Here is a 71,315-nt window from a genome sequence, read left to right on the forward strand (position 1 = left end):
TTCAAGTTTATATGGCAATAGTAAAGACTATTTACTAAGTAGAATACAAAATATTTTTTTTAAAGTATCAATACATAGTATAAAACAAAGTCACTTTTTCTGACCCTATTTCCCTTTGTGTGTTTAAAACTTTAAAACTACGCAACGGATTTTGATGTGTTTTTTTTTAATAGATTGAGTGATTCAATAGGAATGTTTATACATATAGTACATGAATAATATATCACTTAATTTATCACATTGCACCCATGCGAAGCTGGGGTGGGTCGCTGGTAACAAAATATTTCAAAAAATATCAGACGTTCCATTTTCTTTTATGAATGTCAAAAATCTCTGTTGTGTTCTTATTTTCATTTTAAAACTTTTCTGCAATATATGCACAATAAAAACAAAATAATAAATTCAATATCACAGTATGGGGAACACAGGACAAGTTTCTGAATGTGAATGCTTGAATAGTCAATTGCTCGATACTAGTGCAAGCTTTGCCCAACTGTGATTCACTTTTCGATGCAGTTTTTACTCTTAATCTACATATATGTATTAATTTAGGTATGCTTTTACAATTTGTAATTTGAAAACGTTACGTAGGTAGTAATTTTTAGATGAAGGAAGGAAGAAAAAAAACTTTAATGTAGTGTATGAGGCTACTCCTTATTATTTACTTTTTTGGTATAAGCCGGTAAACGAGCAGACGGATCACGTGATGGTAAGCAATCGGCGCCGCTCATGGACATCCGAAACACCAGAGGCCTTACAAGTGCATTGCCGGCCTTTTAGGGAGGTATGGGAAGATTGGGAAGAGGGGTAATTGGGCCTCCAGTAACCTCACTCACACAACGAAACACAACGCAAGCGTTGTTTCACGTCGGTTTTCGGTGAGGCCGTGGTATCACTCCAGTCGAGCCGGCTCATTCGTGCCCAAGCATGGCTCTCCCACACTTACTATGTAGCACTAATAAATTTGAAAATAAAAATAGTCTCTTAGCTATACACTCAAGATTACATTACCGTTGTAAGTACGTATTATAAAGTATCTTATCAAAGAATGTATTTCTTCAAATTCAAATATCCTTCGAAGGTGCGATAAGGAAAACAAACGTATTCTGAAAGGATCAGATTTATTCAGAGATTCATTATGGATTCAGTTTAAAAGTTCTCAGATTTATTATCATTAGAACGGACAGAACGGCCTGTGTTACTGGCAGGAAAAAATCCCTCCAATCTACGCTTCATCGTGTTTCTTTTTTTGTTTTTTTAAATGTTTTTCCTACTTTTTTTGTTTCTTTATTTTGTTGTTTGGCGTTTGCTCTTTATTCGATTTTAAAATGATTCTTTGTTGCATAAAATGTTTCGATTAAAACATTTCTTTTTATTATATTTTTTACAGAAATAGAAAAATATAATAGACAGCCCGTTGTTCGAGTGGTCGTAAGTGCAAAGCCAGGCAAAGGGTCTCCGGTTCTATTCCCGGGTCGGGCAAAGTATTAATTGTGTATAGCTCATTCCTAAACAATAAAAAATTAATAAAATTACACAAATTTTTTTTTCATTATGTTAATGAAAAAATAAATTTGTTCGAATATCAAAGTTATAATTTTTTTTACATTATTAAAGTCAAACTTAACACATGGGTGTTGACATTATAATACTCAATTTCAAAGTAAATTATAAGGTACCGTAATCGAATTATTTTGACAGTGCCAGGGAGGCGCAGATTGAATTCAATTAGTTGGGATATTACGTTTACTTAGTCTCATGTCGAATCTACATACTATTATACTTAGAGGCAATGTGGGACAATCCTGGACCTATATTACATTTCAACTCACTGGTGTTTGGTTCAGTAGACAGTGTATTAAAACGTCGTGGTGGCCCTAAGATTTAAAATGCCAGCTTCTCGTGCATGAGACTACGGGTTCGAAACCTACCGACGGCAAGTACCAATGTAACTTTTTCCGAGTAACACTTTTTCGAGTTCACTGACAAACGGTGAAGGAAAACATCGTGAGGAAATCTGGGCTTATAATTTCTAATTATAAGTTTGAAATCGCCAGCCCACATTGAGCAAGCGTGATACTTAATGCTCAAACCTTCCATGCGAGAAGAAGCTTTGGTCAGCAGTGGCCTTAAAAAGGATGTTAATGTATTACTGAGTAATAACTAACTAAATACCTTACCTACTATACGGATACTCGAATAACTTGATAGTTAAATCTGCAAAAGTCATAACAAAACTGCAACTTTAATTTGACTGCACGGTTGGTGCGGTGGCTGGGCAACTGGCTGCCGCGCAACGGGTAGCGGGTTCGATTACCGCACGGAGCAACTCTTTGTGTGATCACAAATTGTTGTTTCGGGTCTGGGTGTCATGTGTATGTGAACTTGTACGTTTGTAAACGCACCCACTACACAGGAGAAATCATAGTGTGAGGCAATTAAAAAAAAAAAAACATGTCAACAAGTCATAAACAGCTCTATAGAATTCTCTGAAAAGTAGTAAGCTTACCTTTATTCTCACAACACAAATCTTCTATGAGAACAAAAACCAATTACTTGTAATGCATTCTAAAAACATCGCGATGACATATCGAGTCAGTCACCCTTCGCCTTCTATCGCCCTAAGCACTATTGATTTCCACGAGTTTACTTCTAAACGCGGCTACACATGAAACTACACACAACCAGTATAAACTGACCGTCTTTATGTAGAAAGATCATACAAAGCGAGGTCATGGTAAACTGGTTGGTATAGCACACTCGCACTAAGACGACTAAGCATCAAAACGTATATCAGCTCACGATAATTGGATTTGCGACAAATAATATGGAAGAAAAATATTACTGTCCTCTTTCCGTGTTGCTGAGCAGAGAAATGTTGATCGATGTGAGTAGGTACATGTGGCAATATTGTGTATATATTTTTATCTATATTAAAATTTTCCTAGTAGTATAGCCTCTACAAAGATTATGATAGAAGTCGGTTGTTAAGTCCAAAGTTTTTGTTAATAGATTTTAAATTTTAGTACAAAATGTTAAGGAATGTCTATTAAAGATACTCACGAACTGGCTACTCCTAGACTTTATCCATTTTGTAGGACACCATACTTTAAACAAGTATCTAAAATTTAGGAAAAACTTCGCCTCATAACTGAATTAAGCCAATGTTAAACTTAAATGTCATGGAGGGTTTAAGACGCCCACTACTCGTGCATGAGAGTGCGGTTTCGAAACCAACCAATGGCAATTACCAATGTGACTTTTTCCGAGTTATATTTAGGTACTTTCTAAGATGATTTAGACACCACTGACAAACGGTGAAGGAAAAAATATCATGAGGAAACCTGGCCTTATAATTTCTAATTATAAGTTTGAAATCGCCAACCCGCATTGAGCAAGCGTGGTGATTAATGCTCAAACCTTCTCCGTGTAAGAAGAGGCCTTTAGTCAGCAGAGGCCACTTATAGGCTGATGATATGAAACTTAACTAGTGAAAAGTTGGAGTATACCCACATCTCCTTTGATGGAATATCGCTATCAGTAACAAAAGTGTTATTACGTCAATTAACAAAAAACATAGCGCACTAACTACTACCTACACGAACTTCAGCATCTAGACTGGATCTAGGTCTCATTAAGCAGCGTAGTGATGGGCTCTCATTAATTAGTGTACTGATTATAATTCCCTGCGCATAACGCACCCAGCTAATTCTCCTGTTGATTTCAGATTTAATGAAATTCCACAAACTGAATTGCAAACGAAATATAATTGGATTTACGTGTTCTCGCTACTGGAATTTAGGCTATCTGCCTGATTCTCTTTTTCTCTTGATGTTGTAGTAATTCGACGTCAAATCTCTAGTAGAAAACCCAAATGTAATATCAATTTTTGAGTACTACTTAAACATTTTTTCTATAACGTTTGTATAACCATCACCAAAAGTTTTAAGTACCTATCAGTACCCTTAGTACGAGTTTTCTTTACGTTTAAAGTAGTTGAAACGTGTTTGGTTTATATGTACGTTTATTACGTAGTGGTTGGTTTAATCAAGCTGACCAATCAGAGCGCCGAACGCGGTGTCGTTTCGATTACTTTAAACGTAAAGTAAACTCATACTAAGGGTACAGAATGAGTTGTGATAAGTTCGACCCATGAAGCAAGCTAAAATAAACTGCTAAAATCTTTTAATTTTGCAAATTACATAACATAAAACTGGTGAAAATTACTACATGAATTTATTTAACGATACAGATAGGTGTACCTATTATTATATTACATACATGACAAAAAAAGTTCATCCGTGATCATGACGCTTGCAACAGTGCCGAAATATCGGAAACTCATCGACATAAATAAACATGGTAAATATCCCGTCTCAAATTCTAATAATAAGACAAAACAACTAAAAACTTACATAATGAACCCATATATGGAACATAGGAATGTGAATACTGAGCCACATGAATCCGCAAAATAAATGAAAGTTAGGGTTGCTACTGCACAAAAACGCTACATCACACTAAACGATACTAACACGACCTCGGTCGGCGTCACAGTGTGATTTGTCAAAGCCCTTATCTAGTCACCAATCGAGCATTTATTCTCAAAACAAAGAAAAAAATATATTCTCTATCGTTGAGAAAAAACAGATCAGTAGGCACGAGGGAAATAAAAGAAATAAAGGAAGGAAAGATGTCCATCTTCGTTGGTCTTTATCTTCAATTTCTAGATGTTTTTGTTTGTATAGTAAACCGGCTCATAGTTCCTCAGGTATATGTGTTCAGAGCCTTTTATATGTATTCATACAGTATGGTTTGGATAACGAAATTCACTGAGCTTGAATGAACTGTAGGGCTACTCCGGTTCTTGAATGCGAAGTTTCGTTTAATTTTCGGCCATAGGTTTTATTGATTTACTAATAAAATTACTTAAAATAACGTTTTATTTTTAATTTCAAATCAAAACCTATTTATTTATCTTCATTTCATTCGTTTGTTCACAAAAGTTCGCAATAAATGAAATTGTAGTATGATATCTGCGAAGTTCCGGACGAAACTTCGTTTTTCGTTAAATTAGAGTAGCCCTGAAACGATTTGGTGTAAAAATACTGGTAAAGTATATATTATAGGTACTTATTAGACTTTACGTTTATAAACATGAAATCGAGAATCCACAATTTAGTCTAGAAACACGATCAATCCGATACCAATCACCATACTACACGTTACTAATCAATTTATACCATTAAACATTTAAATAAATGTAAACCACGTTCCCACATCATGTTCCATTCTAAAATCATAGCAGTAATAACAGTTATATTCATTCACCCCATTACGCAATCCTAGGTAGCGTTGTTTCGCACAATATAGCATTCCCAATGCGATGGAACGTGACAGTAATGGTAAGAGGTGCACGTTCGTGGTTAAACTATCGATAAATATTTGCACGCCGCACGGCACACCACTAGTGCTCGAGACAGACGGCATTTGTGTATCGATGGCTCGTAAGATGTTTAAATTGAAGGTGGTTAAACAAAGTTTTAGTAATAGTTTCTTATGGTCTGCTAAATTCAAGTGTAAAGTGTTGATTTATGTCAGGGGAATATTATAAATCTCCAAATGAATTATATTTTCTTTCCTTTTTACGATAATAATGTTAATTTATACGATGACTCGACTAAACTGATTACTTCCACATAAATGTAAGAGGTTATAAATAAAATCATGACAAAGAGCTACGATCCTCTAGTAATCTCCAAACTCACCAATAAATGGACATCAAGCAGTACACATCGGTGTTTACACATTCAAAATAGCAATTAACAGGCTGTCGATCAAGTGTGGAACCTGTCAACCCTCCCTTGCCTCATCATCAATATCCTTTACATCAAACTCCGGGCTCATACGCATTAATCGAGTCTGTCTCCCAACAAAACCTAATCCGATAAATGGGTCCGTAAAAATTACTCGCCTCACGTTTTATAAACGGAACCGTAATCGAATTATTCGCTAAGGTAATTAGTTCATCAATTCTGAACGTCCGAAGGGTTGCGCACTTGTGGTATAACTCATTTTGGTTTCGTATCAATCAAACGAGCCACGGTGAGGCGTCAGCCAAAGCAATATTTTCTCGTTATTTGGCTCGGATGGTAACCACAATTCCGTATTTTAATCAAAGCCACACAGTGCTTGTGACTCTAAAAATCCTGTCCAATCTGCATAGGTCTAACTGTAAGCCATTTTCCGAAACGCGCCACTTACAAACATGGCGTTCTAGAATATGAGGTTTTGTGTCATTGTGACATTTTGCGAATACCACACCGAAAAACAGACACAGTTTGCTCGCATTTTGTGTGACTAAACTCGTTAGACATTTTCGTTCAAATTTTTTATCGAACTTGTTAGAAATAAAAATACGGTCTCTTAGAAAAACGTTTATAAATAATATATATCACATTTGTATAAATGCCTTTGATAAATTACATTACTATTACATCTTTACATAACCTGTGGTCAAGGTTTATAAGATCTTTGTATTGTTGTTCATTGACTATCTTGGACTACCTATTTTACATAAAATTTCACTATATCGAGAGATACCTCATATCGGTGAGAACCGACCGTTATCTCCACTCATGTATCATCTTGCTTCAACTTTTTAAGCTCTGTACCCTCAGCTTCATCATCAACAACTACATTATGAGGCTTATCATAAGATTCGTCATACAAATCTCCTTGCATCTGAATCTGAATTTCCCTCAAACTCTTGCCATTTGTTTCTGGGACCATAAGAAATGAGAAAGCACCACCGATGAAAGCGAAGGTGGCATAAAACCAAAATACTCCCGTAAGCCCTGCTACATCCTTCATTGGCTGATACCCTTTAACACATAAGAAGTTAAGAAGACCTCCCAGAATGTTCAAGTAGGTCATTGCTACTGATTTAACGTTAAGGGCGAATATTTCTGAGGAGACGACGAAAACCATAGGCTCATAACCGAGGATGGACACTACACTAGAAAGAATGATGCCTATGAAAGGAATATAGGTGTAATACGGGGAGCTGGTTGGTTGTATCAAGAAGTACGCTCCAACTACACCGAGTGCTATACCAGAGCCTAGGTAAGAGTAGATGAGTAAAGGACGACGCCCGACTTTGTCCACTATCATTGATGATATTATTCCTGTAACAATAATGATTTTTATTATTAGTTTCTGATTTGAAAACAAAATTATTTTCGATTTGAACAAAACAATAGCTTCTTGCTTGAGTCCACGGGTCTGGCTATTACAGATTTTTTTTTAATTCCCATTGATAATTCAGGGTCTCGAATAGTGCCTTGTATATGGGATACATAGCTTCAGAATTTAAAAGTGCTGCGTTATGTTATGAAGAAAATGTTTCTCGAATAGTTTCCTTACCGACAATAAATTTAACTGCTCCGAATGTTATCAACACGATGGATATGTTTACATTAGTCTTACTTTCTTGAACGATGCGACCGAAGTACTGTTGTATGGCTATCGGTCCAGCCATTATTTGAGTCGCTTTCAAACCTGGAAATATTGAATTAAACACATGGCGTTGTTGACAGTAGCTGGTCGCCAGCCACTGCTTCAGCTATGTAATTATCGTCCTTAAGCTTGTATGTATCTATTGTTATATCAACTGCCTCGTTGGTCGAGTGGGTCGAGGGTCTCGGGTACGAATCCCGGGTCGGGCACAGTATTACTGGGCTTATTCGGTTTTTCCAAAAAATCTCAGTAGTAGTCTGAATTTGTGCCCAATATATGGCAATAGACTCACCCCCTATTACATGGGACTTATAACACAAATGGTGAAAAGTGGGTCTACATTGTATAGTGGCATTACGTGCCGTAATGTGCACCTCTGTAGGCAGAGGTAACGTCACAACGTTAATGTTTATTATTATATCAAATATTATGATCATATTGTTCATATTTAAAATATACGTTTAAGATATAAGTATCATAATACTAACCAGATGCAATAATCAGGGCTTTACGATATCTCTTCCCAGTAAACATCTCTTTAGCAGAACCAGAGCGATGCATCTCTTTTTGGACGTCCAGCCTCATCGCTGATAACCGGTCCTCTATAACCTGAAAATTTTATAAAAAATGTACAAATCCATCGCATCATCGGCATGAGACAGTTTACTGTTAAACTATAGACCTCCTCTATACATAATGTCCCTGCAGTCGACGTCCAAATGGCACCAGGTGATCGGCAAGGTTCTAACTATTATTAAGAAGACATAAAAATCGAAGTCATATAGTTTTTAAATTACAGAGACTTCTGTCTTGTCCAAGAAAAAATACACCTTGTGCGGGGATTGGAATTAAAGGATAGTTAGGGAATCGGGAATTGGGAAGGGGTAATTGTTTCACGTCGACTTTATGTGAGGCCGTGGTATCACTCCGGTCGAGCCGGCCTATTCGTGGCGAAGCACACTTAGATGTCTCATCAAATATACTGTACTAAATAAAAAAATATATATTTATGCTAACCTTTTCATCTCTATCTCCACTCAATCTCTTCAAAGAAGCTCGTGCTGCATTCACTTTTCCTTCCTTCAAGTAGAAGTATGGAGTCTCTGGGATGAAGCTACAGGCCACAAAGTAGCAAATTGGTAAGACTAGGAATATGTAGCTGATGGCGTTGAAAGACATGAACGGCCCAACCGACATGATGATGAAGCTACCAAAACTTAATGTAAAGCGGATGGATGCAGTTAACTTTCCTCTTATTTCTTTATCTGCTATTTCAGCTAGGTACATCGCTGACACCTGGAAAATAGATAACTTTCTTATTCTATACTTGAAATAATTAGTTTTTTCAGTCAGACAAAAAGCAATGTTCTATTATGTTGTGTTACTCATAAGGTATTTAACTCTCCGGAGCTGCGGACTACCTGGCGGGTTTACCGGGGATCCGGCTCGAAGGGCAGAAGTAGAAACGGAGTGGTTTTTAGTCAGTAAGAGTCTGACACTCCCTCTCGCCTTGCCCAAGGCAGGAGGGAGTGGAGGAAGCCATTAAATGATGATTTTCCGCCCTCAAAAAAAAAGGTATTTAACCCGTCGTGTACCGAGATGAGACGCAATGTATTTTCTATTGTTGTATTATCTACGAAAGGTGAAAGTAGCGAGGGATATTTGAACTATAGATATGGTTACCTCTTCTTGTTTCATCTGACAATTGTTAAGATATTTAAAAATATCTCAGAGTTTGACTGGAGTTATGTTCGATATATTATATAATATGGTAATATGCTTATGCTCTATTACAAAGGCTTATATCATAACTTATTATAGCTTTTTAATTTCGAGAGTTAATTAGAATTATTTCCCCTATAACGCTAGAACGATCGAGTTCAGATAGTAAATTTCCAAAACGACTTACTGTTCCATACATGCCATTACCGAAGCCCCATAGGTAGCGCGTCACGTAAAGACATGGTGCTGATGCAGTCGTTAGAAGGACTGTCTGAAAACACACAACATTAATTCTTCATTATACATTGGTAAGCTCATGTGAAATTGAGTGTTTATAAACTTTTGACTGCACGGTTGGCGTGGTGGCTGGGCAACCGAATGCCGCGCCATGTGTAGCGGACTGAATTCCCGTACGGAGCAACTTTGTGTGATCCACCAATTGTTGTTTCAGGTCTGGGTATCATGTGTATGTGTACTTGTATGTTTGTAAAAGCACCCACGACACAGGAAAAAATCCTAGTGTCGGGCAATGATAACACAGGAGCAAAAAAAATATTAAAGCCAACTGCAAATAATACAAATTCTGTTGTCAATGTTGCACTAAACAGTAACTATTAGTACCTCAGTATGAATAACACCAGTATCGACTTACAGTTCCGATGAGTATCGGCAGTGCGCTGCCCAGAACAACTGTTCGTCTCCCGAACTTGTCTGAGATAAACCTGGTGGCCATACTCCCAGACATGTACCCTGGAGACGCTATAGCGGCCATCCATGATATCTCATTCTGAAAGGAAATTTTACAAAATTTTCTAGTGTTTCATTGCTTATACAAGTCACATCACCAGCCTAGTGTAGTGACTGCTGAGCAAAGGCCTCTTCTCACTCGGAGAAGGTTTGAGCATTAATCACAACGCTTGCTCAATGCGAGTTGGCGATTTCAAACTTATAATCAGAAATTATAAGCCTAGATTTCCTAACGATGTTTTCCTTCACCGTTTGTCAGTGGTGTCTAAATAATCTTAGAAAGTACATATAACTCGGAAAATGTTACATCGGTACTTGCCGTTGGTAGGTTGCAAACCCGCAGTGTCATGCATGAGAAGCGGGCGTCTTAAATCTCCGGGCCACCACATTACGTTTTTACTTAGATATTACAAAAGAATATACAACAAGTAAGAACAAACTAACTCATAATAATTGTTCGACAGGTCCCTAGCAACGGCGATTTTTTGCCCCATACGAGTACCATTTGCATGCATTATGTTTGTGATTCTTCGTGAGAAATAAAGATATTCTAAAGCCAAATAAATGACATGAAGCATTATGTTATAAAAAAATATTCACTTGACCTTGAGAATATGTTAAAAATGGTACATATAAACCTTACATCTTTTATTTTATTTTTTTTTTTGAGGTGAGAAAATCATCCAATAACTTCTTCCGCCTTGGGCGAGGCGAGAGGGAGTGTCAGATTCTTACTGACTAAAACCACCCCGTTCCTTCTCCTGCTTTTCGAGCCGGAGCCCCGGTAAACCCGCTAGGTAGTCCGTAGCTCCGGACTCGTTTGACCTTGAGAATATGTTAAAGATGGTACATATAGGTAAACCTTACGTCTGTTATGGCGATGTTAGTTTCATTGTTGTGGAACTTCGGTATGACGGGTGTACTCCAAGCCTGTGTGGCTCCAGCTACGATAGCAGCCAGGGATACTGAAAAAAGAAATAAATAGGAAGATGAAAATAGAAGAACTTGCGGGCTTGGTTATTTTCACCATCTATAGATATAATCCCATAAACGTTAACGCTGTTGTATTCCTTGACCACGGGCCTCATAGATGAGGATAAGTGGTAGTTGTAAAAAGATTTTTACACCCAGACGTATTGTGGATCGTGTATGAATCAAAACAATACTCTTGCCCTGGCCACTTAAAATTAACAAAATATGGATTTAGTCTACTATCTACGAATAGATGCTATGAGTGCATGGCGTTATCTTAGCTCTATACTACTATGTACAGATAATCATAAATCTGATGCTCAAATCGAGAGACAAACTAAATTAACTAAACACAACTGTTTACTCACGTAACAAATATATTGAGAAAAGCTCTACCAGTTTCGAGTCACAGAGAGATTCTTCAGTCATCGCGCCACGGAAGGATGCCGCGACGCTTACTCTGCGTCCGCCGCGCGACGTCTCCGTCTCTGTACACGCTGCTTATGATGAAGAACTCTTCTGTGACTCGAAACTAGTAAAGCTTTTCTCAATATATTTACGCTAGTAAACAGTTGTTTTTGTTATATAATGCACCCCGTCCCTTTACGATAATTTACGAGGAGTGAGTGAAACACTGAGCACATTTTTTATTCCACTCTATCAGTGAATATACTTTATACAACACAGGCTATGAACCCAACAATCTCACTTGTAACAGCTACGACCTTTTGACCAATAACAATATTATCACACTCGTTGTTATTTAAATTAGACTTTAACAATAACAGACCTACTTCCTTTTATAAGAGATTCATAATAACTGATAAATATGAGTGTTATATTTTATATTCTCTCCTGACACCTCTGCTTACCTCTTTAGTATTGAAAGCCAAATGAGTATACTTATATCGGCGGCTGAGATGCCAATAAATTGATCTAAGATACATTTTTGCGATATTGAGTCGTATATATCATTCTATTGAGAAAAAATCGGTGATTCCGAATATGTATATAAATAACTTGCAACGTCACGCTTTTTATCCCCGAAGGGGTAGGCAGAGGTGCACATTACGGCACTTAATGCCGCTATACAATGTACACCCACTTTTCACCATTTATGTTATGTATATAAATTAATATTGCAAAATATATCGCGTAGATCAATTAGCATTTCAATGATCGATATGTATTAAAAAAAACACTTACCAGCCGCGGTTACAAGGTATTGAGCTCTTCTTCCTTTCTCCATAATAATCACATGTGTATCCCACTCACTAAGAATTGCTTCATCCAAAAACCAATTCTAACACCTTTAAAACAAGACTCAAATTAGACCAACCATTGCTACCTTGAACTGTAGTTTCTCACAATGAATCACTTCATCCAGAAAAATATTCTAACACCTTTAAAACAAGACTCAAATTAGACCAACCATTGCTACCTTGAACTGTAGCGTTCATTCACGTTCCTACAATGAAATATCTTAAAATATTATCTTAACAAATAAATACACACTAGTACACGCCAGTAAGCCGAATCTTTGAATGATTCATTTTTATCAAATCAAGTGATGTAAAAAAAAAACATTATTAAAACAATGATGTGTCTGAAGGCTGATCTCTTATCTTGTAGATTTATATCAAATCATGAAGCTGAGGCAGTTTTATTGACAACTGGACAATCTTATTAATCATATCTGTCCCATATAAGGTCAGAAATTCCATTATCATGTTCTAAAATCATTCTAGACATAACGTTACAAACTACGCGAATTATTTCAAAAGATCACCATCCTGTATTATGTACATTTTACAAAAACAATTCTAGATTTGTAGCAAAAGAATTGGCAAGAAGGTGTCATAGACTATACAAGACACACTACCAAATAAAGACTGGCTTTTAAATTTTTGAGCATTGTGCTCTTATGTGTCAGAGAGAGATAGACGTATATCCAGACGGTACTTTTATAACCATAGTAATTGTTCTTACCTATATGGACTATGAACTCAGAGTTGTTCTAATCAAAAATCGACATGTTATTACAAATTCCAAATTCGTACAGGCAGGATCTAAATATTCTTTATAAGTTATTAACGTGTCAATTGTTCGCAAAAAAATGGTTATTAAACCTCTTTTTAACCAACCTCTGACAGGTTTATTTACATATGATCTATTTACTTTAATATGGCTTGAAACCTTCAGTTTTATCTATCTGATAAACTGAAATGAGTCGGTCAACGTGTGAGAAAATAATAAAATAGAAACCTTATTTTAATAAATCGTTGCCCCACACTAGGATTTCCTCCTGTGTCGTGGGTGCGTTAACAAACATACACGTTCGCATGCACATGGCACCCAGACCCGAAACAATAATTTGTAAATCACAAAAAGAGTTGTTCCACGCGGGAATCGAACCCGCTTCACGTAGCACGGCAGCCGTGTTCAGTTGCCCAGCCACTACTCCAACCGTGCAATCTTTTTTAATATTTATTTAATTATTGTATGCAGAGTACACTATACAATATATCCCACTAATAATTTTAATGGGAAATTTTGTGAGCATCAACGTTTGTTACTCTTTTACGCAAAAACTACTGAAGGGATCGAGATGAAATTTGGAATAGCGATAGATTATGATCTGGGATAAAACATAGGCTACTTTTTATCCCACGGGAACATGGATGAAACCGCTAGCAGAAGCTAGTACACAATGTTATTATTACATAGGACAACATATTACAAACGTGAAGTATAATAGGTACTGCATATTACTAAAGAAAATTTCTTCCTGAAAATTTAAATGGAATATGGAATTGTCTCCATTGTATGGCCTTGAGCGTGTCCCCCATTCTAACGGCCGAATACTGAAATGCTACTAAATTTTAGGCAGGTAGTGCGTAAATCACGTTATCATTGTCATCTTATAAAATACTATCGGCCCGTTCTTGGCCACTCACTTGTTATCAGTGATAATGTACTTAGAATTCGAAATGGTGTAATAATTTAAAAGCGGTTCGGTAATACTTTTTAAACCAATTCGTTACAAATATACTTACTTTAAAATATTCTTACTATACACTGTCTCTTGTTTATTTACTCGTTAAAATAACGCGCCGACCTCATTTCAATTCTCCAGAATTACATTTTTTTCTTATATTAACGGAATCGGTTCAGCTGTTTTCGAGATTTGAACTTAACAACATTCATGTTTCATTTTTATATTAAAGATATTAGTATAGATTTGTAGCGACAAATATTTTATTGAGAGTCTTCAAATTGAGTTGTGTTTGAGTATTTGAATATTGGAAAATATCTATAAGTAGTTGGTACTACGTGGCTCGGTAATACAAATACCTAACCATATTTTTATTGACACTGACTAGTGATTACCTATTCCAGGTATGTTTAACAACAAAAAACGTATTTGTAATAACGTATATAATATTTCATAGTATTGAAGCGTTTAAGCAAAAATTATGACATCACGGTGTAAATAAATTATTAAATATATAGGTAACATGTATTGTGTCAAAAAATATCATGGCGGCTCGGAAGTTTAAGACGAGTGTGGGTCGGAAACTTACGAACGTCAAGTACCAATATGACATTTTCCGAGTTATATGTACTTTTTAAGATTATTTAGACACCAATGGCAAACGGTGAAGGAAAACATCGTGAGGAAACCTGGACTTACAAGTTCTAATTATAGGTTAAACTTGAAATCGCCAACCTGCATTGAGCACATGTGGTGAATAATACTCAAACCTTCTCTGTGCAAGAAGAGGCCTTTGGTCAGCAGTGGCCACTTATAGGCTGTTGATGATGATCAATCATTATGACAATCTACTACTACTACTACTTTGTACTACACTATTTACGGCATTGCTGGTAAGTCCGGCTTAAGATAATTCATAGAAAAAAACAATATGTAGGCAGACATGGCCACCAAGTGAATAAAAACATTAAGGTCAAATCTTTGGTAAAAAATACTTATTACTGCTTACTACTTACTTTGCTTCTTGTAACATAATTGTGCTATCAAATTGAAACGACAAATATAACCTTTAAACTTGAGTCCAACTAAGTTTGTATATGTAAATAAAAAATCTAAGAATGTGTTATACCTATTCGTATGTCATAATCTATTTAAAGTTAAACGACCAAGTCTATTCGATATAAATAATACCACAACTCTTTTAATAAAACATTTTATTTAAAGCTTCAACTTTTTTTAATCCATAATTGCCAATATCTAGCATCAGATACTAACAGGTTTTAAATCAATCTAAAAGTCAGTACATAATTCATCTCGTGATATCTTTTAATTCCGTGTTTTCGTTGATCTCTACTTCATCTTGTTCGTTCTGATCATCAGGTGTATCATATATATCACCTTGCAATTCCACTTGTATTTCTCTCAAACTTTTTCCTTTCGTTTCTGGAACGATAGCATATGTAAATATAGCTCCAGTGCACGCCATGACAGCGTATAACCAAAATACTCCATACAGCCCCGTCCAGTCCTCCATTGGTTGATACCCTTTCACTACAATAAAAGTTATGAAAGCAGAAAAAATGTTCAACACGGTCATTGCAACTGATCTTACGTTTAAAGGGAAGATTTCTGACGGAATTATAAATATTAAAGTATCAAAACCTACACTAGATATAACTATAGAAATGATAATCCCTAAAAATACGACGAAACGGAATGGGTTTGAAGATTCATCGTCGATGCCAATGACTTGTTGGAGGAAGAAGTAGACTCCGACCATTGCCAGCATCACGCAGGAGCCTAAGTAGGAGTAGATGAGCAGTGGACGACGGCCCACCCTGTCAACGATCATTGGCGATATCAAACCTGGAAAGAGGAGAAAAGACTGTATGTATCATCGACATTTCCATAGGCGTAACACTCATATTTGCCTCGACTAATAAAAAATCAATAGAGAACAGAAATTGCCAGATTAACATTATACATAACTTTTTTTATGGAATAGGGCAAACAAGCAGTAGGACACCTGATGGTAAGCGATCAACGCCGACCACCGCAACACCAGAGGAGGCACAGGTGCGTTTCCGGCCTTTTAAAAAGAAGTACGTTCCCTAATAACTGTGTACATTTACAAGTTATTAGGATAAGTTATTACAGAGCTAGTCAATAGACGAATAAGTGTCCTGAACAGGTGATCTAAGACTTGTCGACCTGACAGACTCAGTATAACTTCCAAGCTATAAACTAAAACTCTCACGATCTCATTTGCATTCATGAATGCTCAAGTCAGAGCTCTTGGAGTTAGCATTAGCGCAATAGTTCCCGCAAGGTAAAGTCCAATGCATATTTGATCACAAGTAAGTTTGTTCTTACCGACTGCAAATCTCACTGCTCCGAAAATAATGAGGGCCGTTGAAACTGGTAAGCCGCAGTTGCTTTGTTGAATGATGCGACCCATGTACTGTTGGATCGGGATACTGCCAGCGAAGAGTTGGGTGAATCGAAGACCTTGAATTGAAAAACAGTGGATTAAACGAAGATTATTTATTGTTAATACCAAGCTTTAATGTGGAATTTAATACTGTCTATAACTCGCCTTATATTTTAAATGTAGTCCAGTTTAGGTAGGTAATTATTGTCAAAGATATTTCTTTCCACTTTAAAGATTAGATTAAAATATGTACCGTGTGGCGTGCATGCACTATAGTTCTCATGCAACATAATGGGTGAAAAAGTTGTTAGGTAAACACTTAATATTATAATGCTTTTTGTCCTCCATTTTGGGGTTTGAAAAGAGATGTTAGGTTATGTATAGATTGATCTTTTGTTTTTTGAGGGAGGAAAAGCATTAAATAACTTCTCCCGTCTGGGGTGAGGCGGGAGGAAGTATCAGACTTTTACTGACTAAAACCACCCTGTTCCTTCTCCTGCTTTGAGCTGGAGCTGCGGTTACCTGTTACTGCATCCGCAGCTCCGAAATGGGCATCAGCCCTACTTGGCTCCTATTGATCTAAAAATATTGTTATTGAACATACCAGCAGTTACTATGACAGCTTTCCTATACTGTTTCCCAGTAAGCAGTTCCTTTACTGAACTAGACCGCTGCATCTCCTTCCTCACATCTGACCGCATTTGGGATAACTTCTCGTCGATCATCTAATAAACGAAGAAGAAGGATTTAGACTCCCTTAAAACAAAAACATGATTATGTTATCGGCTTACTCATGTAACTGTTTGAAAAACTCGAATGCAACAGTGCAACCGCGTCGTGGGTCGCAGAATGCTGCTCATGAATATAAACCTCTAGCATGACTTGAAACTAGTCGAATTCCTCGTCAAACAGTTACGTGAGTAATAATTAATTTAGTATATCTCACGAAAGTTATAATAAAAAACCATGTTATTATACCTATACAATATTCCAGACTAAAATTGAAAAGAATAAATGCTAATCAAATCTAGTGAACAGAAATGTGTGTGAAATTGACTAAGGTTTAGACATAAATTGTCGAATTTCGACATATTAAACAACAACAATTCGATGCGGATAAACTAGTTTCTTAGAAAAGGTTAAATAGAATTGATTGTACATATAATATGAATTTTAACATGAAGGTAATACAAGACTACAAGGATAGTTTTATAACCAAAACCGAACAAGAATATGTACACATGTATTCCGTCACCAAAAACAAAACACGACTGTATAAACAAACATGTGTTATACACACACAACGTCACGCCTTTTATCCCCGAAGGGGTAGGCAGAGGTGCACATTACAACACGTAATGCCACTATACAATGTACACCCATTTTTCACCATTTGTATAATAAATCCCATGTAATAGGGGATGAGCCTATTGCCATATCCTGGACACAATTCCAGACTCCGTGCTACTACCGAGAAATTTTCGAAAATCCGAAAAAAGCCCAGTAATACTTTGCCCGACCCGGGAATCGAACCCGAGACCCCTTGTTCGGCAGTCACACTGGCGAACACTCGACAAACGAGGCAGTCCACATGTATTATGTAGTACTTTGACATTATACAAACCTTTTCATTCTTACTCCCACTGAGTCTCAACAACTCTTTCCTCGCAACATCCACCTTGCCTTCTTTGAGCAAATAATAAGGAGTTTCAGGGATCCGCCAACAGGCTAGGAAGTAGCAAATAGGCATTACTATTAGGAAGTAGCTTAGTACTTGATAGGACACGAAGGACCCTATTGCCAGCATTAGGAGAGCTCCAAAACTGAACATGAACCTTGTGCCAGCTGTTAGAGTACCTCTGATCTCTTTGTCTGCTATTTCTGATAGATATACGCTTGTAACCTGTAAATAAAAGACAGGAATATTACATTATTGTATACTGTATATGATTATATACTATGACACCATAAGGTAAGCTTCCACAGGTCCGCATCGCACGCAACGGATTTTAGTTTGTATAGTATACAAATGCGTCCACTGATTCGTATCGTACGGACGCATACAACCAGTTTGATACGATCCATCCGATGCGTACGATGCGGACCTGTGGACACTTGCCAATAGTGATTTAGAATTGAGAAAGAATAAATTATTATAGAAATTGTAACGAACTTCAGGAGTGGTCGCATCAAGCCCGATTGAGCAAGGGATTACATTTAAATTTCAAATTGTTCATAAAAAGCTCGGCATTTGATTCCAATTAGTTACCTACACATGTCCTATTAAATAAGATTCAGGACATAACTGCTATAATATAGATTTGGCTTGATACTCCATGTGCGGTATCGGTCAGGGATCAGATAATGGGAAAGTTTTTAAGAAGATTCAAATAATGAAAAAAAAAATTGAGGTTGGTAATCATCCAAAGACTTCTCCCACCTTGGGTGAGGCGGGAGGGAGTGTCAAACTGTTACTGACTAAAAACCACCCCGTTCCTTCTTCTGCTTTGAGCCGGAGCCCCGGTAACCTGTTACGTTGTCCGCAGCTCCGGAAAATAATGAAAACTTACGGTAGTAATCATGCCGGACCCAAGTCCCCACGAAAACCTGCCGATGTATAGCAACCAGGGTTTAGTTGCGTGCAACACGAACACCTGCGAAAATAGAAAATCACATACATAATTCATACATTACCTTTGAAAAAGCGAGTAGATAATATGTTCATAAAGGAGTTAGAAAATTGTGAATTCAAACTACAATTATTGTATGTTACAATTTAGTCCTTTAGTTAATAATGGTTTATGCCAATCCTCAAGATAGCGCCTATATTGTAAAGGTTTAATTATATATAGAACGCCTTTCATATAGCCTTGTTTTAGCCCTATACATAGACTCCAGCTTTATCTGTAGATAGCAATAAATTAATTGAACTGCCCAATTTTAAACTACCATGCAAATACAGAAAATAGACATTAGAATAGACATCATGTGTCTTTGACAGCACGGTTGGTGCGGTGGCTGGACAACTGGCTGCCGCGCAAAGTGTCGCAGGTTCGAATCCCGCACGGAGCAACTCTTTGTGTGATCTACAAATTGTTGTTCCGGGTCTGGGTGTGATGTGTATGTGAACGCACCCACGACACAGGAGAAAATCCTAATGTAGAGCAACGTATTTTTAATCCTAATGTAGAAAAAATAAAGAGAAGTAGAGATACATACCGTGCCAACAATGAAAGGCAAAGCACTAGCAAGTAGAGTGACTCGCCTGCCGAACTTGTCTGACACTCCGCTAGCGGCCAGGCTGCCTGTGACCATGCCTGGCGATATTATCGCCACCACCCACGAGATCTCGCTCTGTAAAATAAATATTTTTATTTTACAGTTTAGTTAATATATATTTTTATTTTACAGTTTAGTTAAGAACCAATACTGCAATTACTGTTAGTCTATGCTTTGTATAAAACTAATATTTTACTTAAAACTTTAAAACTGCTTAGACTGCAGTGTTGGCCCGGTGCCGTTTAGCGGATTCTATACCCGCACGGAGGAACTGATTGTACGTATGTAATGTTATTTCACAATATTGAAGCGTTTAAGCAAAAAATATGACATCACGGTGTAAATAAATTATTAAATATATAGGTAACATGTATTGTGTCAAAAAATATCATGGCGGCTCGGAAGTTTAAGACGAGTGTGGGTCGGAAACTTACCAACGTCAAGTACCAATATGACGTTTTCCAAGTTATATGTACTTTCTAAGATTATGTTAGAAACCAATGGCAAACGGTGAAGGAAAACATCGTGAAGAAACCTGGACTTACAAGTTCTAATTATAGGTTAAACTTGAAATCGCCAACCTGCATTGAGCACATGTGGTGATTAATACTCAAACCTTCTCTGTGCAAGAAGAGGCCTTTGGTCAGCAGTGGCCACTTGTAGGCTGTTGATGATGATCAATCATCATGGCAATCTAAACGTTTGTGCTACACTATTTACGGCATTGCTGGTAAGTCCGTCTTAAGATAATTCATAGAAAAAAACAATATGTAGGCAGACATGGCCACCAAATGAATAAAAACATTAAGGTCAAATCTTTGGTAAAAAAAAGACTTATTACTGCTTACTACTTACTTTGCTTCTTGTAACATATGTGCTATCAAATTGAAACTACAAACAAAACCTTTAACTAAAACTTGAGAACCAACTAAGTTTTTATAAGTAAATAAAAAATCTAAGAATGTGTTATACCTATTCATATGTCATAATCGATTAAAGTTAAACGATCAAGTCTATTCGATATAAATAATACCACAAATCTTCTAATAAAACATTTTAATTAAAGCTTCATCTTTTTTAATCCATAATTGCCAATACCTAGCATCAGATACTAACAGGTTTTAAATCAATCTAAAAGTCAGTACATCATTCATCTCGTGATATCTTTTAATTCTGTGTTTTCGTTGATCTCTACTTCACCTTGTTCGTTCTGATCATCAGGTGTATCGTATATATCACCTTGCAATTCCACTTGTATTTCTCTCAAACTTTTTCCTTTCGTTTCTGGAACGATAACATATGTAAATATAGCTCCAGTAAACGCCATAACAGCGTATAACCAAAATACTCCGCACAGCCCCGTCCAGTCCTCCATTGGTTGATACCCTTTCACTACAATAAAAGTTATGAAGGCAGAAAAAATATTTAACACAGTCATTGCCACAGATCTTACGTTTAAAGGGAAGATTTCTGACGGAATAATAAATATTAAAGTATCAAAACCTACACTAGATATAACTATAGAAATGATAATCCCTACGAATACGACGAAACGGAATGGGTTTGAAGATTCATCGTCGATGCCAATGACTTGTTGGAGGAAGAAGTAGACTCCGACCATGGCAAGCATCACGCAGGAGCCCAAATAGGAGTAAATGAGCAGTGGACGACGGCCCACCCTGTCAACGATCATTGGCGATATCAAACCTGGAAAGAGGAGAAAAGACTGTATGTATCATCGACATTTCCATAGGCGTAACACTCATATTTGCCTCGACTAATAAAAAATCAATAGAGAACAGAAATTGCCAGATTAACATTATACATAACTTTTTTTATGGAATAGGGCAAACAAGCAGTAGGACACCTGATGGTAAGCGATCAACGCCGACCACCGCAACACCAGAGGAGGCACAGGTGCGTTTCCGGCCTTTAAAAAGAAGTACGTTCCCTAATAACTGTGTACATTTACAAGTTATTAGGATAAGTTATTACAGAGCTAGTCAATAGACGAATAAGTGTCCTGAACAGGTGATCTAAGACTTGTCGACCTGACAGACTCAGTATAACTTCCAAGCTATAAACTAAAACTCTCACGATCTCATTTGCATTCATGAATGCTCAAGTCAGAGCTCTTGGAGTTAGCATTAGCGCAATAGTTCCCGCAAGGTAAAGTCCAATGCATATTTGATCACAAGTAAGTTTGTTCTTACCGACTGCAAATCTCACTGCTCCGAAAATAATGAGGGCCGTTGAAACTGGTAAGCCGCAGTTGCTTTGTTGAATGATGCGACCCATGTACTGTTGGATCGGGATACTGCCAGCGAAGAGTTGGGTGAATCGAAGACCTTGAATTGAAAAACAGTGGATTAAACGAAGATTATTTATTGTTAATACCAAGCTTTAATGTGGAATTTAATACTGTCTATAACTCGCCTTATATTTTTAAAGTAGTCCAGTTTAGGTAGGTAATTATTGTCAAAGATATTTCTTTCCACTTTAAAGATTAGATTAAAATATGTACCGTGCGGCGTGCATGCACTGTAGTTCTCATAACATAATGGGCGAAAAAGTTGTTAGGTAAACACTTAATATTATAATGCTTTTTGCCCTCCATTTTGGGGTTTGAAAAGAGATGTTAGGTTATGTATAGATTGATCTTTTGTTTTTTGAGGGAGGAAAAGCATTAAATAACTTCTCCCGTCTGGGGTGAGGCGGGAGGAAGTATCAGACTTTTACCACCACTAAAACCACCTCGTTCCTTCTCCTGCTTTGAGCTGGAGCTGCGGTTACCTGTTACTGCATCCGCAGCTCCGAAATGGGCATCAGCCCTACTTGGCTCCTATTGATCTAAAAATATTGTTATTGAACATACCAGCAGTTACTATGACAGCTTTCCTATACTGTTTCCCAGTAAGCAGTTCCTTTACTGAACTAGACCGCTGCATCTCCTTCCTCACATCTGACCGCATTTGGGATAACTTCTCTTCGATCATCTGAAAAACAGAAGAAGGATTTTAAGCTGCCTTAAAGCAAAAATATATTAATTATTATGTTATTGGCTTACTCATCTAACTGTTTGAAAAACTCGACTGCAATAGCACGACTGCATCGTGGGTCGCAGAATGCTGCTCATGAATATAAACCTAGCATCTAGCATGGCTTGAAACTAGTCGAGTTCCTCGTCAAACAGTTACGTGAGTTAGCCGAAAACGTAATAATTAATTTAGTATATCTCAGGAAAGTTATAATAAAAAACATGCTATTATACCTATACAAACCTAAGATCACAATTGAAAAGTATAAAATGCTAATCAAATCTAGTGAATAGAAATGTGAGTGGAATTGACTAAGGTTTAGACATAACTTGTCGAATTTCGACATGTTAAACTATTGGGTCGATGCGGATAAACTAGTTTCTTAGAAAAGGTTAAATAGAATTGATTGTACATATAATATGAATTTTAACATGAAGGTAAAACAAGACTACAAGGGTAATAACCAAAGCCGAACAAGACTATATACAAACATGTGTTATACATATCCCCGAAGGGGTAGGCAGAGGTCCACATTAATACGACATGTAATGCCACTATACAATGTACACCCACTTTCACCATTTGTATAATAAGTCCCATGTAATAGGGGGTGAGCCTATTGCCATATCCTAGACACAATTCCAGACTCCGAGAAATTTACGAAAATCCGAAAAAAGCCTAGTAATACTTTGCGCGACCCGGGAATCGAATCCGAGACCCCTTGTTCGGCAGTCACAACGGCGACCACTCGACCAACGAGACAGTCCACATGTGCTATACTTTGCCATTATACAAACCTTTTCGTTCTTACTCCCACTAAGTCTCAACAACTCTTTCCTCGCAACATCCACCTTGCCTTCTTTGAGCAAATAATAAGGAGTTTCAGGGATCCTCCAACAGGCTAAGAAGTAGCAAATAGGCATTACTATTAGGAAGTAACTTAGCACTTGATAGGACACGAAAGACCCTATTGCCAACATTAGGAGAGCTCCAAAACTGAACATGAATCTTGTGCCAGCTGTTAGAGTACCTCTGATCTCTTTGTCTGCTATTTCTGATAGATATACGCTTGTAACCTGTAAATAAAAGATAGGAATATTACATTATTATAAATTGTATATGATTTTATACTATGACACCATAAGGTAAGCTTCCATAGATCCGCATCGTACGCATCGCACGCAACGGATTTTAGTTTGTATAGTATACAAATGCGTCCACTGATCCGTATCGTACGGGCGCATACAATCCGTTTGATACGATCCATCCGATGCGTACGATGCGGACCTGTGGACACTTGCCAATAGTGATTTAGAATTGAGAAAGAATAAATTATTATAGAAATCGTTAGAACTTCAGGAGTGGTCGCATCAAGCCCGATTGAGCTGGTAATTGCATTTAAATTTCAAATTGTTCATAAAAAGCTCGGCATTTGATTCCAATTAGTTACCTACACATGTCCTATTAAATAAGATTCAGGACATAGCTGCTATAATATAGATTTGGGTTTATATGCCATAGGCACGCCATATCGGTCAGGGATCAAAGTATGTGAAAGTTTTTAAGAAGATTTTTTTGAGAGGGGAGCAATCTTTCAGTGACTTCTCCCGCCTTGAATTTGGCGGAAGAGTGTCAGACTCTTACTAACTAAAAACCACCCCGTTCCCTCTCCTTCTTTGAGCCAGATACCTGTCCCCCGGTATCCAATTACGTTGTCCGCAGCTCCGGAAAATAATGAAAACTTACGGTAGTAATCATGCCGGACCCAAGTCCCCACGAAAACCTGCCGATGTATAGCAACCAGGGTTTAGTTGCGTGCAACACGAACACCTGCGAAAATAGAAAATCACATACATAATTTATACATTAACTTTGAAAAAGCGGGTAGATAATAGCGAGTTCATAAAGGAGTTAGAAAATTGTGAATTCAAACTACAATTATTATTGTATGTTACAATCTAATCCTTTAGGTAATTATGGGTCATGCCAATCCTCAAGATAGCGCCTACATTGTACAGGTTTTACAATATAGAACGCCTTTCATATAGCCTCGTTTTATACCCTTTATATACGGGGAAACCTCTTATGACTTAATTTAAACCACATATTTGTTATCATCTTGGCTGACAATATAGGTAAAAGGAGCGAAATAGATCCAGTAGTTACGCCAAAAAGCAATATTGTCTTTGAACTAATTTGAACACTGTTTACAAATACGGCACTATAACAGCCGCGCCGCATGTCTCATAATATAAATACAGACCAACTAGACATGTGTCTTAAAGGATTCAGTAGACATACGTTAGATACATACCGTGCCAACAATGAAAGGCAAAGCACTAGCAAGTAGAGTGACTCGCCTGCCGAACTTGTCTGACACTCCGCTAGCGGCCAGGCTGCCTGTGACCATGCCTGGCGATATTATCGCCACCACCCACGAGATCTCGCTCTGTAAAATAAATATTTTTATTTTACAGTTTAGTTAAGAACCAATACTGCAATTACTGTTAGTCTATGCTTTGTATAAAACTAATATTTAATTTAAAACCTGAAAACTTATTAGACTGCTCTGTAAGCCCGGTGGCTGATTGCGGCGGTGATTCTATTCCCGCACGGAGGAACTGATTGTATGATCCATATGTTTCGAGTCTAAGTGTCATGTGAACGTGTCAACTTGTATGTATGTAAATGCACCCACAACACAAGAGGAAATAATAGTGCGGAGCAACGTTTTTTAGAAAAATAAAACAGTAAAGTTTGTAACAAAATGACTATGGTGCGGAGTTTTTACTACTAATACGAGTACAAATATTGATACAAGACAAACATTGATACAGGAATCATACTTCAGACATCTATGTTTCCTATGTACATACATACATAAACGTACATACATAAACAAATATGTTTCCTATGTATTAGCTGCTTAATACATAGGAAAAATAGATCTGTCTTAAACGATAATTCCTATATCATTTAAAGGGCTTTTCAATTTATTAATTTACCTTAAAAGTTACCAAGGAATATTAACTTATGCCTCGCGATTTGTCGACTATTGAAATGTAAATTATACTTACATTCGATATTACAATACTGGTCTCATTATTGTGGAACTTTGGCAGGATGGGGGCAGTCCAGAAATAGGCAGTACTCGTCGTCATCGTAGCTATTGACACTGGAAAATAGTACGAGTGTAAACATTTCAGCATTTTGACCTTTATTGAAATGAAATCGTGTCTTTTAACTTGGAAAATCCCGAGACCTTAAATCAAGTTTGTTGATATAATCCGGTATACGAGCAAACATCTGATGGTAAGAAATCGCTGCCGCCCACGGCTACCCGAAACACCAGAAGCGTCACCAGTGCGTTACGTTAGGAATTTAAGGTTTTTGGGGAATCGCAGATTAGGAAGGGGGTAATTGGGCCTCCAGTAACCTCACTCCACTCAATGCAAGCGTAGTTTCACGTCGGTTTTCTGGGAGGCCGTTGTATCACTCCGATCGAGCCTTCCCATTCGTGCTGAAGCTTGTCTCTCTAACACTTAAAATAATTACACTCTCATTTTATATGCGCCTAAATGTTATAACAGTTCCCTTAGTACTAGTTTGCGTATTCCGCGCTCTGATTGGTTGGTTCATTCGCACTGGCCAATCAGAGCCGTTTTTGTTTTACAAACTCGTACTAAGCCCTCTGAGTAAAAAAGGCCATGTTTATTCTATTACGACAAGGGTTATTTATTATATTACATTACATCACTTATCTATTTTCTACAACAGAATAAGATGTCTTTTACTTTATGTAAAGGTCAAGTACTTATCGTCATCATCTTATCTCGAGTAGGTATTTCTTAATGTTATCACAGAAATATACTATATTTCCTGCTTGTAGATCATTGGAAATACTTACCTTTTTGTAGTATTGTAGCATTGATTAAGATTATTAAGTGCTAAGCTAACTTAACATGGATAATAGAGCTCTATATGTATGTTTTTTTAAGGGAGGAACATCACATCGTGACTTCTTGGGCGAAGCGAGAAAGAATGTCAGACTCTTACTGACTAAAAACCACCCCGTACTCCGCCGGAGCCCAAGTAGGGCTCCGGCTAGAAACGCAGGAGCCCCGGTAAACCCGCTAGGTAGTCCGCAGCTCCGGATAAGTACTTAGCTAACTTAACAGGGATAATTGAACTCTAAATAATCTGGGGGCAGTGTCTTAATTAGAAGGAGGGTTATGGTTTTTTTAGCTTATAGGTAGCTTGCATTAATGCAATGTTACCTTGGTTTTTTACTAGTATAGGTAATAACATACTGTGTCCTCTGCATATTTATTGTAGGTATCATGTTATCTAAACTGTAAAAAATATGTTAGTACCTACCAAATATTTACCTATCGTATGACATTTTAGGTTGCCATAATTATGCAAATAAAAGTGTAAACACCGGAATATTTATAGTAAATAGTTATTATAACGTTTTTATTAAGTAATGGGAGGCAAATGAGCTGACGAATTGCCTGATGGTAAGCGATCAGCGTCACCCATTGACACTCGCAACACCTGAGGAGGCACAGTTACGTTGCCGGCCTTTTAATAGGGAATACGATATTTTCTTCTATTTTTTTTTTTTTTTTGGCTGGTTTGAAGGTCGTATTGGTTCGCAAATACTACTAACAACCACTCATTCTACAGTTTTGCTGTGCGAGGCAGAAAGTTTCATGAGCAATGTACAGTTGTGGTCTGCCAACCATCTATATGATGGGGATGAAAGTGCGTTATACTAGTCCATAACTATCTATAATTATTTAGTACTCTATAACTGGAAAACGTAGGAACCACAGCGCTGGTGTAATATTTAGCTATTTGATATATAGTATAGTAAGTTAAAAACTATAGATTTTTTTTTATATTTTTATGATAACAGTTGGAACTTTGCAGATCACCTGGTACCATTTGGACGTCGACTTCAGCGACACCATGTATAGCATATCCTATAATTATTTTTGCCTGCTGTTATGAGGTTTATTAAACTATGAAGTTTGAGCGTATAAAATGTTATAGCAGTAGCTTAGAGTTACATTTATTTATTTTATTTTTTCCTGAGATTTAATACCTACTTACTTAGGAACAAATTAATATAACAACAATGATAAACTTACCGGCAAATGCCGCCAAATACTGCATCCTGTGACTTTGTGACATTTTGATAAAAAATATTTCACACACGCTTAATCCAAACCACTATTTAATTATTCATAACTACAAAATAAATCGTCTATAAACAAAACATCCTTCAAGTATTACTTTACAATCATTATATAGACACCTCATCAAAATATGTCAAGCAGTTACATAGTTTTTCACATATACTCGTACCTACATCACTTCACACACACAGCAATTTGCTATTTTTACGCAGGTTGAAAAAAAATACATATTTATTCGCGTTTTTTTAAATATAAAATAGTCAATTTAGTAATGACACGTCTGTTACATAGAGATGATTTCTATTTATAATGAATCATATGTTGATTGTACCGATTTATCTTCGACGTACAGGCAGCAACAATTTGTGGTGGTACACGTGTATTAGCATTTCTGTTTATTTATTTTTTTGCTATAAAATAGTTGGCTACTTGATTCTTAGACATTTGATAGCCGTAGCCACATAAAAAGTGAGCGGTACCTATGTGCAAGGGTTCGGGATATTGTCTGCAGCTAAAACTCAAATTGACTAAGTTTTTATTTGTGAAACATAGGGTACATTAAAGGATGTAGTGAATGCTGCTATACATGACGTATGTATCGTAATGAAAGTTACAATATTGTGGGGAGAAAATAACCATAATTATTTTTATAGTTAAATAAATTCAGCAATGAGTTATAGGATACTCTAAAGCATCAAAATGTAAACTTAACTTAAAACTTTTACTGTTTCATAATAGTTGATATCAATCAAAATTGGTTTTTATTTCTTCTTCATCTTAGAAAATTCATGATCCTTTTCTAAATATATTGTAATATATTCATTTGCAGATATGAATCCTACCTGCGTTATGTTTTTTTAACAATAAATGTCAAGGTCGTTTTTTACCGAAAATAAGCTTGACTTTCATTAGTATACCTATTTTTTTTAATGTTATTCCAATAGCAGTCATTATTTACTTTACTAAACTAATTGTATCGTTTCAAATTTTTAGAAGCAATATACACTTAGCTGAAACATAATATGAATTTTTGATGGCTGACTGTACTAAACGTGAATGGCATCTAAATATAGTAACACCGTGTTATAGTAATAACGGTACTTAAGCAATGTAGAATTTATAAATAATTGACTAACGGATAAACAAAAGCAGTTTCTCTATTTAAGCCACGCGCTTATCAAGGTCAATGACCCATGATTTGTGGAGCCAATTCTTACGTATGTAGAGGTAACGCGACCAGCTGGACGACTTACTCCTTTCTGTTAAACTTTATTGGATTAGCAACTTTATTGTCCTCAGAAGATAAAGTCGAATATCCAATGAAAAAAGATTTACTACTGTGCTGCGCCCGTAGTTACCTACGTATGTATTTGTCATCATCAGCAATTTAATTCCTTTCACTTACTATAGAGGTCTATAGTGTATTTATTATACGGGGGTACTACATTAATAAATAACCTTATTTTTTTAAATCACGTCATTCCTGAGACATTGGTATCGGCAATTGTGCAGTAATATTAATCAGGACTGTAGAAAAGAAAACACAAACTTGGAATTAATATATTTCAATTTTATTTCACATGTTCAATTGTTTTTATTACATCAAAGCAGTAAAACGTTTAGCTTTCTTCACTAACAAGAAATCGAATGTAATGGAAGAAGGCAGTGTCAAATTAGAACAAGTTTTAAGAATAAAATACATGACACAACACGATCGATTGTATTATATGGCAGTCACTTAAGGAAAAGGTAAAAAAACATTAAAAAAATTCATCAGTAAAAATCATTTGCACATTAAACGCCATGGGGGGCAAAAATGACCGGCGCTAGCGGAGGATTTGCCTTCAACAGATTTTGTTGGCAGTCAAAGAATTAAAAATCATCAAAAAGGTACCTTATATAAATAAAAAAATAACTAGGTACAATAAAAAAAATTAAAAAACACAATAAAAAATAAATGCGTTGCTAAAAAGACAAATATAAAAACTGGCACAACTACTTCACAGCAATATTTTATATTGCGTGTGAACCTAAAATCTACGTACCTTTTAAAATTTTAAGTACGGGCAATACAATAATTTGGTACGAAAATAAAGATTTAATTCAATACGACGGACTCCAGAGATTGGTTAGTTGTTCCAATAATCAAAAATTTAATTTTCGTACTAAGTATAACAAAAGTTGAAATCTATTAACTGAGTCAATCTTTATTTTCTTATATACTGAAGTCAAAACCAAAACATTGAATTTAAAAACTTTCTGCCATCTACCGTTTGTATCGAGAACGAACAGACTTCACACAAAGCGGTTTTAGTTCGTAGCTTTGCCGTATCAAAAGTTACGGCGGCGTTACTATCGTTTATTGAGGTCCTTAGTCAGACAATCCAGTGATTAATGTAAACTAGTGGTCGCCTAGTGGTCGAAATTCAACCATATACGATTTAATTTACAATACCACTTAACATACGTTCAAGGATAATTTTTATTTAACTCAAACTCAAACAAACTCTTTTATAAAACTCTATTCATATGAGACGTGAGAATATCATCGCAATGTCTATCGATTTTGACGTTTTGTCAAATACGATCAGATACTATGCATGTGTGTGTAATGTTTTATTTATTGATTTAATGTACTTTATAAGCATTATTTTTGAAAAATATTAGTACGCTAATATTTGCTGCACTTCTCCTACTCATAAACTATAAGTGTACCAAATTTTATGCTCCTACGTCCGCGCAATTTTCGTAAAAAGCGGTCCAAAGTTTTTGCATCACGTATTAATATATAGATTATTAACCATGTTTTGTTTTCTTAATGTCAACTTAACTGTATAAAAAGCGTATAAGTTTAAAAGATCGAGACAAAATAGGACTTAGATATACAAACTTACATAAGTACTAAATAATAAGCTAAAAAAAGTATTCTAAAAGTTTGAGAACTAAACCAATAATACTAAATTATTTATAATCTAGCGAATAGAAACTCTACTATACTAGTACACATATAATTAGGCACCTATATATATTATATAGTTATAAATGGCCTCGAGACAGAAAATTCTATATTATCCATAAGCAATTCTATATGTTTAAATATAAAATACAAATTTCGGTAGCACCAATACGAAGTTCAATAGCTAAATTATCAATTAAAGTTTTTTTCTTTTTATCATTAGAACTGAAAACGGGATATTTACCATGTTCATGTTTATTAATTTCTGTGAGTTTTTACCGACTTCACAAAAAGGAGGAGGTACTATGTTCGGCTGTTTGTATGTTTTTTTTTTTTTGTATGTTTGTTCATCGAATACTCCGTCAATTGTCGACGGATTTTCAAAATTCTTTTTTTGTTCGAAAGTAGATAGTTCTGAGGTGGTCCCATTGTCACCAAGTTAGGATCTGATGATGGAATCTTAGAGAAATCGAGGGAACTCCTCAAATATTATAGGGAACTATATAGTGATTTTGGTATATTCATCTAGAATTGAAGCATTTACCGTCAAAAAGTAACCTTTGAAGAGGTGGAACTGATGAAGAAGACCAGAAATGGCCAATGGAACTTCATACTCACATAGAAATCACAATAAAGTTAATTAATACTCCGTCAATTGTCGACGGATTTTCAAAATTCTTTTTTTGTTCGAAAGTAGATAGTTTTGAGGTGGTCCCATTGTCACTATGTTAGGATCTGATGATGGGATCTTAGAGAAATCGAGGGAACTCCTCAAATATTATAGGGAACTATATAGTGATTTTGGTATATTCATCTAGAATTGAAGCATTTACAGTCAAAAAGTAACCTTTGAAGAGGAACTGATGAAGAAGACCAGAAATTGCCAATGGAACTTCATACTTACATAGAAATCACAATAAAGTTAATTAAGTGACTGTGACAATACAAATAAATAAAGTAGTTATTGAGATAGAGAATTTTAACTGACTTTTTTAGTTGCGATACTGAGTATCAAACAAATAATACCGAGAAACACCGACTTCCGAAATTAAAGTTATTTTTAACTTTTTTAGTGAAGTCGGTTTATTTTTTTGTAAAAAGTATTTTTATAAGTTGTAAACTTGCTAAATATCCCGTTTTAAGTTTTAATGATATTGTTAGTGACCATGTCAGTTTACAAACCTTTTTGCTGTTTAATATATGTAAAATACATTTTATATAAGTAAATATATTCTATACAATGTGATACAAGTCATACTACGTAATATATTAATTATAAATTGTGTGTATATTGTGATGTTCATATAAATATATAAAAAGTCTTAACTCCTATCGTAAATATACAATGTTGTAGAATAATATTTTGTAAGGTACCGAATTAGTTTAATTGTTTGCGTTTCGTTTTACTTTTATACATTTTATGCATTATTTAACAAGATTACGTATTTAGATATTATGTTCTTTAAAAATATTTAAATTTTTAAACAGTTTTATACATAAGTACAAAACAAGTACATTGTATAGGTACATATGCAAAACTCAAAAGATTCACGGAATCAGGTCCAAAACGAAATAGAGATCATTCATCCTGTAGTCCAGTTCAACTAATGACCCAAATTATTAACGATCTCAATCCCAAATGAACCAAAATCTCCTTTTAAGATCGATTTTTGACAAAAACTCAAATCTATTCGGAGATTTTGGATTAAGATCGGCCATTACTTAGTCAGATGACCAAACAAATTGTTTTAAGGTACGTTTCCTTGAATCCAAGGCTCGACAAGCATCCACAAGCCCCAAACGTCAACAACATCGCATTGTTGACATTTTGGAAGTCGTTTACACACACTTGTAAATGCGTCACTATGCTATGTACATCCATGCAAGCGCCCTTCTGTATCCAAAAACCGACACTAGACTGGATCCTGTACAAGCGTCCACAAGCTCATGCAAGCCCAGCCAAACGCCCTCTTTACACGCTTGTGCTTGTGGACGCATTGAAGCGTGAAAATGAAGCCTTGGCAAGCGTGCTGGAAAAGTACCTTAAGGATAAAACTTCGAGCATTATTTTTTACTTTGGATTTGGCTATCTTTACTCCACACAAGTATGGCGTAATTAGGACCAAACTACAAACCATAATTAGAACTTAGAACAGAATATTCACCATGTTTATTTGTTTTAGCGAGTTTCCTCGCATTTGTTTGCTCTTAAACATCCACCCGCATATACTACACTTCATCCGTGATCATGGCGCTTGCAACACTGCCGAAATATTGGAAACTCGTTAAAACAAATAAACATGGTAAATATCCCGTTTTAAGTTCTAATTATAGTAATAGTGACCATGTCAGTTTAAAAACTTATATCACAAAACTACATAATCATACAAATAACTAATATAAGAAGTAAATAAATCCTTATTAGCAATCTACTGTGTTGATAGTTCGGTTATCTAAATCTATAACAGTCTTCGATGAATCACTTATTTCTACTATTTCAAATACAAACTTGTGATGTTAGGAAGTATGTTGGTGATGTTGTTTTATAAAGTTGAGGATTACTGAGAGAAACAGAGGCGTAACTACATCTGATCATAGTATCTCAAATTAATAGAAGAAGGAACTTCTCTTAAGAACTTTACTACCCGCTCTAGTCAGAGACATTTAATGATTGGGTCAATCTCCTAAACGGGCGTATTCATGTGATCGCTCTGGCGATTTGAAAAGCGCCAGTTTTGGAGATAGACCAGATTACTTAAACTGTTCCTTAGTGACGATTTTGTTTCGAAAACAATTGTTAACGACTGTATTAAGTTATCATTAAATGACTCTGAGCACGGCGGTTAAGGAGCATAAAGGAAGCCTGCAATGATAGTCTGCCTTGTCCAACATGCTGCAGGTCCCAATGAATATAGTTACGCAACTCTATAGAGAATTAAAGCATGAACACATACATAAATAATAAACATCAATATTTACCGTTACTAGCATTACACTGGATCTTTTGAACTTTTAAGTTCTTTCATTTCAGTAGCCTCTTCGCCTTCCTCAATATTCTTAATACTTTCTAACCTATCATTTTGGGGGACCACTTTATATTTATCACCTTGCAACTCAGCCTGGATCTCTCTCAGATCCTTTCTCTTAGTTTCCATAACAAATATATAACTGAACACGCCCCCACCAAACGCGAAGGTAGCAAAGATCCAGAACACAGTTGTTAAGCCACATAAATCTTTGACTCTCTGATACCCGAGGCCTAAACCGAAACCTAGCGCTGCAGAAAAGAGGTTCAGGCAGGTAATAGCAATAGCTTTTATATTGATGGGAAATATTTCTGCAGGTATAATGTAGATGAGGGAATTGAAACCTACAGTGGAGATGACGTTGGCTAGGATTATACCGAGGAGTGGTATGAAGCTGACTGTGGCTAGGGTGCTAGTAGAGACGTCAAGGACTTCTTGCATGAAGAAATAAACGCCGACGGCTCCCAAAGAAACTCCGGTGCCAATGTAGGAGAAGATGAGTAATGGCCGACGACCAACTCTGTCCACTAGCACTGAAGACATCATACCTGAAAAACATGTGGAATATCCCAATGAGATACAAATACATTACAAAGTTTAATAGAGTCGCGCTAATCTCCGGAATTACTGGTTCAAATTTAAATAAGATTTTACTATTGAGGATTCCATTTATATGAAACTAGCTGCTTTCACGTGATTTTACCCGCTCTACTCGGTTCCTATTGATCATAGTGTGATGTTTTATAGCCTATAACCTTCTTCGAATAATGCGCTATCCAACACAAAAAGAAATACTCAAATCGGACAAGTAGTTTCGGAGATTAGCGCATTCAAATAAACAAACAAATTCTTCAACTTTATAGTATTAAGTATAAATATCACGCTACGATGATGCGCTGAACGTACCGACTCCAAAAGAGACTGCACCATATATGATGAGGGCGAGCGATGTCTTCATCTCCGACTTAGTTTCTTCAATGATCCAGCCCAAGTACTGCCTTATTACAACAGCACCGGTCATCATTTGTGTCAACTTCAACCCTGAAAATATTGAAAACAGTATTTTAAAATTAATTACACTTACATGGATCTTTAAAAAAATCTGTAAGTGTTCCCAATACCATTTTTTATGGTATTTCTATTTTAACGTGGCAAACTATATTTATTTCGAGTTTGACGTAAAACGAACGAGATTTATTCAATCGTATATCAAAATTTTTGTAATACCTATCGTGAGACATACTAAATTAACTAAAAATCACGTTTAATTGGAGTTATTTTAATGGAGAAGCTCTACTAGTTTCAGTAGAGCCCCTCTGTGACTCGAAACTAGTAGAGCTTTTCTCCAGTAATGTACGTAGGTAAAACGTGATTTTTAGTTAATTTAAAATCGTTCTTCATCATCACCATCAACCACATGACGACCACACCCACAAAAGCAATACAAAAAACACGCTACTGCCTATTAGCCAATGGTTGGTTGCAATTATAAGACATACCTGGGTACCTAAGAGATAAGTGAGACGTCATCAATAAAACGATACTGACCTACAGATATAATAATAGCTCTCCTGTACTGTGCCCCAGTAAACAACTCCTTCACAGAGGTGGAGTGTCTCATCTCATCTTTCACATTAGCTTGTAACGCCAGCAGTTCGTCTTCTAGTACCTGGAACGGATAACATACATACATACATAGTAAACATTTACTACTAATACATAATATCTATCTAATACATATCTCTTGGATCCGACAGACAAACTACATATATAGTTTTGTCGGACTGTATACTAGTTTATAAGTTCATAACATGTACCTTTTAATAAAAAAAAAATAAAAAAAAACATCACATCACATCATCAGCCTGACACCGTCGTACCACTAAACTAGGACAAAATGGATTTTCGTTTCAAACTCTAGGAGAAGCGTCTAAGAGAGCCATGCTTCGGCACGAGTGGGCCGGCTTGATCTGAGTAATACCACGGCCTCACAGAAAACCGACGTGAAACAACGCTTGCGTTGTGTGAATGAGGTTAGCGGAGGCCTAATCCCTTCCCAATCTTCACAAAGAAAAAAAGAAAGAAAGTAAGTAAGAAAAGAAAAAGAAGTTTATTTTCCACCGGGCACGATGCACCAAAAAAAAACAAAACGAAAATTAAAACAAATATAAAAGTAATAAAAACATTCACGAATTATTCTTATATAAAAACAGGAAAAAAAAGTACTACACAATATGAGAAAAAAAAACACAAGCCCCGATTCCCTACCAACCCTTAAATTTCTAATCCCCAAAAGGTCGGTAACGCACTCGTAACGCCTCTGGTGTTTCAAGTGTCCATGGGCGGCGATGATTGCTTACCATCAGGTGATCTGTAAAAAAAAACTAATAGGTACCCTGAAATTATACGTATGTCCATTGAAGTTTCTGCTATATGTTTTCCTTAAGAATAAAATCAAAGGATAAAGATCGAAATATGTAGTTTATTTAGCGTGTGTGTACGTAATAAGTTGAAGTAGTACTATTGAACTGACATGTACATACGTATAAAAGTTCTTAATTAAATAAAGAAAAAAAATAGTTTATTTTACGTGGCTTCTATCTCACATGATGTAAAAGGAAGGGTATTATTATTTAATATTTCTATATGTTATTTATTTTAATTGGTAAGTGAGTACTACATTTATTACTCATCATTCATGACACTGCTATAAGTATAGCTTATGTCAACGGAATAGAACTTAAAATCGATTGGATGAACTGCTATTGAATATTTAAATCTGTATTATTATTGTCAATAATAGGTACCGCGCCAAAGGATGTAGATATACATGCATAATTGCCTTATTTGTATGTATTTATATAATTAATATTATAAAACACTAGCTACTTCCACGCGGTTTCACTCGCTCTGCTTGGCTCCTATTGATCATAGCGTGATGTTTTATAGCCTATAGCCTTCCTCGATAAATGCACTACCCAACACAACAAAAAGAATTATGCAAATCGGATCAGTAGTTCCGGAGATTAGCGCGTTCAAACAAACAAACAAACAAACTCTTCAGCTTTATAATATTAGTATAGATTAGAAACGGTCCCATTATAATCCAAAACATTTGTTATTATACATTATTAAGTAAATCAGGACTTATAACAACTATTATGTCTTGTCTAACCGTGAAGTCTGAACAAAGGTCGACTAGTAAAATTTTCCCCTGTTCGACCAACCAACTTCATACAGAGCTTGCGGCTCGCAGTCGGCGCGCCGTAAGCACGCTAGCAGTTAGCGGTAGCCACAATTCGAGACCCCAGTGCCGAAACCGTGTTTTGAACTTAACACTACTATTTAGATCGGAAATAATTTTGGCACAGAAGTAAATTATATTCTAGAGTACCACAAGCTACTTCTTAACCCACTGACGTAACTAAAACTACTGACAGAAGCTAATAAATACTAATTATAATTACCTTCTCATCCTTATAACCCCTCAAAATTCGCAGAGATGATCGAGCACCTTCCAGATTGTTATTTTTCAATAGAAAATATGGCGTCTCTGGGATCCAGTAGCACATAGCGCAGAATAAAAACGGTAGGACCAACATGACCAGGTTTAAGGTGTCATAAGATAGGAAGGGACCCAAAATCATGGTCAACAGGGTCCCAAACTTGAACATGAACCCCGTAATAACTGCAAGTGTACCCCTCACATCCTTGTCAGCTATTTCTGATAAGTAATAATTGCTTACCTGAAAAAAATAAGGAAAAGTGATTAAACATCGATTATATTTTTTGGTAGTCTTTCATAATTAACACATTAGACGCTATGTCAGACAACGTTGTCCGACACTAAGGGTCCCGGGGTAGCTCGAAACTTGTCGAGCATCCTCGAAAACTGAAGTAAGCCAATCAACCATTAGTAATAGTTATGTAGGTACTCACTGTGCTGACCATTCCTGTTCCACAGCTCCATGAGAATGACGTAATGCACAACAGCCATGCTTTCAGAGCGAACACGACGATTATCTGGAAATATTGATAAGTACATACATTATTATTAAAACAAAATATAGGTAGGTAAGCGGTCGTTAGTTTAATGTTATTAAACGTTTAAATTAGGTAATCAACTTACACATGTGTGTAAGTGGGTAAACAGTGGCTACAAATAGATTTTTCATATTATATATTCTTTTGTAGAAATATTTTGTATAGGTACATAATTTAAAATAGATAGAGAATTTCGTATACGTCATGTAAACTAAAGCGTCGCATTCACTAGACAACGTTCAGCGCACGGCATGTTGCTCTAGAATCTAGAGGAAGAACATCTAGAGTCTAAATATTGAAAAGTCTGGGCAGAAGTTTTGAAGAGCAACGTTTCATGGTACTTGTTTCCTAAGCGTCACTACGTCTCCGCTCGACAAATAACAAACTGTACATCATATTGCGCTACAACAGCTAGCAACATCACTCGATGTTGCGCAATGCCATTGGACAATGGTGAGTTATGTGTTACGTACGCATCAAACATTGCTAAGTATGTGCATACGTGGATACGAGGCTTAAAGGTAAGCGTCCACAGGCCTGCATCGTACGCATCTCACGCATCGCATGTAACGGATTTTAGTTTTTCTTGTATAGAAACTCTTACAACTGCGTCCACTGATCCGGGTCTGATGCAGATCTGTGCACGCTTACCTGAAATTTGCGTGACGCATATGGTACAGAATAAAACTTTGTAAAAATAAATACATACAGGTCGAATCAAGGATTAAAGGAAAATACCTATCAGTTTGTTTAAAAAAATGAAGTACCAAAAATACCTACGCATTCCATGCCAGAATGAAATAAGCAAGCTGTGTTTGACGGTTTGTTCTCGCTAATCGACCATTGTTGAATAGACAAATATGGCTGAAATAATACCGTGCTGATGTCGATGACTCACTCAGTAACAGTTGATAGTACTCATTGGAATCATTAAATATTCTCATCGTCAACTCATTTATTATTTACTAGAACTATTTATGGGCATAGCATAGATAAGTAAGTAGGTCTATACTTCGCTACTATAAAAGTACTGAGCTGGCTATAAAACACTGAGATAAACCATTGAGTTTTTCGATTAACAAAGAACTATTTATTATTTGCATTAAAAAAAATCTTAATGCACACAATTATTTTTAACTGTATTCCTATTTAAGAAGTTATGGGGTGGAAGTATATAAGGGTTATGTAGAGAGAAGAGAGATAAATAGAAAATCTAGGTACACTTTCCATACGATATGTACTCGTAAGGAAAATGTACCTACATAGAAGGAAAACAATGGTGCGGGGATCTGTAGTGTTATTCTTATTAGAGGATGAAATAAGTTTATAAAAAATATAGTTTCGTTATGGATCATAAACACATAAACTCATAGGTCACAAATTGAGAACCTCTTTTTAAGAAGTAGATGTAGCTAAAAAAACTTACCGAGCCTAGTGCAATCGGTATAGCACTTCCCAGGATAGTAGCTCGTCTTCCAAACTTGTCTGCCAAGTACCCAGTAGCCAGGGTACCCACTGCAAAACCCACGGGATTCACAGCTAGCATCGTTGACATTTCATACTGAAAAGAGAACAGGCTATAGTTTTCATAAGTGTATAATCCATATAAGTGCCGTCACTGCCGTAGAAAGAATCTCATAGAAGTTGTTATTCTTCTTAACATACTGATTAACAAAATATTAAATACCTGAATCTCTACCTTATCTGGATTTTCTCTAATTTATACGGAATTGTGCCCAGTATATGGTAATAGGCTCACCCCTTATTACATGGGACTTACAACACAAATAGTGAAAAGTTTGTGAGTAATGCACCTCGGCCTTCGGGGATAAAAGGCGTGACGTAGCTTTACCTTATCCTTCGTGAAATAAATGTATAAATTCCGAAATCTTGGCCAATTGCCAATAAAATCGCATCACAGTATAGGTACGTGAAGCAAACCATCTGTTCTCCACAACCCATTCCTTTATAACTGATTAATTTGGCTAAAGTAACCAATAACAAGTCAAGCCAGCTTTACAGGATCACGATTTACGTATAATATAAACATGTATACTTGCATAAAATAACATCTATTTTTAAGTGTTTGTTACCTATTATACAACCGCATTATATCATTGACGTCATAGTAACTTCATCTATCAACGCACATTTTCCTGCTCTGTTTTCAAAATAGATTTTTCCTTTTAGCGAGATCCCTCCCCCCCCCCCCTTCCAAAAACACTAAACAGCCAGTAAGCCAGGATCTAAAGTAGATAGTAACATTATAATAACACCAAAACAATGAAATCTGGCGCGTCCCAGGACATAAACAAACTGTCTTGGATCCCGCAACGAAATAAATCAGAAGACATCAACAGAAGAGAAGAAAAACTTGCTTGTAGATATATGTTGTAATATTCTTACCGCATTAATATCTACGTTGGTCTCATTATTCTTGAACTTCGGCAGCACTGGTGTCGGCCAGGCAGAAGACACTCCCAGCGTCATCATTGCCATGGACACTGCAAACATATTTTGATGTCAATAACTCTATATACCCTTTTATGAAGGTCACATGATGGTAAGCAATCTCCGGCGCCGCCGCGAATGGACATACGCAACATCAGAGGAGTTACAAGTGCGTTGCCAGCCTCTTGGGGTTGTGCGGGTCTGCGGACGGCGAGCAAGGGTAGACCAGAACAAGACCCGTGCGTACGGTGTGTAGCGTTCTGCGCGTGGCTCAAGCCAACAGACACAGTCACCACAAATGGGGCCCAGTTGGGCTGATGCCGACCCGAAGTTGTAGACTGCCTAGCGGGTTACCGGGACTCCGGCTCGAAAAGCAGAAGTAGGAACGGGGTGGTGAGGGGGTTTTAGTCAGTAAGAGTCTAACACTCCTAAGAAGTTACAGGATGATTTTCCTCCCTCAAAAAAAGCCTTTATTGGTTAGGGATTTAAGAATTGTACAGTTGGGGTTTGGGAATAAGGGGGAGAATTGGGCCCCTGGTAACCTCATACAGACGACAAAACACAACGCAAGCGATACTTCACGCTGATTTTATAGACTACTCAAATCATAATCGGTTGCCAATACGAATAAGAGTAATTACAGAAAGATATAAATCTACTGCTAATACTAATAATTATTTACGTTTTTAAGAATGTAACTGATATATTATGTTTTTAGGTTTTAAATATGGATTTCCAGAACATTTATCAGCGCAATCTAGCCTTTGTTGACTGACAGATAAGCAGATTGTAACGTCAGAACATTAACTTATGTTTATGAATGGGAATCAGGTCACATTGACGTGTCTAAACCTAGACTAAACACTAAAGTGACAATAGAGCGAAACGGCGCGCTAGGGCCATGTAACGCAATAATTTTTAAGTAAATGAAAATGGAATTCCTCTTTTAGACAGTTTTTGTCTAATTGGACTTGGATCTTCAGTTCTTCAGAACGTGATGAACTTAAAAGCCTGATCTGGTAAAACCATCCCTGGTAGGATCACTCCTAAGATCTTGGTAACAAGTAAATAAATCAATTGTAGTGTAGCTATTTTAAGTGAAAAGTTTTTGAGACAAACGGGAAGTCACAAATTGTATCTAGTTTTGAAATAAAGAATTATACTAGTGTTTCCAAAGTCAAGAGTATTTTCCTCTTTAGTGTCTGAAAACCCCTTTCTCTTCATACTAAGACTGGTTTATATTTTTCGTCGGTCTTGATTTAAAGTATATAATTAACTGCAGTAAAAACTGGTTTCCTGCCGTTCTTGCTTTAACCGAGACATTAAAGTACATGGTAATACTTCGTTATTGACATACAAAAGTAAAACGTTTGTCAAGTTAAGCCTTTCACTGCCAACAAAAACTGTTAAAGGCTATTCCTCCACTAGTGTCGGACAACGTTGTCCGACATGGCGTCTAATGTGGTAATACCTAATTAACTTTACTAAATATTGATACCAATTTGACTACATTAATGGCTGACACCTGACTGACAACCTGCTGTCGCACAACGTAAAGCGGGTTCGATTCCCGCATGGAGCAACTGTGTGATCCACATGTGTGATGTGGATCATACAAAGTTGAATTGAAATCACATACACATGTGACATAAAATTGTATGTGTACACACGACACAGGAAAAAATCCTAGAGTAGGGCAACTTTATTAAAAAATCATAATAATTACATTATTTGTTAACGTTTAGAATGAAGTAAGCAACGTAAGCATAATTGACGAAATGTAAAAGAAAATACTGAAATCATGTCTATTAGTAGGTACTTAATCAACTAAACTTACCTGACAGCGTCACCAAATAGAGCTTCTTTCTGTTTCCGTTCTCCATTATCTGCACAAAGAAATCTTTGTTTAATTGTATACCTACTTTAGCAATCTGAAATAGACACGTACAAATATAATATAATTGGTTTGTAGGCGTATAGTGACGGCAGAATATAATACCACCTTCTCTCTTTCCCAAAAGCAAAATAAGGTACTAAAAACTAAACATTTAAAAAAGACTGGACAACAGCGCTCTCTGGTAAACCCATTTAAACTGAGATCTCTAACCCGTCTGCCAAGCGTGGAGATTGTGACAACCCCTCTCATACGTATAGAGGAAGCCTAAAGTCCAGAATCTAGGAGTATCAGCCCTGGAATACTGTGCAATACCTAGTACAGATACTGCACCTTGGTCACAGGCTGTGTATCTTGTTATTGTTCATGAACAAAAAGAAAATCGTTAGTAGCGTTAAGCTGCGCTACTGTGTAGAGTAGAATATCATTTCATGTATAAATGAAAATTATGTTTCGTTATATCGAGTATCAAATAAAAGTCAACTGTACCGGTCAAAATTTAATAATACCTTTAGATTCAGTACGAAATCTTACAGAAAGGTCCGTAGACTTCCCTGATACTGGAACGCGAACTGAAAATTAATTATTTTAAGTCTCTCACGCAGACCAGATAAAAAAATACACTGGAGCTCTGAATAATAGATAATAGTACCGACCTATAATCGATTGTAATATTTATTTATCTATACTGTTCATGCAATAAAAAGTGGCAAAATTAATATAATCTAAGGAGAATCATGTAAAAGATCTTGCAATGTAAAGTGCTGGAACGCGATACCATGTAGCGTAAAGTTCTAAATCTCATTGAATGCCATTTGCTTCGCGAATTTGAACTCTATGTAATCTCTATTAGAATTAAATCAGTACATTAGATAATAATTAACTAATACTGTATTACCTTGACAATGAACCATGTAATCAGCGGTAAAGAAACAGTGGGTACGGAACGGACCGTAATGTTACATTCCGGTTTTCTCTGTCAGCCAAATGTGAGGTTATGTTTTGACTTTTATGTTATGACACCGATGGCAAGATAAGTGGTTTCCTCGAATTAATAATGTAAACTGTCTATAAATATATCGAAAATCCAGAAGTAACAGAGGTCAAATCATGGGCAATCATTTTGTAGTGATTGAAGAGATTAGAATTGAAGAGTGAACGCCTAAATTAATATTATCTATTAGGTTTCCCTAAATGTTTGTGGAAATCCCGTCCGAAGCTTTATCGCTCTAAATGTTAAAGCAAAATAATAATTAATCGCTACTCACGGTCTTATCAATAAAGTACGACAAACTAAGCTCATAACTTGTGCTTCTCTATTTAATAAAAATAAATCAATTTCACAAAAACATTGGACACACGACCACACGCGATTGTTTTATGAACATTTTATGTGATGCTTTCGGTTTTCGTATTTAATTAATTAGTTAGCGAAAATAAATGCCATGAACACGTCCGACCCCGATGCTCGTTTGTTTATTACTGATTTGAAAATGGAATGAGTTTTCGAAGCACAAGGACAGACTGATTATAATAAAAAAGCAGACGGGCTATGACACATTGCAATTTGCAATTGCCTCGTTCAGACGTAAAGCCAAGTAGGTACAATAACCGGCGCGGCGTATCTTTGAGTTTTCAATTAGGAATTTAATGTAAACAACTACCATGTATGTATGAAATAAATGTATGTTTTCACTCATCTGCAAAATAAGTGTATTTTCGTACAACACTGCTTTCGTAGAGTTTCACATCTGGTTTAATTTTTAAAGAAACTCGACACTTGAAATTGATGCAAACCAATATGCTACATATTTGCTTTCTTTTTGGTACCTTGCTATCGTACGCATCATTTAAAATATGACTCGACATAACAACATAATTTTAGTCCATCTCCAGAACTCTAGATTAAATGTGAACAAAAATTAATCTAGATTAAATGTGAACAAAAATTAATCTAGATTAAATGTGAACAAAAATTAAGCCATCTTAAGTAAGTGACGTTTTTAATTCCCACGAAGGTAAATTAATGGAGAAACTAGGTACCTACTAGTTTCGAGTCACAGAGGGACTTTTCATAATGAGCAGCGTGCGCAGACGCGGCGACGTCGTGCAGCCTACATAAATAAACCGTGATTTTTTGTTAATTTAGTACCTATGTCTTACGATAGTTATTATAAAAGTATATTAGTATTCAGGATTATCGAAGAAATCTCAACTTCACAAAAAATTATCGGGAATCACTACCGAGGCCTTACTCTGCAGTCGTGCTTACAACTGCTCTACCAACGAGGCTACCACCTTTACCTAATATCCGTACTTTTGCTAGTACCTACAAACCATATTATCTGGGGGCACGCCAGTGCCCCCGCCATGTCGAGTAAAGAAATGCGGCACGGCCGTACCATCCTTTTCTCTAAGTTTTGTGTTCCCTAGTTTACAGTTAAAATAATATGAAAATTTCTTTTGAACCCATTTGCTTAAGAACTTAAGTACATATTTATTATTTATTTTGGGTCATTGCTCTTTAAATTAATAGATATAAAATTTAATCCTTTAAAAAGGACGCACCAAAATCAGTTTAGTCATTCTCGAGATAAGCGTGTACTGCACAAACACATTAACATAAAACATACATATAGACAAATATGACAAGAAGCGGAAAATAAAAGTTTGGCAAATTCGATAAAGTACCTACTTTAGGTACCTATTTTTCACTAGTAGAAAAGATAACTTTTAACGACAAATCATAAAAAATAACCACCCCGGGATTAGAACTCACCACACCCTATCATTAAATCGATGAACAGGAATAAAAAAGTTCTAGCTGAAGCGAAAGAAATACATTAGGAACGTAAAAATACGTGCTTCATATTCTCTGCCTACCGCAATAGGAGATGGAGAGCTTGAAGGTATCTATGAATGAATTTATGAATATCACTAATACAAATAACAATAATATTATTAGCTACCTTTAACACTGAATAAGATATACACAAAAGCTCTTTAACTCTTTACACCACAAACTATTCACTAATTTAATTTAATTCCTTACAAACGCTAAACACTGAAACCTGCGTATACGCAGATGTTGCCCGTTCTAAGGGCTACAGTACACTAATTAGAAGGCCAACATCGATTCTCTTTTATATAAAGGTAGATTCCCAAAAGCGGTATCTCGATGCCACCGGGACTTTTTTTGTGAGGACATGAACACACCTTTAAAAGTCCCTCCCAACGGCTTATAAAGGCGGGGTTCACCGCTATCGTGGGCCATGACCCTAAAATGTTTTATCTTGTACTGACAACTATGTACGTTAGATTAGTAAAATTTTTATTGCACCTTGCATAACTTTGATAGGAAATAAACTTTGATGTTAGAGTTAAGGTAGGTTCAGCTCCCGGACTGCCCCGGAATGACCCGGACTTACCGGGGCTCCGGCTCGAAAAGCAGGAGTAATAACGGGATGGTTTTTAGTTTTAGTCAGTAAGAGTCTGACACTCTCTCTCGCTTCACCCAAGGCAAAGATTGAGAGAGAGAGAGAGAGATTTAGCCCCTTAAAGAAATGGAAGGTCCTGCTTCCAATTAGTCGGTTTTTATTACAAGATTTAATCGACCTGCATGTTATTACAACGTCACGCCTATTGTTTCTGAATTTATATTGTAACAGGACGAGACGTGGACATCGTATTTTAGGACTGTGTACTTGCCATTACAATGTGTACCTTACTGCCGCACTCAGAGACTTTTAATGATTACTAAAACTATTCCTTAGTAACGATTTTGTATCGAAAACAATTGCTAAGGATTGGGTTAAGTAACCGTTAAATAGAGTCATTTAATGGTTACTTAACTGTGTGGCAGTTAGATTGGATTGCTTGCTTGTTTATTAAAACTATAAAAGCTTAGGTAATCCGTAGGGGCAGTGTAACTATACTCAAGATATCCTAATAGGCTACCCCATTTATTATTTATTGATTATTTTAAATTATTATACACGTATTTTTTCTCACGGAAACAAATACTTTCAAAGATAATATTGATTTGAAATATTGCGTGACGTCACTTCTAGGTAAATTTTATAAGTAGAAATGACATTTTTGCTCTCAACTTTAATTTGTATTGTTATCTAATGTGACAAAATAAAAAAATACGTGTCTAATATTTATTCATTACCTAACTGACGGACTGAATAGATTTTTAATTTTCATACCCTGTCATCATCCCTATTGGTTTATCTGTCCCCATTATAATATGAGAAAGTCTATTGTCATATTTTGAACCTTCGTGTTTTTATGAATAAAATGGTTTATTCAGGGGATACCATAACGGAAAAGATTGTATCTTAAACTTCATGTTAGGTATTTTAAATTGAATTTATCTTATTAATTCGATCTAATTTACTACATAGACAAGTACAGTAGCCGATCGCTCTACCTTTGCGCACAGCTTTTCGCTTACCGTATATCAACAAATGTTGCCAAGTATCAGATAACAACATTGAAATATTTTGTCAACTGATAAAGTCACAAATATTGTGCTCTAATTATGACGTAAAGATTTCAGCATACAATAAAAAGTACAGGCTTAAGTAAATTATGACCGGTATTTGATTAAAATATAATTATCCTTTATTTATTATAAAACAAAGTCCCGTGCCGGTTTTCTGTTCGTGAAATTTTGTGTCGGAAATTTTCTGCAGGGAAAGAATAAAAGAAAATTAGAATTACCTATTGTAATTAGAAGTACCTACTGTACTATATGTATATTAGTATAACCATGTAGGTACATATTATTATGTTGTGGAAACCTGACTGTTGCCATGTTGTGCAACGAATCGCGGATGCCAATTCCTGCATGGAACAAGAATTTAAGTAAAGTGATTAATGTGAACCACAAATTGTTTTTCAATATGTTATTGTATAGGTTTTGTGAGTAGTTGTTTGTAAACGCGTCTACGATCTAGGTCTCCACGGTCCACGACACAGGAATACTAAATTTAAATGTTTTGAACATCAAAGTTTTATTGACAAAAAATTAATAATGGCCCACGTTGTTTTTTAATAATTATAGTCATCATTATCATTGCAATCAGACGCGTACTGCTAAACAAAGGGCTTCGTTTTAGTCCTACGCCACATCGAACGATAGCTCGCCAACTGCATTCATTGAGTCCCCACGATTCTAATGATGTCGTCAGTCCACCCAGCAAAAGACCTGCCGCAGATTGCAAAGGTCCGTAGTCCGAAATCGCCACTCGAGCCTGTTAATTCATTCCACTTAAAACGAAACATAAATAAAAGGTTTATCAATATCAATGAATGACATTGTTCTTTAGTTTATACTCAAATAAAATGTTTCGTCGTTATTCTTAGAATTCTGCAAACTGAATATTTATAGATTAACAAAGACTGAATTTGTTTTATGTCCCAAATTATACGTAACTCTATTTGAAATAATATAAAGTAAACAAAAGAACAATAGCCGCTTGTTATGTTAGATATCGTTTTTTTTTTTAATGTTTGTTAAGCAACTGTTTAATCCGATTAGTTATTTCTTTCTGCCTACTCTCAAAGCGTCCGCCCGACTTTATATAAAATGTTTTTAATTACCTATTATTTAGGAAAGATACTTAAATTTTAACACACTTTTATTATTGTTTTTTATTATTCAGTTCTGTTTGTTTATTTATTTTCATTTCGTATTTTTTTGTAATGACAACAATTTTACAGAAGCAAAAAGACTTATACTCATGTCATGTTTTATATTGTCAGTCAACTTAACAAAAAAAAGTCATTTCGAAAGTGTCGTGTGGCATTGGTGTATCTTCATGTTGAATTATCGCTAAAATTTAATATTCTATTGAATAGTTACAATGTCGGAGCATGTGTTACCGGCCGAAGAGCCGATTAGATTTGTAGCTCCAATAATTCAAGATAATCCCACAGGATGGGGCCCCGCCGAAATGCCGGAGCAATTTCGAGACATGCCTTACCAACCTTTCAGTAAAGGTGATCGTTTGGGTAAAATAAGTGATTGGACTGTCGTACAGGACAAGAAATATCAAAGTAAGTTTAATACTTTATACAACTTCTGTTTACAACTCTGAAATATTGTTCAAAAAGTTAATATTCTTTGAGGTTATGATGACGTTTTTTGCAACAGCATTTCTTGGTCTTATGCTGAACCATAGTGTATAGAAGTGACAGTAGATCTTATTGAGACGACTTCTGAGAGTTTAAATACAGATAAATTGTGAAACAAATGTATGTGATATGATACATTATGACAGAGTAACCTACTCTAATATTGGTGTTAATTTCTCAAATCAAATAAATAACATATTGCTACCCATTCTAATTGAGTTTCATTAATTTTCAGATAAGTATGCCTCTCAATTCGGCGCTGGTTCGTCGTACGCATACTTCCACGATGAAGATGAGAGTACTTTCCATCTGGTGGATACTACAAGGGTGCAGAAGCCTCCATACCAGCGTGGCCGTGCTCGCGGACAGAGGGGCCGCGGTGCCAGGGGCGCGCGCACGCCAGGCGGCATGACTACCCTCAACAAGGGTAACTACATGAGGAATGTAAGTTATTTACTCTCTACACCATAAACTTACATAATTTTAGTACCATTCAGTTTTTGTAACTAACTATAATGTCATATACTTGATGAATTATGAGTACTTGGGTTGTCATGGTAAAGTTGTCCATTAATGAAACCAGCTGAACATTCCAAATATTGAATCATATAGAAAACAATAAATGAGTAAACCTTCCAATTCAATTAAAATGATTGAGTTGAAAATACATAAAAAGTTAAGCTTAGCTAAGAAATATACTTTCATATATAATATTAGTGGGGATTTATATGCTTTACTACAATATAATGACAGGATTATGTGATTATTTTCACCAAAAACATAATGTTGTTTATGTACTAACTTTTAACATTTTTTCATAAGAGAGTTAACTTTACAAAATTCATAAATAATCCTTTGACTGAAAACAGAAAGGTTTTGTTTGAGTTTAGAAAGGTTTTGTTTAATGAGATCGAAACAAAATCACATTCAGCACTCTGAGATGTTTTGATCTTGTTAAACATATAGTAAACTCGTACTGACCCCACACTAAGGTCCCAAAAATCTGTTGAAAGCGAGCTGTTCTTACAACACTGGTCAGTGATGTCCAGATTAACAGCTAACATGTCAATTTTGATGCAAACTGAAGTGTTAATTTCTAATTTTCTTTAATCCTAGCAACGGGATCGTAAACTTGGCAAGAGGTGGGGCCAGAGAGGTGCTCCGATGAAGATCCGTGATGCTTCCGTCACTGTACGACCTACCTGGGTCACCATTGAGGACATGGACTTCCCTCGTCTCGCTAAGTTGTCTTTGCCAGGAATTAAAGAAGGTACAGTATCAGTTTATTAATTTATGATCCAACAACTATTGCTTGTAATAATTTTAATGAACATTGATCAGTCCCTATTTTTACCGACTTCACAAAAAGGAGGAGGTACTATGTTCGGCTGTTTGTATGTTTTTTTTTTTTTTTTTTTTTGTATGTTTGTTCATCGAATACTCCGTCAATTGTTGACGGATTTTCAAAATTCTTTTTTTGTTCGAAAGTAGATAGTTCTGAGGTGGTCCCATTGTCACCAAGTTAGGATCTGATGATGGGATCTTAGAGAAATCGAGGGAACTCCTCAAATATTATAGGGAACTATATAGTGATTTTGGTATAATCATCTAGAATTGAAGCATTTACAGTCAAAAAGTAACCTTTGAAGAGGTGGAACTGATGAAGAAGACCAGAAATGGCCAATGGAACTTCATACTCACATAGAAATCACAATAAAGTTACACTCCGTCAATTGTCGACGGATTTTCAAAATTCTTTTTTTGTTCGAAAGGAGATAGTTCTGAGGTGGTCCCGTTGTTACCAAGTTAGGATCTGATGATGGGATCTTAGAGAAATCGAGGGAACTCCTCAAATATTATAGGGAACTATATAGCGATTTTGGTATAATCATCTAGAATTGAAGCATTTACAGTCAAAAAGTAACCTTTGAAGAGGTGGAACTGATGAAGAAGACAGAAATGGCCAATGGAACTTCATACTCACAAGAAATCACAATAAAGTTATACTCCGTCAATTGTCGACGAATTTTCAAAATTCTTTTTTTGTTCGGAAGTAGATAGTTCTGAGGTGGTCCCATTGTCACCAAGTTAGAATCTGATGATGGGATCTTAGAAAAATCGAGGGAACTCCTCAAATATTATGGGGAACTATATAGTGATTTTGGTATATTCATCTAGGATTGAAGCATTTACAGTCAAAAAGTAACCTTTGAAGAGGTGGAACTGATGAAGAAGACAGAAATGGCCAATGGAACTTCATACTCACATAGAAATCACAATAAAGTTAATTAAGTGACTGTGACAATACAAATAAATAAAGTAGTTATTGAGATAGAGAATTTTACATGATTTTAACCGACTTTTTAACTAAAAAGTGTGAAATAAAATACTTTTTACAAAAAAAAATAAACCGACTTCACTAAAAAAGTTAAAAATAACTTTAATTTCGGAAGTCGGTGTAACAAACAAATAATACCGAGAAACACCGACTTCCGAAATTAAAGTTATTTTTAACTTTTTTAGTGAAGTCGGTTTATTGTCCTTTGAGTTATTTTGCCTTTCTTTTTAATATTGTACAGCCCTTAATATACTGTAAATTAAGTTTATATAAGTCAGCTAGATGTTTAGTAGTAGTAGCAGCTCAGAACTATTATTATTTTTGAATAAAACCAAACCAAGTAGTAATCTACTGATGGATTTGGCAACATTATTATCTAACTGTCCAAACTATAATTATTATGTCATGTTAAAAGTATTCAACTAAAATTACCTAAATCCCACTAACATGTTCTTCTTAGTCGATACACTCTTGGCAGAGTGGTTGTGGTCGTTATGTAGGTTTAGCGGAAAGCTTGACCATTGGTCACTACTCCTCACACACTGCTGTTTTCCTCGTGCATTCTAACCAATGTATTATACTATTCCAATTGGCTGGCTTAGCACAATTTTTGTTTAATTTTTTATCTCACTTAATATATTTAATTTTAGTGTAGTTAGATTATGGTAATTATTCACTGGCTGTATATTTTACTTTATTCACTATTACAATGATACTAGATTATTAAGTGATGTGGTGACCACACCCATACTGTTCATGAGAATGTCGTTTTCAGACGCCGTCAGAATATCGTTTTCCCTTAGTACGAGTTGCCTTTACGTTTATAGTAATCGAAACGAGAACGCGTTCAGTCCCTCTGATCGTTGGTTTAATGGATACCGCCAATCAGAGCGCCGAACGCGCTATCGTTTCGATTACTTTAAACATACAGCAAAATCATACTAACGGTATTGTCCACTGCTGAACATAGGCCTCTCCAATAACTTACCACTAACACAGTATATAATTTTGATATTTATACTGTGCCACTGAGCTACTTGCAACCATATTTAATTTTATCTATTCTACTTTGAAATTGTTACAGGTGAAGACATCGTGTGCTGTGGTACATTGGAGTACTATGACAAAGGCTACGATCGTGTCAATGTGAAACACGAGAAGGCGCTGCAGCGTATCGATCGTATCTTCCATACGGTAAATACACAATAATATAAAACTTTTTATTCTGAGCCAGGGGTAGCCTAAGAAAGATTATTTGATTATTTCGGAATTGAATGTCTCTCATGACACTACACAATAGCATGCTCAACTGGGTTCAACTGAGCATACATGATCATAAGTCCATAGGGTAAAAAAAGTCCATAGGGTTAAGTTGAAACCATTTATGTTGCGGTTACTATTAAATTTACATCTTTATCCCAATGGGCTTACGATTCGATACCCCATAATAAATAAAGTTTACAATAAATTTAGACTATGTGCTTTATTTTTTTATTGGAAGTAATAAAACAATAATAAATAGGTAACTGAAAACATTTTATTCACTTCTTATATCCTAATTAATTGTTTTACACATTGTTGTAGGTGACTACTACTGACGACCCTGTGATCCGACGGCTCAGTAAGACGGTGGGCACGGTGTACGCCACCGACGCCATCCTGGCCACCATCATGTGCTGCACCCGCTCCAACTACTCCTGGGATATTGTCATTGAGAAGATTGGTATGTAGCTAAACTATTAACACATAAATATTTATAGAATTACTGCCATACTCAGTTATATAACCCATGATATGCTGGAACGCAGCTCTACACAAGACAACAACTGTGTTTTCTATTCAGGTGCATATACTGACAGAGGTTAATGTATACTCAATCCAGTCCTTAGGATTTATTTTTGGAACAAATCGTTATTACATAAACAACAAGTTTACGAACATGCAATTTCATCTGCACATGACACCCGTTGCGTGGCAGCCGGTTGCCCAGCCACCGCGCCAACCATGCAGAATTGCAGTGTTACCACGTTTTTCTTTTAATTTACATAATTGCTATTTGTTTCATAAAGGTGACAAGCTGTTCTTCGACAAGCGTGACAACACTGAATTTGACTTGTTGACTGTGAACGAGACCTCGGTGGAGCCGCCGACTGATGATGGCAACTCCATCAACTCGCCGCGTAACCTCGCGCTCGAAGCTACATTCATCAACCACAACTTCAGCCAACAGGTCAGATATTTATATTCCCATTTTGATCTAAGTAATAAGCAAATGCAACAAGTACATTATACATGAGAAGCTGGAAGTTAGTTAGTATTCTGAACACAATACCAAAACAAGCAGAGCTGCTCAAATTAACATCTTGAACTGGATTTTTAAAAACTTTTAAACAATGTGCAAATATGTATTATGTTTTAAATGCACTGCATACAATTTATAAAACATGTAAGTTTTACAATACTCTCTACATACAGAATCTATGAAGATAATATGTCAACAATTTGTGTATCACACAAAAAAATGTTCCATGCGGAAGTCTATCGCACGTCGCGTTGTGCAATGCCCAGCCACTGCGCCAATCGTACAGCCTAACAAGTTTAATAAAACCAAAGACATCAGTCTTTGGTTTAATTAAATACTGATATAGCTAATTTACTGTTTAATTAATCTACAGGTATTGAAGAATGGTTCCAACGAGCCCAAGTACAAGTTCCCCGAGCCAAATCCGTTTGTGTCTGAGGAGGAAGAAGGTGAGGTAGCCTCCGTAGGGTACCGCTACCGCAAGTGGAACCTTAACAATGGAGTGGTAAGTTGTATATTTGACTACATATAACTTTAAATCAAATATTCGGTATCTCTTGGTTATAAGTTCCGACATAGCTCAAAATTAGTCTGACACTCTCAAATATTATATAAGACTAAAACATAAAATGTATCACCTACTAAATACAGTTACAAACTCCATTATAATATGTAAAATACTATATCTTACTTAGCAGTTGAGTTTGAAATAATTATAGCAACGAAACAATAGTAAATCTAATATGATAACAATTTTTCAGACTTTGTACAGTGTATAGTGGCATTACTTGCCATAATGTGCACCTCTGCCTACCCCTTCGGAAATTAAAGGCGTGACGATATGTATGTATGTTTTTCAGACTTTGGTAGCTAGATGCGAACATGACGCTGTGATGCAGGGGCCTCAGAATGAGACCCAGTTCTTGAGCATCAAGGCTCTGAACGAATGGGACTCTAAGCTGGCCAACGGAGTGGAGTGGCGTCAGAAACTCGACACCCAACGTGGTGCCGTACTCGCTAACGAGCTGAGGAACAACTCCTGCAAGCTTGCCAAGTGGACCGTGCAGGTATGAACAAGTCAAAATAAGTGTGTCTATTATTTGCCTAACATAATATCGATAGATGGAAACTGAAACCGATAAAAAACACCCGTGCTGTGGTTCTGTAAAAGGTTTTGGTTAAAGAATGTCTCTCTTTTTTGTTTGTTATTAATTATAACACATTTTATTTATCAGTTTATTGGTAAACTGGTCATATTGCCAACAGATTACCACGGCTTATGTAAATTTTAGCATTCAATATAGTAAATTGTCAAACACGAGATCCCAAGCAAGGCTCGGATACTGGTTAAATTTTCAAACCGCTATTATGTACTTGTACGCAAAACCTTTTAGAGCGAGATCCCAGAGCTGTCAGACATATCTTATTTTTACAAGCATTTAACCTTCGGCTTATAGTAGTCTTGTATATACTTTTTAATGCCTTAATGTTTGTAAAGCTTGCCGAGTGACACCTGTGCAGGTACCAGTTGAGAAAGGTAACTAAAACTTAGACTCACTTAACTTAAATTTTTATGTCTGATTTTAATATATGTTTTGTAGAATATTACTCTGAAATCATATTAAAAAAATCAGACATTTTCCATGGACCAAAACTTTTATCAGACGCTTTAAAGCTCTAAAAAATAGTGCGCCTTACAAAATTGTAATAGCAATATATGTGAGGTTGGAGAGAAATATCTTTTCGACAAAGCAGTAGCACATTTGTAACATTCACGATGGTAATCACGTTCGTGCAAATTATCTGGTAAAACTATGATGATTTGTACTACTGTTTTGCATTACAGGGGCACCATATATTGCTATTACAATTTTGTAAGGCGCACTATTTTTTAGAGCTTTAAGCCGTCTGATAAAAGTTTTGGTCCATGGAAAGTGTCTGATTTTTTTAATATGATTTCAAAGTAATTATATTCTACAAAACATATATAAAAATCAGACATAAAAATTTACGTTAAGTGAGTCTAATTTTTAGTTACCTTTCTCACCTGGTACCTGCGCAGGTGTCACTCGGCAAGCTTTACAAACATTAAGGCATTAAAAAGTATATACAAGACTACTGTAAGCCGAAGGTTAAATGCTTGTAAAAATAAGATATGTCTGACAGCTCTGGGATCTCGGACCATTACATTGGGTTTCGTTCGCGAAACCGGTTTTTTTAAACCGGTATTTGGAACAGTATTTTCATAAAGGTTTTTTCGGATTAAACGGTTTAGAGCAATAAAAACCGGTTAATACGTCGCACATCAAAGAAACGCCCCGCGCTGTTCAGATTATATTCAATAATAATATTTCAACGCGTGTACCGACATGCCCCTCGTCGAATAAACCGGTTAATTTAGGTTAAATAAAGTTCTTTAAATGTTCACGTTCTTAAGAAAAGTTCGGAGGAAAACCGATATAAACCGGTATTTTTTAAACCGGTTCCGAGCCTTAATCTCAAGGGATCGAGACAGTAAAAACTTGAATCAGATGCAGGAATGCTAAAGTCATTTTTGCGGCCAACACCGGTACTAAAATCTAATTCTATATTATTTTTATAATTTTACAGGCTCTGCTAGCGGGCTCCGATCAGATCAAGTTCGGTTACGTGTCCCGCGCCCAAGTGCGTGACAACTCTCGCCACGTGATCCTCGGCACGCAACAGTTCAAGCCGCACGAGTTTGCGGCACAGATCAACCTGTCCATGGACAACGCTTGGGGCATCCTACGGTGCATCATCGACATCTGTATGAAGCAGAAAGATGGTAAGTATTTCATAATAACCTTATACAAGGATTTTCTCCTGTGTCGTTGATGAGCCGGAACAACAATTTGTGGAGCACACAGTTGTTCCGTGTGAATCGAACCCGCGATACGTTACATAGCACCCGATTGCCTAACCAATGTGCTTGTCAACTTTATAGTTTTGGAATAGAAATAAAAATTCGATGACAAAAATTTACAGATCCAAGTAACTTGATCTTCTAGCGATATGTTCTTAAACACCATACTATCATGAAATTTAAATATTCCAGGTAAATATCTAATCATGAAGGATCCCAACAAGCCTCTGATCCGCCTGTACGACATCCCGGACAATACTTTCGAGTCGGACGCCTCGGAGGAGAGCGGAGACGAACAAGCAGACACTCCCTTCGCACCACTCTACTCCTACGGGAACACCAAGAGAATTTAGACCTACCATATTATTATAATATTCAACTCTAAAGACATTTCTTCAAAGTCTATTCTCTCTTGTACTCCCGTTCTATTATTGTATAGCTGTTAATAGACTCCACATCTTCCGGAAGCGTGGCAATCTGTATAGGGTTGCCATTAATATAAGGTTCAGGTAATCAGTATGTATTTCATATTTTTATTCAGCCGAATACAATTTTATAGTCACATTTTGGTTTTTATTTTGATCTGCAGACAGTCTTTTCATATTACTACTTATTCTAGATCATAACTAGATAAACTTATTTGTTTTGTACAACGTTTGACAACAACCAATTACAACTTTTTATAACAATGCATGTAAATGTACAGTTTATAACAATACCTAATTACATATACTTAAACAAACTTTAATAAATTTTACTAAAACAAAAATGCCTCTTGGAGTGTAAATCTTTTACGAAATAACAGATACGGTTATTTCATTGGCCACAAAATACAATTATCGGCTTGTTCTCCCGAGACATAACTATGAGTCCTTGAGTAATGAGCGCGTGCTTATTTTCCTTTCAAACATCTATGTATGTACTATCGTTTCTCACACTTTGGAGTTGTTAAATACTATTCTCACGGCGAAAGTTTGAACAAATAGTAATGTCGCGGGAAATCATCAAAAATCTTTATCATGCACCACTCACGTTTAAAATACTTTTTTTTTTTGAGGGGAATATCATCCAATGACTTCTCCCGCCTTGGGCGAGGCGAGAGGCAGTGTCAGACTCTTACTGACTAAAAACCACCCCGTTCCTTACGCTTACGTTTAAAATACTGGAATGCATAATCTTCTCACTAGGCCTTTTCAATTTTCTCTGTATTCAGTGCTTGCGCCTCGGGACGCTGGTCTTGTATGTTAGTTGTAACCTCTTCTAAAGTTTTACCTTTCGTCTCTGGTACAAAGAAATAAATAAAGAATACACCGACGTAGCCTATAAAGGCGAAAGACCAGAAGACCATGTAATGGCCGCAAGCATCTTTCATTTGCTGGTAACATTTTGTGACTAGGAAACTTAGGATACAGGCTAACATTGTGGCCGTGCTTGAAGCTACACCTTTGACGTTGACCGGGAACAACTCTGCTTGAAGTACGTAAGGTAGGTTCCCAACACCAACTGCGTAGAGGACGTTGAACCCTAGAATACCGACGAGTGGCATCCAGGAGATGGCCCGGGAAGTTTCCTCGCTGACTTGTACCGTATCCTGGAGGAAGAAGTATAGGCCTACTAGTGTCATGGCAACTGACACTCCGAGACAAGATATGGACAGAAGAATTCGCCGCCCGAACCATCTTGACAAGAATGTTGCGCCGATACCTGGAAATAGAAGCAGGTAATTTTTATAAGGATGAAATACAGCTTTCTGAAGAGTTGTGTCATATCTAAATGTAATTGTATATCTCTACAGTAGGTATAAGGGTTACGAATTATGGAAGGTAGATGGGCCTGTCGATTTTGAGAAAAGATGTGTTAAAACGCACACTGATCTGTAGTACAATGAAAAATATGTATATTTGATTTGTTTCTAAAAATGTGACAATACCTGCCCCCAACTGCACGAATCCATACACGATACTAGCGATGGGCCCCGACACGAAGTTGCTCTGTCTAAATATCGGCTCCAAATACGACTGTATTACTAAAATACCAGTCATGTACTGCAGTAGTTTCAACCCTGTAAGCAAAATAGGTGTAAGTAGTAGTGTCGATAAATAAAAAAAGTAAATGTACCATGTGCTACCTCCTGAAGTAATAATTTATCCCTATCGGACTTATTTTATCAGTCTAGGTATATTACTAAAACATTAAAAGTTAAAAGACTGATATTTACGCGTCTATCACTATTATACATACATATTACAATGTAATGACAACCAGTAACAATTCAAGCGAAGGACTTCTGATATCATACACGTACAGGGAGTACCTAAATATGTTCAAATGTACTTAGATAAATCTGATAAAAAAGTCATGTGTCATCACATATATGCAGAATACACTAATACTACCTACATACAACGTGTACCGTGTATGTTCTTCAATAAAGATAAATTTTAACTAACAACTTGTATTAACAAAGGTTTTGAGGGGGTCATCATCCAATGACTTCTCCCGCCTTAAGTAAGGCGAGAGGAAATGTCAGACTCAGGCTCTACTCCTGCTTTTCGAGACGGAGCCCCAGTAACCCGTAGTTAGTCGGAGATCCGGGTTCACATTAGCCCTACTGCGCGGAACACGACGCGCCCTGCGCACTGGTGGTTAGGTACATGGTAGAGCTGCATTGGGCTCCTGTCTACCGTTTCGGAAAATAAAACGAGTGATTTTATGTTAGTATCATAAATATAACAAATTCATTGGCTTAAGTAGCGTTCGCCATTCTCATAGTCATAGGATAATAGGATCTTTTTCCAGACCAAATTACCAATAGCAAAGATCCCAGTTACAATTCGAAGTTGAACGTAATGTTATTGTATTCGATCTAGTCTCTCCTTTGACGACTGACGCAAGGCCTTCTAAAAGGCGGAAGAACAAACAAATCCTATGAGTTCTCTTAAATACACACGGAATTATTTTCAAATAAGAAACTACAAACATTGATAATGAACGACCTTATCATCGCGTTTAGTTAGTTGTTAATGTTATTATGATGTAAAAGTTATGTTGTATAAGCAAAGAGTATAATAAGTACCTATAGGTGTATAAGAAAAAAAAACAATCCTCCAAACATATTAATTCCTCCTTTTTTTGAAGTCGATCCAGGAGAGTTCCAAGCACGAATGCTAAAGGTAACCGGTCTATCCTTTGAGCATCAAAAGGCGTAGGTATTAAGGTAACATTAGTGTTAAAATTTACGATGATAGTTACGTGTCTTTTTTCCGTGAGGAAACCTTCAAAAATTCCCTAGTTTTTAAGGAGAAAGACTAGGAAGTATGAAATTACCTTACTAAATTTCACCACCATCAGCGACTATAAACTGCAATTAGTGGTCCCTAGAGTCTAGAGCCCTTACTGTGCAACGACTGTTACGTCTTAGAGCAGTATCTAGGCCCTAGATAGTGCTCTCCCTATAATCTCTCTAAGATAGAAATCTCCCTAGTCTAGAGAGACTTCTACTGCGGTTACTGCCGTTGCATACAAACAATCAATAAATAATTTATCGAGTAATTAAAGACAGACCAGACTAGGCTTATCTAATCAGCCGGTGTAAGTCACACCACGGATGAGAAAGGGTCAAGAGTCAATACTTGTACTTTGTATGGCTCATTGTTGTGGGGTACCAACGTGAAAGGCCCGGTTCATGATACACCAATGATATATGATCTGTTTGCTTCGTTGGTCAACTTATTACAAGCCCCATGTGCTACTGCGAAGTCAGAACTCTCAAACTCAAAAAATAGGTGAATGAATTGTGATATTAGCATGTATTTCCTATGCTAGCTAAGGAGGAGGCGGGACACGGTGCAAAAGACCGTTGCCCCAGCCGTCGCAAAAGACACTCCGGACTCCAGCTCGAAAAGCAGGAGTAGGAACGGGGTGGTTTTTAGTCAGTAAAGTCGGACACTCCCTCTCGCCTCTCCCAAGGCGGGAGCAGACATTGGATTATTTTTCCCCCTAAAAAAGGTATGTATTTCCTAACTGCCTACTTATAGAATACATACCGTATCAGCCAACAAATTCTAAGATAAAACACCGGTAGGTATGTAAGCCTTCCTCAAGTTGAACGAATTTAAAACATCGTACGATGTGATGTCACGCGAGACAGTGACCTTATTTTCATTTGATAACATTCTACGCTAGACTTCGCGTCGTTATTTCCTACAAAGAGACTATCTTGGTAGGAAGCGCTTCTATGTACTTAGGACGCCAACGCCAAAGCAAATATAATATCTAATATTAACAATGTCTGTCTGCCGGTCAGGTTCTCTAGTGAAGCTATTTATATAAACTAGTTGTTTACTTAATGGGTACTTACATATTTACCTGTGACAATGTATACAGCCTTCCTATAACGCATGTTGGTCAGGAGTTCTCTCAACGTAGTTTTATTTTCCATGCTCTCTCTCACGTGTGCGCTCATTATATTCATCTGCTCTTCTAATAACTGAAAAATTAAAAACACTTTAAAGTCATCATATCAGCTATGAGATATTCACTGCTGCACTTGAGCTTCTCAATTACTTGTAGATCGGACTTCTTCAGCTTCCTAAGATATGCTTGCCATTGGCAAAGGCAAATTAAAAAGTAAAAGTTATCAATATTTTCTTATTCTATCCCTTTAACTGAATATTGAATCAATCGAAACAATGTAACAAAGAATTGTATTGTGAATCTGATTGAAAAAGAGTAACCTATGGAGTTTCTTGCTCGTTCTTCTCCATAGGAATCTACACTTTGGAACTAGCAAATAGCTTCACTAGAGGACTGACCGACAGAGTTAATATAAGTATTATTATTATATTTTGCTTTGACGTTCAAAAGTGGCTTCCTGATCTATTTAAAATAAATATTTTTTTTATTTTCACTTTGAATGTGACAAAACAACTTTCATTCTAGTAGGTACCTATGCCAGTTACGAATGCTACTATACAGCGAGGTTACTCAACTGGTTTCGAATCACGACCAGGATCCATCCCGCACGGACGACCGAATTATAAAATAACCTGGAGAACCGAGCTTTCCTGTTTGTGCATTGTTAGCACTTTTCATTTCATGAATTGTCAAGTAACAAAGCTAATGCAAGATGCATTTCCATACTGCCTGTAGCAGGAATTTCGAAAAAAAATCTTGGTCAACTTATTTTGACCGGGAAACAATAGTTGAATACAAATTAGAATAGCAGGTACCTAGATACCTAAACGACATCATAGTAACAAAATTTAGCACAAAATCGTGAGAAACAATTTATAACACATTCGTGCTGCTTGCAAAATTCAGTGATACGTTATCTGTGGTGCTATCGTGATTATTTGTTACGAGAAGGTCGGGTAATTCCGAGCTATTTCTAGTCGTCTGCACACTAAATATTTATCGCTATAGTAATGATCAAAGTTCAAAACCATCATCATCAACCAGCCGGTACACGTAAACTCAAAAGTCAAAACATTTATTTCAATTCATACTAATTAGGCACTTTTAAAACGTCAAATTGAATTGTCCGTCAGTCTGTCTGTCAGTGATGCTAGGTGCTCGTTCCAAAGCAGTAGCGTCGTGGTGGCCCCTAGGTCTAAAACGTCCCCTTCTCATGTACGGCCGCGGATTCGAAACTTAGTGACTTTTTCCCAGATATACCTATCTACCTACTTTCTAAGATTATAATTATCTCGAAACGGTGAAGGACAACATCGTGAGGAAACCCGAGCTTATAATTTCTAATTATAAGTTTGAGATATGAGATCGCCGACCCGCAATGAGCAAGCGTGGTGATTAATTCTCAAACCTTCACCGTGCGAGAACTGGGGCTTAGTCAAGAGTAGTCTGGGGCAAGAGGGATGGAGCTATACAACCTACCTAGCTCCGTCCCTCTTGCTCTGCCCAATGATCGACCATTCTGACACAATTGTAATAGCAGACTAAGGCCCCAGGCCTTTGGTCAGCAGTGGCCAGTTATAAGCTGTTGATATTGTTGTTGAGATTCCTGGAATAGTCGATCATTGAGTAGTGCAAGAGGGACGGAACTATGTAGGTTGTATAGCTCCTTCCCTCTTGCACTGCTCAATGATCGACTATTCTGACACAATTGTAATAGCAGACTAAAGGCCCTGTTTACGATGTTAATGAAGTCATTGGTAGTTACTAAGTATAGTTACTTACACTTTCCTCCTGATTTCCTTTTAGTCTCATGAACTCTTTCTTGGCAGCTTCTATTCTTCCATCCTTCAGATGATAGTAAGGCGACTCTGGTATCCAAAGACATAACAGCACGTAGCAGACGGGTATAATCAGTATGATACAATTCAAAGTTTTGTATGAAACAAAGGGACCAACGCTGTAGACTGTAAGACTTCCCAAGTTGTTCATCACTTGCACCGTCATACCTAAAGCTCCTCTTATCTCTTTGTCCGATATTTCTGTTACATATATCATTGTTACCTAAAAAAGATAGATTTTTTTATTACTAACATAGAAATAAGAGCCGAACGCTCGTGAAAGGTTTTTAAGGCAAAATTGACAAAACACAAATATTTCTGATTAATACGATCCACATACATACTATCTATATATTAATACGTGATGCAAAAACTTTGGACCGCTTTTTACGAAAATTGCGCGGACGTAGGAGCATAAAATTTGGTACACTTATAGTTTATGTGTAGGAGAAGTACAGAACGCTAATATTTTTCAAAAATAATGCTTATAAAGTACATTAAATCAATAAATAAAACATTACACACACATGCATAGTATCTGATCGTATTTGACAAAACGTCAAAATCGATAGACATTGCGATGATATTCTCACGTCACATATGAAAAGAGTTTTATAAAAGAGTTTGTTTGAGTTTGAGTTAAATAAAAATTATCCTTGAACGTATGTTAAGTGGTATTGTAAATTAAATCGTATATGGTCGAATTTCGACCACTAGGCGACCACTAGTTATTTTAATTATGTAATTAATGTACCTAATCAAAATATCTATTCTAGATAGAAAATATTTGTAGGTTGGTTTGTATTGAATAGCTTTCGAAACCACTGGGCATACCCACTTGAAACCATTTCATGTTTAAAAAGCTTAGGTAGTTACTATTCAAGGAATAACTCAGGCTACATTTTTTACCGATATTCCTACAGGATCGAGACTTAGTCGAACGAATTAAAATAGAGAGCTATTGAAAAATAAAAACGAAATATATATCTTACCACGGCAATAATACCAGTTGCGAGTCCCATCATAAACCTGGCCACATACATCAGTTCAGGCATAGTGGTGTTCAATAAGAGAGTCTGGAAGTAGACAAATTATAACAACATTTGTTTATCACATAGTATAAACATATCATCACTACATACTACTACAAACTATCACTACATGGTATAAAACAGAGTCGCTTTTTCTGTCCCTATTTCCCTTGTAAGCTTAAATATTTAAAACTACGTAACCGATTTTGATGCGGTTTTTTTTTTAAATAAAGTGATTCAAGATGAAGATTTTTTTATGTATAATACATGCACAATATATCACCATTGCACCCATGCGAAGCTAGGCCGGGTCGCTAGTTTTACATAAAATATCTTGGTACTGTAGACAAACAGTTAATATTTAGTTAAGTGATAATAATTTGTATCAAGGTGTTCGAGAAATCTTCTATGTGTCGACAACTGTAGATACAATTTTCATACATATTCAATAACACTGCTACATAATTATTGTGTAATTCTACTCTTTTTCCTCAAAAAGTAGGTGAAGTAAACAACGTACCTATTTTATAGCACATAGATAGGTTACCTAACCATTAGCCACATGTAAGCCTAGTAGGTACCTATAAATTATGTGAACAGCGTACACACATTGACTGTTTCCCAACTTCTTTCTCAAAGCTATTGCCAAAATAGTTTTCGAGATCAACCATGAGTCTCAACCGGATTAGACTACAGAAATTTTGATATGTATAAGGCCTCGGCCTCGAATTTTGCGGGCAGCGGGGCGGCGGCGGCGGCGGCGCGGCAGCGGCAGGATCTTATGCGTATAATCAAATGGACCGGTTTTCGAAAACAGCGGCGGCGGAGCGGCGCGGGAGCGGGCAACGAGCGGTGCACTCCAGTCAAGCGGTGACCGCCCGCGTTGCGCGTCTGCATTGTAGTATAGTGTTGTGTACCGGCATTTTTTTTGTGACGTATCAAAATGTCCTCGGACGTGCAAGAGCAAATGATTTCGGCAATCTTTGAGAGGACACCCATACGGAACAGCAAAGATGTGAACCATAAAAATAGAAGAAAAATTAACCAATTATGGGAAGAAATAAAAAACGAACCGAATATTGAAGACTAAAGCAAAAACTGAAATCACTCTTGATAGTTTCAAGAATAAAGTCAAAAGTTTCTACACTCATTCTAGTGTAGTCGTAGAATTTGTCGGGATTTTGTCTCTGTTCTTCATAATTTCGATAAAACTCGCCATTTATTTTCCTTGCCCTATAGTAGGTCTTCTTCTTTTGCCCACAGTAAATCGAGCGTTAGGAATAAATTTGAATCAAAAAGATTTCGTTCGCTAATAAAAACAAATATCTCGACAACACAACCACGAACACAACACTACACCGCTGTAGTGCCGCGCGATCTGCCCGCTAGTTTCGAGAACGGGTCCGCCGCCGCCGCCCCGCTCCCGCGCCGCCGCCGCCGCCGCCCCGCTGCCCGCAAAATTCGAGGCCGAGGCCTAATACATGCATAATAGATCACCCTTGCATCCATGCGAAGCTGGGAGGGAGGGTTGTTAGTAAGTACCTAAAATATAAAAATTAAAAAATGTAGAAAAGAGCCATGATGGAACGTACCGCACCTAAGAGGCCCGGCACGGCTGAGCCCAGAAATGTACGGCGACGTCCAGCCCTTTCGTTTAACACCTGCCCGAAGTAGCAACCGAGGAGTGCCCCAGCGGAGTGGAGAGACACCACCCATGATGTCTGCGTCTGTGTACAAACAATTTATAATGAACTAGCTACTTCCGCGCGGTTTCACCCGCTCTGCTTGGCTCCTATTCTCTCCTCGATAGATGCACTATTCAACACAAAAAGAATTATTCAAATCGGACCAGTAGTTCTGGAGATTAGCGCGTTCAAACAAACAAACTCTTCAGCTTTATAATATTTAGATAGATATAACGTCAGCGTAGCAGCGGGACAATCACCGCGTCGTGTGTCGCGGAATGATCCTCATGAATATGAGCCTCAAGCATGGCTTGAAACTAATCGAGTTCCTCGTCAAACAGTTACGAGAGTAAGCCGATAACATAATAATTAATTGAATATAGCGTATAGCGTTTTCCGTAGCTAAATGAGTTTAGGACAAAAATAGTAATTGTGAAAAAATAAACTCGAAAACGACCTCGAGTCAACAGTAACACGTAAATATAACAGTGTGGGCGGCTTGTTATGAGGTCATTGCCCCCGCAATTAGGGTGCGTTGGGGTAACATCGGACGGATTTTCGAATAGTTGCAAGGATGTTGCAAAAACTTTATTATCTCAATTTTGGTACACAGTAGATTAATGAAAAATAGTGGAAACGAATAATGATTAAACACAGTGTAATTTAAAATTTAATTTATTTATAAATACTTAATACTTTTTGCTCTGCAAGCCTATAAAATCAGGACAATTTTTTTTTAATGTGATGACGATTTGGCCGTCATGGGGTAAGTTCGGACAACAATTTAAAATAATTTCTAGTGCTAGGAGCACAAGGTGTATGAAAGGAACGTATTCGATCTTTCCTGTACTTTAACATGACATCACAAAAATTTACCTAATACAACAAATATAGATGTTCCAAATGATTCTTTTTTTTTTCGTTTAATTTGTCCGATCTTACCCCGCATACCAAATTTCAAAGAAATTGCGGTTTCTCAAAGTTTAGATTTATCCACAAGCATTTTTGAAGTGGCTGCATACGTGAGTTCACGTATTATTTATTTGCTACATGGCTAATTCCAGCGCTTCTTTTGTATAAGGGTGGCCCGCGAAGAGGTTCGGGATTATTTACGTGGCAATTGAAGATTGGAAAATCACCCCTAAGTAATTATTTAAAACGCGTGTTAAATTAAAATCATGTGTAACAAAAGTTTGACAATCACTGCCCATTTTCGAATAGGGATATTTTTGCCCGATCTTTACCCGACATGGGTAACACCGGATTTCAGCCTACAGAGGTAGTAGACAAATCTGGATTAGTTTTATCATATTATCACTGCTCAAAACTTAGTATTTAGGCAAAAACATGTCAAAATAAGCTATACTTTTGCTAAAATATGCAAATAAAAATGTAGGTGAAAGACCGGATAAACAAATATTTTATAAAATTTGCGTTTTTTCTAAAACGGCGCGGGTACACGTCTGTGTTGACCGGAGCGAGTGGTGGTCACCGCGGGGTGAGGCGGGACTTAATGACGTGCCACGCAATGTGATCAGCATTAAAAAATATTGCCAAATAAGTGAGATATTTGATTTGTACGTTCTTACCCCTCCGCCGATCTTACCCCAACGCACCTTAGCTGACATTATTAAGGGACTATTTCACGATTAAAACACTACGAAAAAATTATTAGCTACCTTAATACTGAAGGCATAATATTGTTTTGTCGGGAAAGTGGGTAGGTACTAAATTTAAATTCACGCTACACACATTGGAGATTTTTTTTTCAAGATAAATGAGGATACTTTGTTTGGTAGATAGATAGGATTGCTACATATGTATAACTAGTTACCTATACCTATGTTTTATAAATAGACAAGCGCCTGTGTTGTGACGTATAAACTGAGTTTAAAAACCTTTACTGTCATACCGTAATACGCATAATGATAATGATTATAATAATGAATGAAACGAACAACAAAGCCAATCATAACTTACTAAAACGTAGATGTTGGTAGCTAAATATACAGGACTAACGCCCGAATACTGAAACGCTACTCAATTTTAAGTTGCACCAATTTAAATGTATTTGTATCTCTATCTTTTATAAAGAATTTGTAGAGACAGAACTATTCTTGAGAGCGTCTTAAAATTGAGTGGCGTTTCAGTATTTGACAATAAATGATACAAGATGGATGTAGGACTAAAGACATTAAATCAATCACAATTAATTAGGTAGTTAAAATACTATGAATAGCCCACAGTTAGTACCTTCAGTATTATTGAAAAAGATATCAGACTCCACAAAACTATTGTCTCAGTACAATACTAATGCTTATTACTCGGTTCAATGAAGACAAACGATTAATAACGAGCACAGATGAATTTATCTGTATCGGTCCACAGCCGATACTGATTATTGTTTCAAATACCTAGTCGTTGTTTTCACTTAATAATTGCATGAGACGAATTGACATTGAAATGTATTAGGTAAGCTACTATGCAACTGTTTATCGTGAAGCTATATTCAACTGATTACCTACTAATAAAATACTTACATCAGTGATAATAACATTCGCTTCACCACTTTTGAACTTTGGAATCGCCGGCGACGACCACGCCAGTGTAGCTCCAGTGAATGTAAATGAGAACGCCGCTGAAGTTTAAATTTTAAAAGAATTCAAATAAAGAACACTTCATTTCAAATTTTCCCGCTACAACATGTTGTTTACTCACCGCACACGCCCGCCAAATATTGCACTTTTCTATTACTTTTATTCGACATTTTGGTTTTTTACGAAACCGAGAACGCTTAATAAGAATAATGTTACTATTTTGTAACGTCTAAAACAATTTCTTATCTAAATGAAAACTGTATTCGGTAACAACAACGAACGCGTATCTCTGCAATCAACTGTCAGGGTTGCGCTGCGCCGACGACGACGGCCGGTACCATAGGTATAAATGACATAAGTGTGCGAGTAGGCGGGAATACTGTTCAACATCGACTGAATTCACAATATCTAAACGCGGCAGAACTAAACACTATCTGTCGACGCACCTTATCATTGCAATATACTTGTATTGAGAGGGAAAGCTAAAAAAAATAGTCTTTGTTTCCACAATGATAAAACTGTTGACAATGTAGTGTAAGGTACTAAACTTCTTATTTCTGTCATGACTACATCTTATTTTACCTCCACTTCATAATTATTATCAGATCAGAAGTCACTTTTAATTTGAATCAAGATAAAATATTAATTATCATTTATTTTGAAACCTGAATAAAATAATTAAAGTTTTATATTATTATCTTTTGTAATTGATAAAAAAGCTAAAAGTATAAAAAAAACAGATGAAAAATTTCAATTAAACTCAATGTTTTCCAGTGATCAACCTTTTTTTACACACCTTATCCATAGATAATATTAAATGAAACACAAAAAGTTACTTATAATAATTATTTTGGCTGAAAGTTCTCAGGCATGCTTTCAATAACATTTTTTATTTGCATAGCAACAATTGGATTGTCTGCACTAATATCTGATATCTTGTACGGCCTCAATAGAGTCACATTTCCTATGATTATTTTATCATCTCGTTCTGTAACTGGCAACAAATTTGTTTTGAACCAGGAAATAAGTTTTGCTTTTCTTTTTAATATTTCTTCTGGTGTGTCTGCATGGCTTTCTTTCTTCTGTGGAGGTTTGATGTGATCCAATAACTCTTCTTGTGTAATGTCAAGCACAGCGTGGCCGGGTACTATAATTGTTTGATATCCATTATCTTGAGGTACAGACAGGATAATACTGCAAAAGAATATTGATTTTACTTAATTTAACAGATCTGCCATATATTTGGAGACATTTTTGATACAGAAATAATAGGATAATAAAATAATATAGGAACATTCTTTGTTTTCTCCAATTTCTTTACAATAGGGATGATGACTGGGTCAAAAATAAATTATTACAACTTTTCAATACAATAAAATATTCAAAAATAATCACACTCTCATTCATAAATTTGATGAACTACTTAATTTTCGATTTTTTCTAGCAAAATTTCTAGAAATAAGTCTGCTATTTGACGTCAAAAACTTATGACGTCATAATAGAGTACTTGATACAAAGTTCATAGAAAATATCGTTTTTGATGTTTCAGAAAAAGTATTGAATTTGACTAGTAGGAAACATGCCTATTACACATTTTTATAGTGCTACAGTTATGACACTGTTAGAGTTTGAACCCGTGTTACAGATCACCAGGCCCAGATGACCCCGGAGCCATTGAACTGAACTATATAATCACATTTAAAAGAAGAATCGAAATGAAAACAATGAACAGGGGAATGAAAAAAAGTTATTCATTCCAATATATTATTTGTATCACAAACCATCAACATTCTGAGGAACCTTTTTAATAATTAATAAATATAAATAATACCTAATCCAAGCTTAATAATTCTATAGGTAAAATTTAGGAGCAGTAACAGTAATCAAATAATAATAATAATTGTATACTTTTGCATTTGAAAAGTAAATTACAAATAAGGATTATACCAAGGAGTTATGAGATTGATTTACCTGTTTGTTACTGGGTCAATAGAGTGCACAAAACCAACATAAGCGCAATCCTTAATAAGTTGAACTCTAACATATGTATTCACAAGTTTTAATAAAGCTTTCGGATTTTGTTTAATGGAACTGTACTTGGTATCTTCATTGTTCACAGCCTCATCCATTTTTCTTAGTGTTATAAAAGAACTGTAAATAGTTAAGGCAAAGGTAAGGCTTCGTTTACAAAAATTGCAATCATCAAAACGTGAAGAACATTTTGTTTTATTGTTACATTTCAAGGTTAGAAAAGAGCAAAACAACGCGTTTTTTTTTTATAACTGTCAACTGTCAATGTCGAACTGAAAGAACAAAACCGCTAAAACGCAAAGAATTGATGTTAACAGTGCTAAAAATATTTAGTATTTATGGAACTTGTCCATCAGAAACATTACTAATCATAAACAATACATAATAGTTTCTCAACGTGTGTTTATTAATAAGAAATAACAAAATTGAATCTAAATCTAAATAAACTATTAAATAATAATTTTTCATAACTCTTACTTTATCTCTTAGTTAGATATAGTTAATGGCTGGGACTTCCCAAATTTGCTCTTGGTTGTTAGGGTTTTTACACCACTTTATATTAATTTTCATACCGGGAATTTACAATTAACTTATTTTTAGAACAAAGTTAATCGAAGCCTTATTTATCGATTATGAATGTTTTTTAGTACCTATTCCCAGAATTTGCAAAGGTAAGTACATACTTAAATTCTGAGGCAATTATGAATGTTTTTTTAGTATTCTTAGAATTTGCAAAGGCAAGTACATACTTAAAATTTCGGATCATTTCATATTTCAATCATTGGGTAATTCGAAATATTTTAAGAGGCCCTTGAATTTCGAATTAGCACCAGTCGACTGTATTACAAGGCACACGTGTTTGCGCATGCATCTTATGGTAACTTAGGGAAAAAAACAATTTTGTGTTTTTTACTCATTGCCTATGTTCATAGCCGTGCATGAAACTACGCATCGGTACAATGAGCATGGTTACACTCGATCACAATACATTAATATTATGTATTGTGACGGGGTCGAGCCTAGCTCTCTATAAAGGTCGAAGTGCAATATTTATCGTGTAATAAAACAATTATCATATCACTCGTTTGGTAAGACACCGCCGGATTCCTTGACTCTGAGCCAACAATCAGTAGGTACCCTTAGTATTAGTTTGTTTTACGTTAAAAGTACATCGAAATGAGAGCGCGTTGGTTGGTTTATTGGATTCGGCCAATCAGAGCGCCGAACGTTCCCTCATTTCTATTGCTTAGGGTCCTGAATCTTAGCATTTAGCATGGAACCCTCGCCACATTAGACAGTAACTGGTCGTCTAGCTACTGCGCCAACCTTGGCTATATAGCGCCGAGCACTATTCCACATGTTATGCTACTGCTAACAATTTTCTTTAGCGTCTTAATTGAAATTTACATCAATAATAACTCAATAAAAAACTTCGGTCTGTTAAATAAGAATTATAAGGTATTTAGGTAATCGTTTTATTTTATAACAATATTGTAATTGTTTACAGGAATAATTATTTATAATAGAATAGCAAAAGTTGCCATAAAATCATAAAAAATAATCCATAGTTTGATAAAATATTTAATTAAACAACTCAATTATAAAACTATAACATTTACAATAACAATGTAATTTGAAACGAATATTCTAATTTTAGGAAAGAATAAAGTATATTTAAAATAAATACAAAAATTTACAATGGCAACATTAAATTCTAAGTCACAGGATTTCCCGAAAGCTAGAGTTCGTGTCTGGGAACACCAATGTCACCT

The 71,315-nt window shown here is 36.2% G+C and overlaps 6 protein-coding genes across 23 annotated transcripts; 1 reads left to right on the forward strand and 5 right to left on the reverse strand.

Moving 5' to 3' along the window:
• Positions 1 to 6,424: 6,424 nt before the first annotated feature.
• LOC118264757 (facilitated trehalose transporter Tret1-like) lies at positions 6,425 to 12,717 on the reverse strand. 4 transcript variants are annotated; one of them, XM_050704761.1, is made up of 9 exons: positions 12,392 to 12,717; positions 12,166 to 12,269; positions 10,855 to 10,952; positions 9,893 to 10,027; positions 9,428 to 9,511; positions 8,536 to 8,814; positions 8,007 to 8,127; positions 7,426 to 7,560; positions 6,425 to 7,187 (listed from the first exon to the last, which is right to left on the reverse strand). In XM_050704761.1, the coding sequence occupies exons 2-9, from the start codon at positions 12,206 to 12,208 to the stop codon at positions 6,637 to 6,639; spliced, it is 1,446 nt and encodes a 481-aa protein (XP_050560718.1). In that variant the 5' UTR covers positions 12,209 to 12,269; positions 12,392 to 12,717; the 3' UTR covers positions 6,425 to 6,636. The 4 variants fall into 4 exon arrangements, with proteins under 4 accessions (XP_050560718.1, XP_050560717.1, XP_050560719.1 ...); XM_050704760.1 differs by having other exon boundaries at positions 12,166 to 12,716; XM_050704762.1 differs by lacking the exons at positions 12,166 to 12,269; positions 12,392 to 12,717 and adding an exon at positions 11,520 to 11,545.
• Positions 12,718 to 15,151: 2,434 nt separating this feature from the next.
• LOC118264330 (facilitated trehalose transporter Tret1-like) lies at positions 15,152 to 28,222 on the reverse strand. 11 transcript variants are annotated; one of them, XR_007707176.1, is made up of 9 exons: positions 27,859 to 28,219; positions 25,780 to 25,877; positions 25,017 to 25,151; positions 24,449 to 24,532; positions 23,500 to 23,778; positions 22,540 to 22,660; positions 21,878 to 22,012; positions 20,763 to 21,371; positions 15,152 to 15,211 (listed from the first exon to the last, which is right to left on the reverse strand). XR_007707176.1 is itself a non-coding variant. In XM_050704776.1 (9 exons), the coding sequence occupies exons 1-9, from the start codon at positions 27,899 to 27,901 to the stop codon at positions 15,264 to 15,266; spliced, it is 1,452 nt and encodes a 483-aa protein (XP_050560733.1). In that variant the 5' UTR covers positions 27,902 to 28,221; the 3' UTR covers positions 15,152 to 15,263. The 11 variants fall into 11 exon arrangements, 10 of the variants coding, with proteins under 10 accessions (XP_050560733.1, XP_050560728.1, XP_050560730.1 ...); XM_050704776.1 differs by lacking the exons at positions 20,763 to 21,371; positions 21,878 to 22,012; positions 22,540 to 22,660 and adding exons at positions 16,328 to 16,462; positions 16,990 to 17,110; positions 18,010 to 18,063 and having other exon boundaries at positions 15,152 to 15,820; positions 23,554 to 23,778; positions 27,859 to 28,221; XM_050704771.1 differs by having other exon boundaries at positions 15,152 to 15,616; positions 21,168 to 21,371; positions 27,859 to 28,220.
• Positions 28,223 to 31,909: 3,687 nt separating this feature from the next.
• On the reverse strand, positions 31,910 to 45,396 carry LOC118264750 (facilitated trehalose transporter Tret1). Of its 4 annotated transcripts, none has more exons than XM_050704758.1 (9): positions 45,330 to 45,348; positions 42,221 to 42,269; positions 40,339 to 40,436; positions 39,359 to 39,493; positions 37,828 to 37,911; positions 37,356 to 37,634; positions 35,437 to 35,557; positions 34,795 to 34,929; positions 31,910 to 34,436 (listed from the first exon to the last, which is right to left on the reverse strand). In XM_050704758.1, exons 2-9 carry the CDS (start codon positions 42,264 to 42,266, stop codon positions 33,853 to 33,855), a joined length of 1,482 nt encoding a protein of 493 aa, XP_050560715.1. In that variant the 5' UTR covers positions 42,267 to 42,269; positions 45,330 to 45,348; the 3' UTR covers positions 31,910 to 33,852. The 4 variants fall into 4 exon arrangements, with proteins under 4 accessions (XP_050560715.1, XP_050560714.1, XP_035433265.2 ...); XM_050704757.1 differs by having other exon boundaries at positions 31,911 to 34,436; positions 45,247 to 45,396; XM_035577372.2 differs by lacking the exon at positions 45,330 to 45,348 and adding an exon at positions 43,176 to 43,508 and having other exon boundaries at positions 31,911 to 34,436.
• Positions 45,397 to 48,059: 2,663 nt separating this feature from the next.
• LOC118264749 (eukaryotic translation initiation factor 3 subunit D) lies at positions 48,060 to 56,509 on the forward strand. Its single transcript, XM_035577370.2, has 10 exons — positions 48,060 to 48,343; positions 48,657 to 48,865; positions 49,538 to 49,691; positions 51,844 to 51,953; positions 52,344 to 52,482; positions 52,829 to 52,989; positions 53,435 to 53,566; positions 53,922 to 54,128; positions 55,672 to 55,867; positions 56,138 to 56,509. Exons 1-10 carry the CDS (start codon positions 48,151 to 48,153, stop codon positions 56,296 to 56,298), a joined length of 1,662 nt encoding a protein of 553 aa, XP_035433263.1. The 5' UTR covers positions 48,060 to 48,150; the 3' UTR covers positions 56,299 to 56,509.
• Positions 56,456 to 68,042, reverse strand: LOC118264156 (facilitated trehalose transporter Tret1-like). Of its 2 annotated transcripts, XM_050704777.1 has the most exons (8): positions 67,634 to 68,040; positions 67,456 to 67,553; positions 64,823 to 64,957; positions 63,192 to 63,275; positions 62,144 to 62,422; positions 60,314 to 60,434; positions 57,876 to 58,007; positions 56,456 to 57,649 (listed from the first exon to the last, which is right to left on the reverse strand). In XM_050704777.1, the coding sequence occupies exons 1-8, from the start codon at positions 67,680 to 67,682 to the stop codon at positions 57,129 to 57,131; spliced, it is 1,419 nt and encodes a 472-aa protein (XP_050560734.1). In that variant the 5' UTR covers positions 67,683 to 68,040; the 3' UTR covers positions 56,456 to 57,128. The 2 variants fall into 2 exon arrangements, with proteins under 2 accessions (XP_050560734.1, XP_050560735.1); XM_050704778.1 differs by lacking the exon at positions 64,823 to 64,957 and having other exon boundaries at positions 67,634 to 68,042.
• A 302-nt stretch (positions 68,043 to 68,344) lies between these two features.
• Positions 68,345 to 69,813, reverse strand: LOC118264761 (uncharacterized). Its single transcript, XM_035577388.2, has 2 exons — positions 69,484 to 69,813; positions 68,345 to 68,706 (listed from the first exon to the last, which is right to left on the reverse strand). The coding sequence occupies exons 1-2, from the start codon at positions 69,639 to 69,641 to the stop codon at positions 68,358 to 68,360; spliced, it is 507 nt and encodes a 168-aa protein (XP_035433281.2). The 5' UTR covers positions 69,642 to 69,813; the 3' UTR covers positions 68,345 to 68,357.
• Between the last annotated feature and the right edge of the window lie 1,502 nt (positions 69,814 to 71,315).

The sequence above is a fragment of the Spodoptera frugiperda genome, chromosome 26 (genome assembly GCF_023101765.2).
Source record: "Spodoptera frugiperda isolate SF20-4 chromosome 26, AGI-APGP_CSIRO_Sfru_2.0, whole genome shotgun sequence".
NCBI lineage: Eukaryota > Metazoa > Arthropoda > Insecta > Lepidoptera > Noctuidae > Spodoptera > Spodoptera frugiperda.

Bases quoted from the DNA above. Each gene is read 5' to 3' on its own strand.
- LOC118264757 (XM_050704759.1), bottom strand. From the start codon at position 11,388: ATGACTGAAGAATCTCTCTGTGACTCGAAACTGGTAGAGCTTTTCTCA. The intron at 10,028-10,854 runs GTAAGGTTTACC...ATTTCCTTTCAG, and splicing joins CTAACATCGCCATAACAGAC to AATGAGATATCATGGATGGC. The intron at 9,512-9,892 runs GTAAGTCGATAC...GTGTGTTTTCAG, and splicing joins TGCCGATACTCATCGGAACT to ACAGTCCTTCTAACGACTGC.
- LOC118264330 (XM_050704768.1), bottom strand. From the start codon at position 27,901: ATGTCACAAAGTCACAGGATGCAGTATTTGGCGGCATTTGCCG. The intron at 18,289-18,955 runs GTAAGTTTTCAT...TTTTATTTACAG, and splicing joins GGTCCGGCATGATTACTACC to GTTACAAGCGTATATCTATC. The intron at 16,463-16,989 runs GTATGTTCAATA...TTTCAATTCAAG, and splicing joins AGCTGTCATAGTAACTGCTG to GTCTTCGATTCACCCAACTC.
- LOC118264750 (XM_050704758.1), bottom strand. From the start codon at position 42,266: ATGGAGAACGGAAACAGAAAGAAGCTCTATTTGGTGACGCTGTCAG. The intron at 37,635-37,827 runs GTGAGTACCTAC...TATTTTTTTCAG, and splicing joins GAACAGGAATGGTCAGCACA to GTAAGCAATTATTACTTATC. The intron at 34,437-34,794 runs GTACGTTCAGCG...CATGTTTTTCAG, and splicing joins TGCAGTCTCTTTTGGAGTCG to GTATGATGTCTTCAGTGCTA.
- LOC118264749 (XM_035577370.2), top strand. From the start codon at position 48,151: ATGTCGGAGCATGTGTTACCGGCCGAAGAGCCGATTAGATTTGTAGCT. The intron at 48,344-48,656 runs GTAAGTTTAATA...ATTAATTTTCAG, and splicing joins ACAGGACAAGAAATATCAAA to ATAAGTATGCCTCTCAATTC. The intron at 49,692-51,843 runs GTACAGTATCAG...AAATTGTTACAG, and splicing joins TTTGCCAGGAATTAAAGAAG to GTGAAGACATCGTGTGCTGT.
- LOC118264156 (XM_050704777.1), bottom strand. From the start codon at position 67,682: ATGTCGAATAAAAGTAATAGAAAAGTGCAATATTTGGCGGGCGTGTGC. The intron at 67,554-67,633 runs GTGAGTAAACAA...TTTAAACTTCAG, and splicing joins ATATTTGGCGGGCGTGTGCG to CGGCGTTCTCATTTACATTC. The intron at 57,650-57,875 runs GTATTGTCACAT...TTCTATTTCCAG, and splicing joins ATTCGTGCAGTTGGGGGCAG to GTATCGGCGCAACATTCTTG.
- LOC118264761 (XM_035577388.2), bottom strand. From the start codon at position 69,641: ATGGATGAGGCTGTGAACAATGAAGATACCAAGTACAGTTCCATTAAA. The intron at 68,707-69,483 runs GTAAATCAATCT...ATTCTTTTGCAG, and splicing joins ATTGACCCAGTAACAAACAG to TATTATCCTGTCTGTACCTC.